This window comes from Catharus ustulatus, chromosome 2 (assembly GCF_009819885.2).
Source record: "Catharus ustulatus isolate bCatUst1 chromosome 2, bCatUst1.pri.v2, whole genome shotgun sequence".
In the NCBI taxonomy this organism is placed as follows: Eukaryota; Metazoa; Chordata; class Aves; order Passeriformes; family Turdidae; genus Catharus; species Catharus ustulatus.
In genome coordinates, this window is record NC_046222.1 from 40,253,743 (window position 1) to 40,325,831 (window position 72,089).

Consider the following 72,089-nt stretch of genomic DNA (forward strand, 5'->3'; position numbering starts at 1 on the left):
ACTCTCACCACAGGCTGGTGCAGAACTGTGAGGAGGTGATGGTGGCACTAGGAGGATGCAAACTCTGTGTAAGGTTGCAAGGACATAGTTGGATATCTGACCGAGTATGCTGCAGGGTGGTCAAGAGACAAGGATGGATGACTTGGCAAGGTCATCCGCTCAAGGCAGATTATGAATTGTCTGCCATAGATGTCTCAAAGTGCGTATTAGATAGTGCAGTAAACAATTTATAGGCCAGGGGCAAAGGAAGAAGGTTTAATTGGGTCCGTGGCTGCCAGAGATCGTGTGCCCCCGTGAACTTCTACCAACATGTTCACCCTCTAATTTGAGGCACAAAATGACACTTTGTCACAGCCCTCTGGAGCGGCTGCAGGCAGTGTCAGTGGGGATGATTATGGATCAGACAGAGCAGTGGCCACCTGAGAAACACCTGCACACACCCTGACATTTAGTGCTGCTCCTCCCACTGCTCTTTGCCGCCTCTGCCTGCCCCCTTCCCTCCTGCGTGGCTCCAGGACAAATTCCCACTGCAGTAATTGCTACCTCTGGCTCCACTGCATGGGAACTGCAGACACAAGCAGGTAGCACAGATTCCATCGAGGACTTTGGGTGATGGCACCCTCACCCATGTTACACCAGGAGCTGCGTGGTCATTAATGATGAGGTTCAGACTATTATTTACATGAGGGTCAGGTTACTGATGACCAGCCCTGCCACAGCGCCAGGACCTCACTGCTGTGTCTCCTGTTCAAGGTGGGGTAGTTCAGGTCACCTGACATGATGTCTGGCTTCATTCTTGCTTCTTACACAATAAGTGGTGAGAGGTAAGTATCTTCTCTAAACATCTTGTACACCATTACTTGTTTGGTTTTTTCCTTTCCCCATGGCTTGGATTTGATAGTTCCGAGGGGCTTAAAGTGCCATGGTTGAATTCTTACATGAACTGCAGGTACCACTACAGTAGGAGGTGAAAACATGACCCTAAATCTAGCCATCTATTGGTCTTAAAAATCTGTTTTAAGACAAATTGCGAGTGCTTGGTGAGATTTTGATTTCTGTAGTGTGTACCAGACTGGAGAGCTGCAAATATCCTGTGGAGCCTAAACCAATGTGATTGGCTGAGAAGGTAAGTGGAGTATATACTCCTCTGAAGCACTTCAAGGAAGGGAAGGAGAGGGTGCAGGATATAATCCAAGGCATGTACTAATAGTCCTAATGAAAAGTATACGTCAAGGCCCATTTTACATGCTTTTTTCTAAGAAGGTGAATTGCATGAAGTAACACTTCTCTCTACTCTTTCAGATAGATGATCCAGAAAATGACTTGCATGAAATGGTTCGTGAAGCTGATATTGGTGGCACTGTGGCTAACCTTGGTGCAAATCAAGCCCTGACCTCAGACTATGTGGGCTCTGGCTATGAGAGAGGCCTTCTCAATCCCAGTTTGCTTAATGAGGAGGATTTCCAGGTGGCCACTTACACACTCACAAACGCTGTCCCTCTGAGCCCAGCTCTGAGCACAAGCTGGCACAGAGACATTGGAAAGGTTGTGGAGCAAGCTCTGATCCCTCACTGCTCCAAGATGGATCATCTGTATCTCCTTGCAGGTGCAATTCCTTCCAGCGTCCAAGTTAAAGGCAAGGTGTCAGTGCCAGAGAGCCTCTGGCTGGCAGCCTGCTGTGATGCTCCAGAGGGATGGTCCCTGGGACTAGTGAAAAATATCAATGATGAAAACAGCTTGGCAGACCTCACAGTGGGAGAGCTGGAGAAGCAGCTTCTACCAGGAGTTCACTTGTTCAAGGGCAGCTGTGGGAAAGACAAACAAAGCCAGGAGAAAAGAGAAGCAGTATTGCAAGTTGTCAGTCAGATCCGCTCTGGAGAGCAAGTAGGAACAAGTAACAACCAAGAGACCAAAGAAAGTGGGTGGGTGAGAAGAGTGGCTGGCATCATTGCTACCCCTTTCATCAAACTTCTGGAACTCCTCATCTACATCTTCGTGGAACTGGTGAAGTTTGTGTTTTATTTTCTGTGGCTTGTTGTAAAGCGAGTTGTTGGTACAATTCTGGATGGAGTCTACAGCCTGTGGAATGGGGTGGTGTCCTACCTTAAAGCTGTCACCATGGTGCTCATCAGCATCCCCTATGACGTCGGGAGGGTCATCATCAACATCTTCCTGGGCTTCCTGCAAATTGTTCAAGATGTGGTGTCCCTCACCTACAGGATCCTGAGCATCCCTGTGGGGTTCGTCCTTCACCTTGCTGCTTTCCCTTACCACTCCATCTGTGCCATTCCCTCTGTCCTTAAAGACATGGCCACTGGGATTGGAGGCACCTTCTCGCTGGTCATCGATGCCACGGCCACGGTTCTGCATGGCTTTTATTACCTAGCTGGGCACATCATCAAACGGTTTGTCCCTAAAGGCTCCTCTGACGACTGACAGGGACAGAGACCAAGCTGCAAACACATGGAATGAAGGAGGAGTGGGGCAATGCTTTAAGATACGTGGGCAAATGCTGTCAATTTCATTCTGGTATTTATTGTAGTGACATTAATAATAATGAATGACTGGGGAATAACAAGGAGGGACAAGGCAATGTCGCTCGGGGCCGCCACCACTGTAACTCGAGTTCTGTCTGTTGTAAAATGTTTGGGTTTTATCCATGCAGGCCACAAAATTTCTGTGATTTGCAGGTGTCAAGACGCTTCCTCTGGGAAATGCACACTAACTGTGGTAGGAGGTAATTTCTTTCTGACTATGATGACACTGAGACTTACATAGTGGCAGTGAGCTCTGCAGAAGCCCATTCTTTCCAGGTGGTGGTGGTTAAGGGAGGACATGAGTTACAGAGGGTTACTGGGACTTGATAAAAGGAGAGGGAGGCAAGAGTGCAAGGACTTGGGGCTGGGAAACAGCAGGGAGCAGGGTGGAAAGCAGGCAAGGTCCCACTGTTGCCTGCATTGCTTATTTCTCTGGTGTCCCACTGGTGGAGGGGATGCAGCTGGGTGTATCTCGCAGTCTTTAGGCCTTTCCAGACACCTGAAATTGCATGGATCTTGCTGCAAGGAAAGACCCACTGCCTGTTTTTTTTGCATGGTGGGAAAGCATTTTTCCTCAGCCATACCAAGGTCATCTCCCCTGAACTTTCCTTCCTGTCTGGTGACTACTGAAGGTCTGAGCCCTGAATCTTCAAGATGTGGTGTTCTCTGAAGGCCTAAGCCCATGAATGGCTTAGCCCTGAAGCCCTCATGTCTGCTTCAATGTCCAGCAGATCTGGGAGCTGCACTTTTGGATTCGAATCTGTTGTCACCTGCCTTGTTTCCCTTGAGAGCTGACTGCTGCTGAAGCACACAGGGACTATGGACTGTCAGGTGGGAAGAGAGGCAGGAGGGATCCTGGGCTGCAGTGCTTGTTTTCTGTGTGAAGACCCACCGGGTGAGCCCATGCACAAAGAGACACCTTAATGTCAGAGGCAGAACCAAATCCTCTTCTGCACTGCTCATCCTCTCTGCTCACTCTTCACCCCTTCTCCCCTCTGCCAGCCATGTCCCCCAACATCTGCAGCGCTGGAGCTGTGGCACACATCAGGGCTTTGCAGGGGACCAGCAAGTGTTTGCACCCAGATGAGGTGCACAGAGACATCTGCCACTGCTGGAGAAGGGCACAGGAGGGCTGCCCTTCCCTGGGGCTTGGCTCAGCAAGGAGCTTTGGTCTCTTGGTGCAGAGGGAGGCTTCCTGTCTCAGCAGCATTTACTTTGGCTGGACTCCAAGAGGCATTTGGGAGTCCTACATGCAGGGTTCCTTCCTTTCATACCCATCTGTGTCTCTCCCTCCAGTGCTAGCTTGGTGTGGACCCCTGATCTGCCACAGCATCCCATAACGAGTCCCAGGAGTGAGCAAGCTGGTGCTGCCATCTCAGTGGTGCTGTGTTGGTGGTGGCCTGTCCTGGGCTGAAGTTACTCAGTTACTGGCATGGCAGCTTTGCCTCTCTGCATCACGTAGCCTGCAGCAAGGCTGAGCTGGCATGGATGGATTCAGAGGGAAAAGGAGGTTTGGCTGGCTGGTGATGGGACAGAGTTGTTTCTTTAGCTCAGGGGCTGTGCTCAATGCAAGCAGATGTGTCTGCACATCCCGGCCCAGCACACCCTGGCCAGGTGGCACCCTGTTCAGCAGTGATGCAAATGGCAAAGCTGGGGATGCCAACAAGTGGAGAAGCACTGGCATGAGTGGAAAGAGAGGATAACTCCTTGTCTTGCCCTTCATGGGTCTCTGCTGGTTTATGGAGAGAGAGAGGCTGTCTGCAAGCAGAACTGGCTTTGTTCAAAAGGAAAGGCAACTTTTGTGTGCCAGTATGGGTTGTAGTTGGGTAAAGTCAATGGTGTTTTGCTGTAGGAATGCTGGGTGCAAGGGGCAAGGTCACTGCTCCTGACAGGCAGAGAGCAGCCAGTGGATGCTCTCCAAACTGAACTTTGCATGTCTGCACACTCAAACATGCCTAGTCTGCTGTCAAGACAGATGTGGAGCTGATTTTCCACTCCTTCATGAGACCCTGTCTCAATCCTAGTACTCCTCTAGGGCTACATGGCAGCTGTCAAGGCAGGAAAGAAGCCGGCTCAAGCCCCAGGGGATGCTAGGGTGGGGTGACAGGCCATTTGGGAGGCCTCAGGATCCCCAGCAGCCTCTGAAGGCACATGTGATGGCAGCAGCTCTCAAGTACAGCCCAAGCACTGGGGAAAAGGGGTAGCTGCCCCCCACAGCTGTCTTGCACCTTCTGTGTGGCCTTATCTCTGACCCTTCTGTGTGGCACTGCACAGCAGCCAGCCTGCACTTCCTGGGGCTCTGTACCCAGAGCAGCTTCCCTACACCTGAACCCAGCAGCCCCTGCATCCCAGCTCCACCAGCATCTCCAGTGCAGCTCTGCAGTCTCAGGGATGTGGAGCTCATGTGCTGATAAGCAGCAAAGCTGAGGCACCTCAGGAGGTCTGCACTGTCCATTTGCCACCACTGTTGCTACCCCACCTAGCTCAGGCCAGCATGTCTCTGCTGCAGCCATGACTTCTGGCAGTCCTTGGAATCTGAGGCGCTGCAGCTCTATAGGATTTGGGCAGATGTGCAACAATGTTATTAAAATTGTCTTAACATGCTCAGATTTCAAGTGCTAAGAACAGTAACTGGCATGGGGCATTTCTCTTCTGTGCTGCGTGTCTGAGCAGGCAGTGAGAAATCTGCCTTGAACATGCAGCAATTATCACAGAACAAGCAACATCCTGCAAAAAGACACAGTTTGAGATTCTTCTTATCTAGGCATGATTTATGGCTCCTGAGCTTTGCTCTGTCCTTGGAAACGTATGGCTTCAACAAAATAAAATAACTTTTCCTAAGAGGGGCTGGTATTATTTTCTGTCACAGTTGCAAATGAGATAGTACAATCTAGGGTGTCCTGACTAATCAAGAGAACACCAGCAGCGCAGTTTTTCCTTGAAACAGCTTGACATCTGATATTAATGGCTCTTTTGTGCTTTTTAAACACCTTTCCTCTCTCAAAGCACACTAAGGCTCAATTAATTAAGCTGCATAATAAGACAGTGAAAGCTGAGGTGTTGCAGGCAGTGAGTATGACTCTGTCTGTGCCAGGAGAGGGGACTGATTTATTGTCAGATGCAGTGAGACACACCTGGAGTCCATCATGATAGCCAATTTTCAACAGAAATCCCAGCACAGCAGCAGAGCTCTTCACAGCTCACAGGGAGAAACTCCCTCTTGTGCAGTGCTGGTCCCTGGACTGGCTTTGCCACAACTTCTTTACCTTCCCTAACAGGGCTAATTATACTCCACTGAAAGTGTGGAGGTCCTGTGATGAATAAACCAGATGTTGGCACCTCTGTTTTGCAGGTGGCTCTCTTTGGGCAGAGGAACCCCTGCAGCTGAGTCTGCATCTGTCTCAGGTCTGGCACTGGCACAGGTTGCCTGGAGAAGCTGTGGATGCCCCATCACTGGAAATGGTCAAGGTCAAGTTGGCAGGTTGGATGGGGCATTTATCAACATGGCCTAGTGGAAGGTGTCCCTGCCTTGACCAGATCACCCCAAGCTTTTGGCACAGGGGTCTCTGCACCTCAAGGTTGACCCTTGTCTCTGCTGCCTCCACGCATAATGGCAGAGGGACTGCCCTGCAGGACAGCCCCTCAATCTCAGGCCCTCTGGCTCATTGCTACCAATTCATGTTTTGAAACTGCTCACCTTGCATGGAACCCCATCATCAGCTCCATCCCTCCCTGTGGCCAGGGAGCTGCTCCTGTTCAGCAGGGAATTGCGCCATACTTGTTCACGAGTTATCTCTTCTGCCCAGTCAGTGCCAGAAAATGGAAAAGGCATTGGAAAATGAATACCTGTGTAACTCGTTTGGCCAGGAGGGATTGTCTGGGAGCAAGGAGCGTGAGGTGTGTCCAGGGTGTGTGTGTATTAGTGAGGTTGCAATACTGTGGGTTTGGCATGGGATGATTTCTCTTTGCTGCACAGACTCCTGGGCTGTTGGACTTACTTCGATGGATCTCACGCTGGGTAACATCTGCTATTGATTTCCACAGAACTGGTGTTTCCAGCCAAGCAGAAACGCCTAAAGACTTTCCAGTGGTGTTAGTGTTACAGCTGGTTGGAAAATCTCCAAGGAATTATATTCTGTCAGAATGGGGTGATTTATCATACAGGGCTCTTTTCATGGCAATTTACCACTTTTAGTGGAAAATATTTTTCAAGTCCAGGTTGGAACAAGGACAGGAAACATCCAAGAGCAGCCCAGGGTCTGGATTAGTGGTTTGGATGTGGCTGTTCAGCACCCACTCCTCCCTAGCAGCAAGTTTGGCATGTGAACGTGGCTCTTTCTGTCTCAGAGGCATATCCTTCAGCCATGGCCCATCTTAGGATATGTGTGATTTTCTTCCATTTGTGAGGGTGAAAAAACCCTGTCTCCTTTCCAAAAATACTGAAATTGTGACAGTATTCCCGGGACATAGAAGCCATTTTCTACTGAGCCAGCAGCAGTTGCCTGCAAAACTGAAGCAGACGTTTCAAATTCTTCTGCAGTATCATCTTTATTAATAAGATGCTGTTTTAATCGAATTTAACATGGTGAAGAATGGACATCTGGAGCAAATGTCATTGCGTGACTTTTCCAAATCCCCAGTACCTGCTGGTAGAAGATGGTTATGGACCAGTGCCAGGAGCTGCAGCAGGTGGACATGACCATGCTGGTGGGCAGGGAAGGAAATGTGGGAGAAGAACATCAGACTAAATAAAAGGAAGAAAGTGAAAGTAAATTACAATGAGTAAGCCCTGGTACAGGTTGTTCAGAGGGGCAGTAAGTGCCCCAGCCCTGGAAACATTCAAGGTTAGGCAGGATGGGACTCTGAGCAACCTGATCCAGGTTGAACTATGTGTCCTTCAAAGGTCCCTTCCAACCCAAGCATTCTATGATTCAGTGAAACCAAGTGGACAGTAGCTAAACAGTGAACAGTAAGGGCTGAGCAATGGTCTCTGCTTGATCCTGACACCAACAAGCTGCTGACGTGAGTGAAGCAGCTCTAGAGGGATGATACAATAGACTCATGGAGACATCACTTTCTGGATTTATGCCATCTGACTGTAGGTATTTAAAATTTCTTCTCTGCAGGCACAGAGGTCCCTGTGTTCAGTATAAATATATCACCTGGCTTTCACTTGGGGCCCTCAGCTGGATGCCCAAAGCTGGGACCAATGAAGTTTAGCTGGGGTTGGTGGCTGATGGGGCTTGTCCCACCCTTGAAGACCCTCGAGGTGTCCATTGACATGGTTCACCCAGATGATGGCACAGGTGGGATGGTCTTTCCCACAGACCCTTGGAAGGCTCTTGGGTCACTAAATCCTTCCATGCAGGCAGGACTAATGTCAGGCTCTGATGTCTCCTGGGTGCTGCTGGACATGACCCGCAGTGCTCGCAGCCACGTTTGGGTGGTAGGGGGTTGTGTGAGGCCCTGTGGAAACAGACAGGATTAACCACTGTGTGCACCTCAACCAGGCTTGGCCTGACCTGTGTGGAATGACTCCAGCTCCCAAGGAACTTGGCCCGAATTTTTTGAGTTCATGGAAAACATGCACGTTTGTGGGGTGGATGTGTGGACCTCCCTCATTCTCAGGCACCTGCAGGAGATAACTGTACACCTTTGTACAGGAGGTGACAGCCTGCTCTGGAAAACACCACTGTGCAAAAAACAGTCGCTGTCCTGGAGTCAGAAGGGTGCAAATCTGAGGCTCATCACCACAGCAGTTGAGGATGACTACTCAGCTAGGACCACTAAGTTTGGAAGAGACATCTAAAATCATTGAATCCTGCCATTTACACAACACTACTTAATGCACCACTAAACTGTGTCCCCAAGTGCCACATCCACATGTTCCCTGGACTCTTCCAAGGTGGTGATTCACCAATTCCCTAAGCAGTCTGCTGCAGTGCCTGACCATCCTTTCAATAAACAAATTTTTCTGATCTCCAAACTAAACCTCCCCTGGTGCAACCTGGGGCCATTTCCTCTTGTCATGTCAGTTGCTACCTGGCTGCAATCAGGGACAAATGAACAGACTCTCAGGTTCCAGTGATAAAGGATAATTTTGTCCATCCCCACATCCTGTAATGCTTCAGATCATGCCCCCATTCCCAACCCAAGGGAGGTTTGGTGGTGCAGGATCTATCTGAGAACCTGGTCCCTGTTCTTTATTTCTCTTAGGAGTTTATTCAAAATCTCATTATTTCTCCATGCCCCATTTCCATCTGTGAACAGATGCAGGTGTTCAACACTGAGGACATTCCTGCAACATGTCCTGCTGGCACTGCTGGGACTCCTGCGGACACAGCACTGAGGCTTTGGACCTCTGTGGTTGTGGGGATTTGTACTCAGGTCTACTAAAGAGAGTTGGTAATGATGCCTCCAACTGCTCCTGTTCTTGCTTTTCACAAAAAAATGTATTTTTGTTGTTTTGTTTTTTCATCAGGAAAAAAGAAAGAAAGAAAGAAAAAGCCTAGGGGGTTAGCTTAAATCTCATACCATGTTTTCAGCTGATCTTTTCAGCATCACTGTGCTGTATTTCAGATGTGAGCTGCAGTTTCATCTTCTGTGAGCTGAATGCTGCATCCCAACCGTGTTTCCCCTGACGTGGAGGGTGGAGGTGGAACAGATTCCCCCAGGAGATGATTCAGGGCAGATGTCACCCTCTGGTGGAGTCTCTGCATGTCTCCACGCGTTGTAGAGGGAGCCAAGAGAGATTAGCTAGGTAATTTTTCAAGGCAAATCAAACGCCTGTATTCAGGCAGCATCACCTTCCCAGCCCAGGCCTCCTGGTGCTTTCAGGAACGCTGGCACAAAGGTCAGCATGTGAGAGGTGGTCCGAGCTGAACCTAAGCCCTTCTCCACGGGGCTGCACCTTGCAGTGGCAAACTGCTGGAGAACTCCTTCCTGAGCTGGTCAACACTGCATGTTGCAGGTTCCACTGCTAAAACACTTCTGTTTTGACTGTAATCACCTTTTGTTGCATTTATTGTGTCTAGTTTTTTATTGCCTGGACATACTGATACTCTGAACAGCAGCCCCAGGCATGAGAAGGAGGAGGAGGGCTTCCCTTCTGCAAAAGCACTTTCCTGCAGGTCAGAAAGGTTTTTCTCCAAGGGCCTGAGAAAATCCTGAGGGAAAAAACCACACGTGGAAGGTGTAGTTTTAATTTAGCAGGAAATACAAATGCAGTGATCATCTTATATATTGAAAAGCTTGCAAAAAAATCAGTGATGTTTACATGAGCTCATTAGCATGAGGAATGATGTTATTTAAAGCCTCTGGTCCTCTGCCCAGGTGCCTCACCAGGTAACTCCATCACAATCCAATTAAAAGTTTTGGGGGGGAATTTCCATGCTCCCACATTGCCTATAATTTGGTCTAATTCAGCATGCAGTGCTGAAATGAAGTTGTGCAGGTGGGTGCACTTCAGTTAATGTACACTTGGTAGGGCAGATCCACTGATGGCTCTGTACAGGGATCTGGGGCTGATCACCATTTCTTCCCCATGCTGTGGCACGGAGAACCTGAGGCGGTGCTGGGAAGAAGCAAAGGAGACCACAGCACAAGCGTAAATCCAACCCTACAGCTGTGGGCTTGCCTGGGCCTTGAGTGGGCAGCCAGTCTGCTGGCCATGGCACACCACTCTGCTGGCCACCCTGCCCTGCTCATGGATTCTTGGCTCCAGCCAGGAGGCTGGGAGTGTCCACACTCCTCACACTCCCAGCTGATCGTAATAGGGCAAACCAGGGTGTCCCCTGGTGCTCTATGAGGAGGGGAGGAATCTGGTGAGGTTTGAGGTCAGCCCTGCCAGCTGTTTCCCCAGGGATGTGCTGCCCATGCAGGGCTGCCTACCTTTATCCCATTCATGGCCCCAGGGACATTCCACAGCAGTCACCTACAGGCTGCAGGGACATTGTCCTGCAGCCACTTGGTGTGGGCACACGAGCATCCCTGTGACATGGTCCCTGGGCTGCCAGCACCCTTGGTCTCCAGTGTGGGAACAGGAACATCCCTGTGACATGGTCCCTGGGCTGCCAGCACCCCTTGGTCTCCAGTGTGGGCACAGGAACATCCCTGTGACATGGTCCCTGGGCTGCCAGCACCCCTTGGTCTCCAGTGTGGGCACAGGAACATCCCTGTGACATGGTCCCTGGGCTGCCAGCACCCCTTGGTCTCCAGTGTGGGCACAGGAACATCCCTGTGACATGGTCCCTGGGCTGCCAGCACCCCTTGGTCTCCAGTGTGGGCACAGGAACATCCCAGTGACATGGTCCCTGGGCTGCCAGCACCCCTTGGTGTCCAGTGTGGGCACAGGAACATCCCAGTGACATGGTCCCTGGGCTGCCAGCACCCCTTGGTGTCCAGTGTGGGCACAGGAACATCCCAGTGACATGGTCCCTGGGCTGCCAGCACCCTTGGTCTCCAGTGTGGGCACATGGACAGGGGATAGATGGCAGCAGAGTGGTGGCCTGGGAGGATGGTCAAGGAGGCCTTAGGGAATCACCAACACACAAATGTTTGTGGCTCCAAATTTCCTGTGGGAAACCAGCTGGGGAGGTGAGGAAGGGGTGTGGGGGAGCAGGGCTGTCCTCTGGCTGTGCTGGGTACCCCCATCTGAGCACTCACACCACACACTGGGTGCGAGCAGGGACCAAAATCAGGGCAGGGCTCACTTGATTGTGGAACTGTCCTGCCCTGCTGATCACCCATGCTCTCAGACTTCTAGGGGCTAAAGCAGGAATTCCACAGTAGCTCTTGGCTTTGAGGAATATTGCAAGATTTTTATCTTTTTCACAGTAGTGCTGGTGACCCTCCCAGTCCCAAGCTGCTCTGGTGACTGGAGGTGATAGCCACACCACCTGTACCAAAGGGCCTGGATCTAAGATGACAGATATTTTCAGTGCTTTGGAACTCTCCCTGAAAGCAAATAAATAAGCACTTGATATATGTGCAGGTTTTTAGATACATACATGTATTTATTTTATTGTGATCCGTGCATCCTGCAGCCGGAACTAAAGTTACACCCGAAACATCCCAGGTCTGCAGCTTGTGTTAACAAGTTTAGTCTTTCTGAAGGGAAATTATCATCTTCCCCAGGACAAACTTCCCTGTGATCCCTCAGCACTAAGTCACCCTTCTCTGGGGATGGATGGGGCAGAGGGCAGGACTTGGGGACAATTTGCTGCTAGGTAAGCTTAGCACTGCCCTGAGCCACCACCCTCAGCACACATTTCCTCCTGCCTTCACATGCCCTTCATCCCTTTATGGCTCTCACTACTGCTCTAGGGTTTGCCCAGGTCTCCCTGGAAGAGGGATTAAATAATCTCTGTATTGAATGATAGACACATCAAAACCCACTACAAAGGCATGGAGAAGAAGGACACTTCGAGGACTGGATTTGTCCCAAAACACATGATGTTCTGCTCTAGAGATGTGTTCCTTAGCATGCGGTAAAGGATAGCTCAAACAGGAGTCAGGTTTTATCCATTTTATTTAACCAATGAAATTCCTACTGATAACAATGAAAGTAATTTCAGCAAGTATAAATGCGATACAGTTTTTAAACAAACCCCATTGTTCCGTACCTATAAATAGATTTTTCAAAACCTCATAAAAAGTGCAGATTTATGAATTGCTGTTAAAATGTTAATACGTGATTCCTTTGTTTAAAAATGCATTTTTGTCTCTTAACTCACAAAAAAAGAAAGTTCCTTCTGCATCTGTTCAGATAAATTCAAGTCGGGTAACTTAAAAACTAACGAAAGTCACACACAAAATATTCCATCCCACTAGGTCAGTCTGTCCTTTCAAAAAAAAAAAACAAAACAACAAACCCAACCAGCAACAATAGGAAAGAAATGATAAAAGCTGCTGTGGGAACCCACAGTGAGCTCCTAGCAGCTGCCCCACCTTGCAGGCAAACCTCCTGTGAAAGCATGGAGCCCATGGCCCATCCCAGAGCTCAGACAGGTGTGACCTGGGAGGCAGGACAGGTGATGTGCCACCCGCCCACAGGATGCTGTAGGGACTGTGGGACCCACAGAGCTACCACACTTCCTCACCTCCTGGTGGTGGGAGGGAGCTGCAGTATCAGAGCTCTGTCCTTAACCCTCCGTCCCAAAACACCCGCGCGGCCGTAGCACAAGCAGGCAAGAGGCTGAGAGCTGCTGGGCTGGGCTGGGTACAGTTTACCCCGTCCAGAGGGTCAGAGGTGGGAGATGCAATAAAACCCCTCTCTGGGCGCAGTGCTGCCCTGCCTGCTGCCCCAGCCAAGGGGGCTCAGACCCACGGCTGCCAACAGGGAGCCAATGCTGCTTCTCACCCCGATGTGCCAGGCTCTGCTCTCAGCAAATCAAGGGCTAATTTTTGCACTCGAGAGAGGCTTGGAAGCTGTTTGGCTGCAGAAGTGCCGTGACCATGTCTGTGGTCCAGCAGCTGGTCTGTCCATCCCTCTCACGCCAGCGAGCTCACGCCTGCCCCGTGCATTGGTGAGCAGAGTGTGAGGTGGCCAGCAGCAGGCTTGTGGGCACAGGGGGCTCACAGACACCAGGCCCAGCCTTCCCCACCTTTGGGTCTACATACAGGCAGGGTGGCCGTGTGGCTCTGACCGTGCTTTGTGCAGACAGGGGCTCAGCTCACCCAGAGTCCAGCGAGGTCGGCTGGTGCTTCTCCCTGTATCTACAGTGGTATCTTATCTACAGCAGGGTCTGTTTAGCAAGAGCAGTTTAAAGTGGCTATGTTTATCAAGTTTGCTACTTTATGAATTAAAAAAAAAACAAAAACAAAACAACAAAACAAAAAACCAAACCCCAACAACTATAAATACAAAGACTCTCACACACCAGACACTTGCAGCCTGCGTGACTCATAAACCGCATCAATATTCTGTTAAAAAGCTTATTCTACTTAGAACTATACATAGTACAAGAGACCGAAAAGTGGCAGTCGTGTACGGGCACGCTACCTGCCCCAGGGTGGCCCACAGTCAGGTGCTTCCTAAAAAATCAAGGAGTTACAGTAACATGGCACAGGACTGCAAAGCCGATCACAGCTTCTGCTTACACTGCATACGAAGTACCAAGGGGAACACAAAAAAGAACTGGTGTTAATACTGATGGATTAAAGAGTAACTATAAAGATCAAAACAGACTTTCACAGCATGCTACATATATTGCTCACAAACTTTTCTTTTTTTTTTCAAAAAAAAAAGGCTAATACAAACCAAGGAGTTGGCAGTCTGATTTTCAGTTATGTCAGATAGAAAGATAAAGCATATACATTCATTGTGTGGCTTTCCAGCAAAAGGAGAAAAGGGTAAAACCAAGAGATTTCAAGTTTACAAAATTCCTATTTTTTAAGCTACAGTTCATATCCAGTTCTGGTCACAGTCGTGTAAAGACCTCTGACTGCACTGCCTAGCAGAGTCCAAGGGCTGTAGCCTAAATATTATTATTTTCCCCCTAGAAGTGGCCACATCCCCCACCACCATGAGCAGGCTACTCTTGCAGCCACCTGGGCATGTGGCAGCTGGGCTGGAGGGAAGAGGTTTGGGTCTGGTGGCACAACATGAGCATGAAGTGAGGAATGAGACACAGTTTTGAACTGTTGGTGTTTGGAGATGCTGCTGTTGCTGCCCCCCAGAATCCTCAGCTGGAGACAAAATGCTCAGTAATTGACCTAATTTTGCCCCAAAACTCCCCTCAAAGGGCTGATGGGGATGAGAAAATGCAGTACAACAGCAGCAAATTTTTCTAGGGCAGAACAGTTCCCTTCCCCTGCTCCATCTCTGGAGTAAGGAAATGGTCCCTGCTCTGTTTCCAAAGAAGCCCTCTTGACACCCTGGAAGGAGGGAGGCATCCTCCTCCACCCTCCTATGCACAAGCACACAAAAGAACCTCTCAGACACACCAGAAGTTTCTTCAGCTGACCAATACCTCAACTCCTCCCGTGCTGGTCGTGTCCCCTTGGGAATGCCTGTTGTCTGTGCCTCCTGATGCCACAATTACTGTAACAATTGGCATCTCCAGTACCTCTAACTACTGTCAGGAACAAGGTTTCTATTTTCCACAAGCCCTGATGATAATAATCAGTACCCTAGGAATACCTAACTCTGTCTCCAGCAGCTACTCCACAACATGCATTTGGATTTTTTCCCATAGATAAGGAAAAAAACCCAAATCCACTTGTTCCAGAGGCTGGATGTACTCTGCCTGGCTGCAAGGCACCCGAGGGGCTGCCAAGCTGATGGCCCTGTAAGGCTGCCAGGCAGAAGGGGACCTCAAATTCCCTGTTAGATGTCCCTCTGAGAAACCTGCACGGCTGAATAGCTCAAACATGGGGCGTTTCACCAAAGAAAGCATTTCCTTAGTGGATCCACTGGATTTTTACTGTAACTCCAGAGACAGACTTTGTGACACACTACTAAGCAAATACTGAGTTTCATCCTCTTGAACCACGCTTAGCATTTTCCTGTCCAGAAATAATCTACTACGGCAATTAAGTGTTTCTAAATGTGAGAAAGAGCCTCTGCACTCAACAAGCAGTGACAGAGGAACCTTGTTTTCAAGGTTAAGGCTGGGAGGTTGTCTCTGCAGCTGGGAGGCTGCTCAGGGTTGGGAATCAGGATGACAGGAAGCACTTGATGCAGGACAGGGGTGGTGGCAGGTTGGAAAACGACAATTTTTCCCCTGATGAGCAGCAAATGATTAAATGAGAAAAAGAGAAACCTGATGCATATTGGGGGAGCAGCAGCACGACCACCTGCCAGGAAATGTGCTCTAAGGAATAAATTAACACTGATCAAGATGCTCCTGAAGTTTCCTCATACTACTGTGCTCTCTCCATCTCTCACACCTGTAATCTATGCAGTAGGTATGAAATACTATATTAATTTTCATTCAGAGATAAAATGTTTCATTTACAATTCCCAAATATAGGAAAGCTGGTGGATGCATCTCTTTAGACACACATAGTGCTGGGGGACATGAGGAACAGTAAACCTGAAGTTCAGGTAATGAAAACTGACATTTTGTCCAGCTCTCGGAATGATTGCTAACAGTGACTAATTCTTACAGCTCTACAGCCAGATCCGCTCAGGGAAAGTTCATCTGCAATAAATGCACTCCCCTCTTCCTTTGTTTTGTGCAACATCACCCCTTATTTATGGGAGAAGGATCCAAACATCTACAGAAAGTAACCAAAAGAACATCACTTGAGATAATCTGAGGCTTTTTTTGATCCAAAAATCTTTAGTTCAGGCACACGCTATCCACTTACTACCACCCATGAATGTTTTCTGCAAGCACAGGTTAGATAACCCAGCTCTTCTAAAAGGGAGTCCAAATCCTGGATCATGAGCCTGAAATGCATGCTTATGTTCATGGAAAACACACATGCATGAGAAACATTGAGAACCTGTTCTGCAAGAGCAGTCGCTTATCTTTTAACTGCTTTAGGAGAGATTTCTCTAAGTCTACATGAAGTTCCCAAAACAAATAATTTCATTAAAAATCACTGCAAATCACATGGACCTGGTACATATTATTCCTTTAGTCTCTATGGAAATTAATTTTATTTAGGTGACTCAGTTTCTTTAAAAATCTGACTCAAACATTCAAGTGGGCATCTTCTAGGATTTTGCTGAGTGCCTGAGTGCTTAAATCCCCACTGAAATTTAGAGAGCTAGCTGCTTTTTCCAAATCCCATGAAAATATCAGTATCACTACAAAAACACACTTGAAGAATCTGGTGCTTTGACTTTCTGCATTCAAGTACTAGAGCAACAAAATGTTTGCCTTTTTGTTCTCTTCTGATCTGCTCTGAATTTATAGAACAGACCTCACTGCAGTTACAGCTTCCTCCTGAAAGGAAGAGGAGGGGCAGGCACTGATCTCTTCTCTCTGGTGACCAGGGATAGGACCTGAGGGAATGGCCTGAAGTTGTGTCAGGGGAGGTTCAGGTTGGATATCAGGAGAAGTTTCTTCCCCCAGAGGGTGGCTGGGTACTGGAAAAGGCTCCTCAGGGAAGCCTGACAGGGTTCAAGAAGCATTTGGACAATGCTCTCAGGCACATGGTGTGACCCTTGGGCCTGTCCTGGGCCAGGAGCTGGACTCAATGATTTCTGTGGGCCTCTTCCAACTCAGCAAATGCTATGATTCTGTGATTTTCATTTTAATGAAGGATTTAGTACAAAGGATATATGTTTCAATTCAGCCTTAATGAAAATAAATCCATCTATCTACAGCTCACCAAAATTCTCACAGGACACCACAGCACTAGCTGTAGTAGCTATCTGCACAAACTGCACCCAAATTTAAAATTATTATTTCTGTTTTACCAATTATTTCTGTTCTGGTATGATGATACTCTCATGAAATTCAGCTATGGGTAGAGTGTTCTGGGAAATGCAAATGCTTTCTCCAGTTGGCACCTTTTTCACTTCTCTTCATTACCAAAAAAAATAGAGCAATCTCAGCAAGGACATACTCTACAGCAACACACATTTTGAGTGACTCTGCAATGATAAGAAGCTGTTCATGCTCAAAAGCTCTGTTCCCTACTCACAGTGTTCCCTGTGCTAGCTGGTTAATTTGTACCTATCAAGCTTTCTCTCCAGTAGACAGGAGACTGTACACTTTGTTTTTATGTTGGTCACGGCTGGGATTTTGTAGACTAACATGAATGCTGGTAATTACCAATTCCAATGAAGGAACGCAAGGGGGAGGATCTACACTTCCAATGATTATGGTACTATTAAGACAAATATGAATAAACAAAGTGTGAAGATTCACATTCATGCGTGCTTTAAAAATGCAAAAAAGTCCAAGAACGTTTGCACATTAAAAGTTGGCACAGTGTGAACCTAAAGCACATAAAGTGTATGGCAGTGCTGTCTGAACAAACCTGTTCTGAACAAACATCTATTAAAAATCCCAAACTTGTGTATAAAAACTAGGCTATAAATTGTTGCACTGTAAATGCAATACTTTGAAAAAAAAATGCCACGTGGAAAACATTTCCAGATGTTCCAAGTTTGCATTTAATATTAAAGAAAAAAATAAAGAGAAATAGCAAACTAGTTGTACAAAGACATTTCCTATGATGGAATGTCTTGCAAGCCATATGGGACTTGATATGGCACTAAAAAATCCAAACCAAAACACTTGTTTACTACAATTTTTATGAAGTAATCCATTTATGGTTTCTGTATTTCAAATCTGCTCATGTACTTTGCTCACGAAGGCATTTGAGCTGGCAAGTATATTTCATAAGGAAAGAAGTAAAGGCACTCATGTTTCCAAATGTAAAACTCAACCTACTCCAGAAATCTTTGCATTTCTGAGGGGAAACGAAGCCATCATATTAGTTACTCAAATCTAGTTTCACCTCCTTTCCAGAGCTCAACTGTGCTTCTTGAGAACTACTTGACTTTCCAACGCAAAGAAATTTAAAGTAGTACTGAACAATTCTCATCACTTGAAAAAAATTAAAAGTATTGCATGAAAACTTCTCTCAGCAGAAGCCATTAGGTCTGGCCACTGTAATCACAAGAGGGGGGGAAAGAATCATAACAATTTAGAAAGCAAATCTAAGTTCACACCTATGAGCATCTCAGCATTTCTGAGAAATCTTTGCAGTTAGCTATACAAGATAAATAACTCTGATATTCTACCCAATGCTCTCCAGAAGACAGATCAGTGCTGTCTGTTGGGTAGTTTTCTAAATAGCCAATGTGACACTTAAAAAAATAATTACTGATTTCTTCCTCAAAATGTTTTCACATGCAGAGTCTGCAGTCTGAAAGTGCAGAAAAGTGTACAATCATTGGGCTTTCCAATCTGGAACAGACAGATAAAGCAGAAAAACCATGCAAAGTCAAAGCAAGGATTAGGAAAAGATAAGAAAGGAGAAAAGTAACTTTAGTAAAGTAATGGTCCATGGTTTTATAAATGAAAAGTGTCAAAATATGACTGGTAGTATTTTTTTCTAACTATTCTGCAATCACCAATGAAAAAAAAGTCCTGCATTAACTTCTACAATCCAACAGAACATTAAAAATAAACCTGTCCAGTTAGTTTTGAATGCATACCACAGAAATAAAAGTCACCCTCCTCAAAAGAAACATGAAAAGTCCAAACCAACAGACAAAGTTGAAGCAGTTAACTTGTGTTCTACTGGGTAAGTTTAAGCATTTCTTTAGGCACTTTACTGGTTCATTAAATGCAATACAAAATAAAGCTATAAATATCAACATTTTGTGCTCTCAAAAATTAGTCAAAAGCAACAGAAAACAGCACAAAAGTGTGACATTTTTGGCAGCTTATTTCTTCCCTTCCCCAGTATTCCTGGTTGTCCAAAAATGTTTTGTTTTGGGGATGCTTTGGCATCTCAGTATCAGGTTGTCTTAAGCCGTAAAAGCTAAAACAAAACTGCTAGGCCTTAGACAATAAAGAAATTTGGTTTTACAATTTCTTCATGGCTATATAAGAAGGACACTTTAGCAGTGGCATGTCAGGGAAAAAAGCTTGCTTTCTTTTTAGATATTGCACTTTTCTTTTGTTCACTCACACTAATGCATAGAAACTTTTAAAACTTTGAATATTACCATTTCGTGCTATGAAAAAGTTATGGGAAATAATTTCTATACATCCAATATGAAAGAATAGATATACTAGCCTTCCTTTACTTTCCTCAGTTAAAACATTGATAAAGAAGAGAGTGCAAAAAACCCCACAACCCTATTTTTGGTCAGCCTGTGTATTAATTTTATAGGTGCCAACTAAACAAATTGCAACACATGATGAGCATGGATATTGTCAGGACAACTGAGGGTGACTGTCAGTAAAACAAGACTATGCATGATTGAAACACAGTAAGTGAGGCTGAAATGGCAAATCATGAGGCCTCTTCTCTTTGCAAAGGGGCGCGACAAAGCGGATGAATTTTGCACTTCAGTAGCATGCTGTAGGATTTATCAAGACTAATTTCACATTAAAGTGTGCTCGATGCTTGCATCCACATCTTGCATCACCTCCAATTGCTGTAGTAAGACAGTGACTGGCAGCAATCTGCAGGACACACAGGAGAATCCAGTGGGCAATTCGATGCAGCGCAGCCTGCGCATCTCTGCCGCGAGTCACGACGTGGTGGGACGTTCTCAGGACAGGCAGAACTGATCTTCTGCTGGACTCCACTCATCTGAAAAATGATTGCTTGGAAAAAGAAGTCTCTAAGCACTTCACTCCAGTGCTTAAAGAACAAAGCGCTTGGATTGGATACAATAAAACCAGTTTCAGGATCCTGACCACTGTGCAGAAATCCAGCCGGAAACAATGCAGAGTAGCGCTCCTCAGTGTTACTTTTGTTATCATTAGTAATGTTAAGCATCAAGAAAATAAAACACGTCATTGCACATTACAGCCGCCAAGAAGCACGGCTAAACTTTGACACTAGAGAATTGAATAACCTGATGCTACATCACAAACAGCTTCTGGTGTGTATCTATCTCGAAAGGTCTTTACATACTCAGTAAAAGCCCCTGTACTCCTGGCCAGCGAGTGCTTCAGGTTAAGTGACGAGTTATGGCACGAAGGGCATACAGAAGTTCGGCTTGCATCCGAGCTTCCATCAGAAGTAGATTGACGTGAACCTGCAAAAAATTACATTGGCCATTTAGCTCACCTCTGAATGCAACATGGTTTATTCATCCAGGCTGAAATTTCTAACCTACAGTGAAGTATTGCTGCAAGAAAACTTTGTCTCTTCTCCCTGTACCCTGCTGCAGAACTACAGTTCCTCTAGAGACAGCTGGGTAGCAATGCTGATATGGACAATATCCCAGGACTGAAGGAACAGCCTCAACTGCTGCTTCAAGCAATCTTCCATCTGAGAAGCCACCTTTAAACCTTTTTTGTATCCTAATGGCATTAGTTCTTTCTAAATTATATTTGGTTTTCTACACTACTACCTGTGACCATTATATAGGAGCACAGAATAATGAACAGTTTCCATGCCAGATAGGCTAACAGGCACACATGCACTGAACCCTTCTCAGGAAGCATTTAATATGATATCTGAAGGCATGTTGACATTTTTATTGCTGAAAAACACCATAAAGTGTGTATATATCTTACAAAGTGTGTATATATATATATATATATATATATATGAGTTTAGGTATCCATATTTGAGTTTAGGTATCCTTGATCTCTAAATCCCAAACATTGGGATAGTTAATCACTTCTGCATTCTCAAGTTTATCCACTTTTCTTTTACAGTTTTCCATTCAATTTTATGAAGAAGTGACTAAAAATAACAACAACAATAATAATAGTAACAACAACAATAAAAGTATTTCCTGCCCACTAAGAATTTTTTTTGTCAAATTGGTATCTAACACTCAAGGAATGATTCTCATTTGTTTTTCTCTGATTTAAAACAGCTCATTTGACAGATGCTGCTGTTTTAGGTGCTGCCATATTTTGATTTTCAGAGAGCACTGGGGTCTCTCTGAAGCCCCTTTGGCTTTGGAACACATACCTTCTCCGAGTGCTTGAACTGACGCCAGTAACTATCGTACATGCGCTTGGTAGTTCTCTCTGGGTAGCAGGTCACTGTCTTTATGTAAACCTTCAGGCTGCGTTCAAGTAGCTGATTAACTTCCCCATAATCATAGTCATCATACCTATGTAACACAAGCAATCATTCTGCTTGACATGAGTTTCTAAAAGCATTGTCTTTTGCAGCATTATGTTCTTAAGCCTGGGAACTGGAACACTTATCATACATGACCAAAAACCATGTGGTAGGAGAGGATCTGAAAGGCTTACTGTGAAAGGATCACAGAATTTCAAGGTTGGAAAAGGCCTTTAAGACTATCAAATGGCTAATCCTAAACCACCACCACGTTCACTATTAAACCATGTGCCCTATACACCATTTTATGAACACTTCCAGGGATGGTCGCTCTCTTACTTCTGTGGGCTGTTCCAATGCTTTACAAATTTTTCTGCGAAGAAATTTTCCCGCGAAGAAATTTTCCCTAATATCCAAACTATACCTCCCCTGGTGCTACTTGAAGCCATTGGTTCTCATCCTGTCACTTGTTACTTGGGAGAAGAGGCTGACCCCACCTGGCCACCCCCTCCTTTCAGGCAGCTGTAGAGTGATGAGGTCCCCCCTGAGCCTCCTTTTCTCCAGGCTGAACACCCTCAGCTCCCTCAGCTGCTCCTCACAGCACTTGTGTCCCAGACCCTTCCCCAGCTTCGTTGCCTTCTCTGGACACACTCCAGCCCCTCAATGTCTTTCTTGCAGTGAGGGGCCCAGAACTGAACACAGGATTGGAGCTGTGGCCTCAGCAGTGCCCAGCACAGGGGGACAATCCCTGCCCTGGTACTGCTGGCCACACCACTGCTGATCCAGGCCAGGATGCCACTGGCCTTCTTGGCCACCTGGGCACACCCTGGATCATGTTCAGCTGCTGTTGTCCAGCACCCCCAGGTCCTTTTTCACTGAGCAGCTTTCCAGACACTGCCCCCAGCCTGTAGTGCTGCCTGGGGTTGCTGTGGCCCAAGTGCAGGATGTAGCACTTGGCATCACTGAACCTCATATAGTTTGCCTTGGCTCATGATCCAGCCTATCCAGACCCTTCTGTAAAGCTCCTTCCTAGCTCCTTCCAGCAAATCAACACTCCTGCTTAACCTGGTGTTGTCTGTGAACTTGCCTAAGGATGTCGTCTTTCCTGAATGAAGGATATAGGCTGGCTTCAGAGAAGACATTTCTGTAAAAATTTCCATCCTGACTCATTTTCTGCACTGGAAGGAAAAATTATACTGATATGCCAGCAAAACCACTCTAACTTCCAGACATCTCCACTTTAAATAGTCTAAAATGATGCTTTACACATGGTTTATTTTTCTGTTTACGTAGTTTTAAAATGTACTTCTAAGCCAGGGAATTTTTGTCCGTACCTGATTCCATACATACAGTGGACATAGTTAAATAAAGCTCTTCTAAGCGTAGTTGTATCAACATCTTCATGTGTTGCCATAGTGTTGTATGTGAGGTTATACACCATCCGAAACTTCTCATCCAGGAGATGCCCAATATCAGAATAAAGCCTGTTTACAAGGGAAAAGCCATGATTTTCCCAAGTATAGTCCTGCAGGAAGAGAAGAAAATACATAAAAGCACAAATGAAGTGAATTCCCTGTCATCTTCTCTACAACTCAACAGTTTTTGTTGTCTGATAGTTACAATTTTATTCTCATCCAAACGTTTGCATTTTGAATCCTTCATCCACATCACTCCCCCAGAATTCTTGGCAATGAATATCAGTTTTTAAACATAAAGGCCAATCCCACATGGAATGATAGTGGTCAGACTGTGAAAGCAGAAGATTCCCTGATGATATCATGAGATATCACTAGCTACAGGAGAGAAAATCCCCAAGCTTCTTCTGAATTGCTCAGGGAATCTTCTGCTTTGCCAGTCTGACCACTATCATTCCATGTGGGATTGTTCTTTATGTTTAAAAACTTGTACCTCTTGTAGGCTTTGGTGCTTAGCTCCTAGCAGAGATGGAGTCTTTACTTCCAGCCAGGATGTGCAATCACTGGGTAAAGTGCTGAACCATCCCTGAAAAAACTGACAAAATCCAGGCTGCTTTGGTCTTAGACAAGCACCTGGATTGCAAGACAAAAGCCTGTCTGTTCATATGAGGAATGGGAAATCTTTGCAGAGTGGTGGCACAGCAGGAAGAACCATCCTGCTCCAGAGCAGGGTGCAAGGGCACTCCACACTGCCATCACACGGAAGGTGACAGTATGCCCAGATTCTTGTCAAATGCTCTATCATCCCATCACTGAGGGCATCTTTGCAACTGAGGGCATCATCTCCATGTTCTTCCTGTACCTGGTTGTTTTCCAAAGGTACTGCCAGGCCAGGGTCCTCACCTGGGCACCTTGAAGCTACTGTCCTGTCCCCCTGAGCAGAACAGTGCTCCATCGCCTCACGGAGGCATCAACGACATCTAGAATATGTCACAGCATCACATTTGGCCTCTGGTTGCCAGTACAAAAGATGCTAAGGCTTGTGAGAAATGTGACATACCCACGCAGCCCTGGAAAGGTGTCCAGGACATCACAAAAGCCTCTGAGAGCCAGAAGGCCCAGAGAGGGGAAAGCACTGTTGACTAACTGCAACTGATCCCTATTATCAGTGAAATCTCAACCCCAAAACAAGCCTAAAGACATGATGCTACAGAGAATACTTTTTTTTTCCTATTAATGAATTTAAAGCCATAGAGACAAAGGTAGTTTGGTTTTATCAGACTAAGGATTAGGCTTATTGCAGGTGTTTGGGATGGTACTGCAATTTAAGTATCATTAATAGCAGAGACTTTGGGAGGCTGTGGGTATATACATCCAACTGTTAAGAGTAGGACATAATAAAGTTAAATTATCAAGGTGACTCCTTTGAATGTAAGCCAGAAGCTGTCCTGCTTATTTAAGAGCAGAGATGTTTCAGTTCCAATTTCAACTTCTTTGGAGCTTTTTTCCAAGGGAGCCTGCTGCTCCTAAAGTATTGAGGCAGATCGTTTGATTTATAGGCACTGACTATGCCTTATTCTTTTTGGCAGTAATAACCTACTTCAGGCTCATATAAAGACCACAGAATAAATTATCCAGTTCAGCAGAGACTGCTATAAAGCTAAGTACATTTCCTGAGAGGGATCGTGGATTCTTTATTTTACAGTCTCAGATACATCTTCTGAGTTTTCCTGGACCCACTGTCATTTTAATTGAAGTTCTCTGATTTGGTTGAAGATTTCTTCAATTTCTTTCCATTTACTTCTATGCTGCTTATGAATGTGTTCTGTAAGATAGAATGGAATCACCTAGAATGTCCCTCCTGTTATATATAATATCAGGTTCATGACTCTGGTCATGTCAAAGGATGTCAATATATAAGACAATGTACAGGTAAAATGTATATTCTGTTACTCCAACAGCTCTTAGAAAAAGAGAGCAAAAAGTTCAGTAATCATATTTAGGAATTCCTTTTCTTTCACAGCATTCCAATTCCAGAGATTTGGTGCACATATGAGAACAATACTCCCCAAATCACTCTCACAGACCTACATGTATCCAGGTATTCATAGCCACTGGACAGAGAATACTTGGTAAAATGACAGGAATAAAGAGTTACTCCAGCGGATTTTTTTTTTACAATATCTGGAGAGATGGGAAAGACATTTTTGTTCTTCTACCTTTACCTTTTATTTAAAATTTGCTTTACAGATTTTAAACATTAATACTGGTAATAACTGAAGCCAGATGGAAAGCCAAGTATTGCTTTGCCAGAGATTGACAAATAGTGAAAGACTCCATCTCAGGGAGATTTAGGAAAGGCTGTGAGTAATTTAATGAACCGGGACAAGGAAAGGAGCATGCAACAAACATGCCCCACTATAACCACTTTATGCTCTGTAGTGAGATATAGAAACGTTCTTTGAGTGAATGTGCTTTAAAGAGATGGTACCTGAGCTCTGAATGTTGGCAGATGGTCTTCTCCTCGCCTTGCAAAGTCTTTGTACCCAAACCCAGGATCTTCAACATAGCGGGAGACATCTGTAGAAACTATTTCATCATCAAATGCTGGGAATAAAACAGCAAAATGCTTTGCTTTAGGCAAGAACATGAGTTAACACTGACTTCCAACTACCACTGTACTACAGGACTAGAGGACAATTTTAGAAGTTAGGTGAAGGAGAAAAGTGGTACAGAGGAAAGAAAAATTTCAATTCTCATCTGCTTGTACTGGATACACTGCTTTCATTGAGCCCATTAAATATCAGCCTATACCAGACATCTAATGTGCTTCTACAAAAAGAGAAGAGATGGGCCACCCTTCTGTCTGAGGTTTCTTTTTCTCTCTGTTGACTTTTGAGGGAGGCTAGTTATCTTAGTCAGGAAGATGAACATCATTAGCGAAGTCACTGTGTTAGCATAAGAAACAAAAAAATGGATCCTTGGACAGCAGGATTGTTGTACAGAGCAGCCTTTGAGTCAGGAATCAAGCTGGCTCTGACCTGTAAGCTGGAGTATGAGCACCAGAAAGCAACACAAGACTCCATTGGTAAATATCAGCTGAAGATTATATGAAAGCAAAGAGCTCTAGAGTACATCAGGGTGAAATTCTGCCAGAAGCTGTAGTAACTAAGCATCTTCAAAGAGCTCCAAAACATATCACTAAGCACGCTCAGGCTCTCTATCAGGAATCAATCTTTCCCTCCTGAATAAACAGGTGGCTGGATTGTGTAACTACCTCTGCAGAAGTTGACTACTGCATAGCTGACTGCATTTGACCCTGATGTTAAAATCATGGCTCGCTTCCACATGCATTGACAGAACAGTTGCCATATGTCCACTGTTAGCACCTTGAAAAGTCAGTTAATCTAAGAATTGCAGAAGTGCTTTATCTCCTCTTTGCCTCATTACACAATCAAAACATAACTGTGTAGGAAGAAGCTTGGACAACATCTGCTACAGTAAATTCTCAGTGACGAATAAAAAACCTGCACACATACACTCCTCTGTCCTGATGAGGACTGGATTTCATGAAAGGGTAAAGGCCCAACACACACAGACTCCTCAACTGAAATCAGCAAACGGTAAAGAGGGAAGAAAGTCAACAAAACTGTCAGCAACCCCATCCAAAAACCTCTCCAGTTTGAATGACCCCTTTTCCTTAAATACCTAAAGTTGCACAGACTCATGGAAGTCCTGATTTGGTAATGAAACTGCAATGAGTATCCATTTATCTGTACTGCTGATACTGCCTCATCAAAGCAAAATACAGCAAGAATTTACAATGTCCATTTAAAAAAAAATCCAGCTTGTTCCTGAATGTATCTTCTTTCAGAGATTTTTCCATGTTCCTAGAGAGCAACCAAACAATCTCTCTGCTGATCCTCAGTACATCCCTTTGGAGCAATTTGTACAAACCCATTGATTCTTTCAAAAACATTTGAAGCTGCAGAAACCTAAATTCACTAAGAACAGTGGAGTAAAAAGTGAAGCATTTTAGTGCTCACTTTTTAAAAAAACGCAAGCAGTCATCTTCAAGAAGCTTCTACTATGAGGAAATAGCTAGAGATTCTCATTGTCTTAATAATATTATTTCTTCTAACATTTTCTTTGGGGAAAAAACCACCTTCCTGTCTGTATGAAGCAGACTTCATTCTGCAGTTTGTTAGAGATGAAGGTCTCCAGAGCATATGAAGAATATGGGAAAAGAAGGTTTCAGCTCAAAATTTGGAAAACCATTTAAGAATTCAAAAAAATGCTATCAATCTCTATCACAAGATAGAAAGTGAAACAGCACAGCAGTATGAGCACTCAGAGCAGCAAGTTGGAAATGTCCTTTCCAGATGGGCAGTAAATGGTAAAGCAGTTGAGTCTCATCATCTAATTCCTAAACTAAATGTCGTATCTGAAAGCTACTTATGAGTGTGATTGAAGTTCTAAGCACCATAGAACCTACACCTGTGAAATATTACTGAATATTTATTACTAATTTATTAATTATAATCAATTAATTAATTTGATGACACAGAACATATAAAGAAAGAGAAAGGTACACCCTACTTTTTAAGGAAGCCTACAGGCCTTTTTTTTTAATATACAAAAGCTAAATTTCAAGTAGCAGAAAGAATGATGTTATTTGTCAAACAAGAAATCTTAAGGTGATGAAGCAAAAGGTAAGACCCCCCTACTACACTCCTCCTACATGAAGAGTCAGAATAAGAAAATGGACAGAAAAGGTTTCAGTCAGTGAACTAGGCTCAAGCATTTATTTCCTATAAAGCACAAACAAAATTGAACTGGAAAAGCACAAATACCTCCACTAATTACTAGCAGACTCTCCTTCTTCTCCTTCTCAAAGCGAGTTGCCATTTCTTCCTGAGAGGCTTCTTCATCCTCTTTATCTTCTTGTAGTCTCTTCATCCTTTCCATCAGGGCCTCCAGCTCACTTAAAGAATCAGCAATCTGCAAAAACATCATGACATTCTGAAAAATTAGAGGATAGACAACGTGTGCCATATTTGGATTTCATGCTTGACAACAAACATTCTCAAAACCAGACAGCAGCAGCAAACACAAAACCTCAAGCCAGAATGCATTTTGCCACATTTTGCCAGCACAGACAAACAGCTTTCAGACAGCAGGAAGACAGGAGCTGGGAAGTATAGCCTGCTGCAGTAATTTACTGCAATGGGATTAACAGTGAAGAGGTGGTGTTTGAGTGTGGAAACTAAAGTCACTCATATTCCACAACATAGATAGGTCAGGAGAATCCATCTGATCCCGACATCTCTCATAAAACACCCTTTTATACTAAGGTAACTATATTCAGTCCACTGGTAATGCAAAATATACTTCTGAAGAGATGCAGTGCAACACTGCCTTACAGAAACAGTACCTGAGATGATAAATCAGTACTTTTCTTTCATTATGTGTGACCAAAATAGCCACTATTTTTCGTACTTTCGTGAGGAAAAGAGACCTCTTTTTACTAGAAATACGTCAAAGTTTTGGTTGCCCTTTCAGATGTTTCATAGGATAAATTATTTGTTTTTTCCTTTTCCATCTTTTTGAGTCTGTTCTTTTGCCCACAGTTACAGCTGTTTCTAGCAGACTCTTCACTGCCTAGCAATAAGCAGAGCCAGCAGCAATGCTCTGCCCACTACAAATGGAGAGCAAGCACCTCCATGGCATGAGCTGGCATGTTCTACAGCCCAGAAATTTTAGACACAGTGATTGGGCTGAGTGACGACACGCTTACATTCTACTGCTAATTGTAAAAATTGTATCTAGCAACTCTGCTCATAATCCTGATCTTCCATCAAAGGCAATGAGGCTAATTCATCTGTCGGCATTAATTCAAGGGCAGGTCTTCAAAAGCATTCTAGAGTACCTTTCAGGGAAAAAATGTCCAGTTAATTAACTAGTAATCAAATTAACCAAGTTAATTAACTAGTAACCAAAGTTCTGTTGATTCAAGACTGGAACACCAGCATGAAGAATTAAGTAATTTTATTTCAGACATTATCTCCCATCTATATGGAAGTGTTTAAAACTGTTTTGTGACTGTAGGCCTTGAAGTAAAAATTATTATAATTATTATTACTATTACTACTTCTATTTTTTTTTTCATTTTTCTTTTCACTCCCTATGTTAGGAACAAGGTTGGAACAATGCTCCAGTCAATGCCACACTACCTAAAGAAATTGGGACTTCAAGATTTCTGCTGAAAGCAAAGTTTTAGTCTTGCCTGATGGGTGGTGAGATTAGCTATCAAAATCACCTTTCTCTGACTACCATCCACTGTTACAGTGGTTTGCAAGAGATTACACTGGAAATTGCCAGAGTGTATGTAAGAATTACCAGACTCAAGCATTCCTGTAAAGTAGACAAAAAAAATTTCAAACTAAAAATTAAAAAGGAAAGAATGGAAGAAAGTTTTCTAATGCAAAAGAGAGGCAAGCAAAAGAATTTTCTTGCAACACTAACCCCGAAGTTGCTACTTGTGAGGGATGCATTTTCTATGTTGTTGTCATTGGCAAGATCACAGACACAGAAGTTGTTGACTGCTATAAGTCTGACTCCATTAGATGTATCCGGATCCCTCTCTGGATTAATACCACTACCAAATACAAAGCTTGCCAAGGCATGATAATGTGCCAACAGGACAACAGCATGCACCAGTTCAGGAAGAGACCAATTATTTTCCCCAGTCTTGACAAGTTTCTGAAATGAGAATAAAAAAAGGGTAAATATAAAATTTCTTTGGGCCCCCAGCTTTTCTATAAAACACTACACATTTCAAAAAGGGATCAATTCTTTCTTCCAATAATACCATATTCCCCTTGCACACAAACTCTCACTTGATAAAAAAAGAGACACCTAATATATTACTTCTTTTCTTTTGGGCTATTTTAGCCAATGCTATTCGTAAGAAGAAAATCTTATTGGCTTTGTCATACAGGAGAATCAGCTTGTTTGGTGCACTAGTACTTCGCTGGAATTTTTAACTCAGGGTAATGAAGCCTAACCAGGCACTTGGAGAGTTCTTGGCAGTTCTTTTTACCAGACAGGCATTTACAGGGCATGACTGAAGAGGTACCTGGATGTGCTCTTTCGTGATCAGCCAGGGCCGGTGTGCAAGAAGTTTGTTTATTTCGTTCAGGTTTTTCAGTCTTTGGGGAATGTATTCTAAACCATTCAACCACTCTGCAATCCCGCCGGTCTTCAGAAACTCATCAACGTGCATATTTATTAGGTAGGAACACTGATGTCTGGCAGCAGCCTGGAATAATCAAACACAAAGTGAACAGTGCAGCACATTAGTGTGTGATCTGGTTTTGCTGAGGGTGGGAGGTTAATAACACAGAACAAAAGTACAATGTCATTCCAAAATGCAAATGCATTGCAATGTATTTCTATACAGTATGGAGGATTCTCCAATAAAAATACATTTGATTACTCTGGATTGCAAAATACAATTTAAGTTGGAAGTGATCATTAGAAGAGAACCCTCTGCTCACAGAACCGACTTAGAACTTGCTGCTCGGAGCCTTATCCAGACAAGATCTTCACCCTTAGAGATCACAGAAGCTTTCTTAGTTCCTGCTGCAATGTCTCAACATCCTCACAGAGAGAATTGTTTCCCTAGTGTCCATCTGGAATTTCTTGTGGCTTAGAGTCCACTGCATCTCATCCTACTGCTGCCCAGTGATGTGGGCCTGTAAGAGGTGCATCAATGTGGGAAACAGGGAATGAGGTAGGTTGACAGTTACTCCCTTCTCACTGAAAACCTTCTGGCTAGGCATCTTTTATTGTGATAAAAATATACAACAAAAAATCAGCCTCTGTCAAAATACCACCCTAATTTGTCCTTTCTAAATTCTTCCTTTTTTTCTTAATTTTTAAAATGCAGAAGTCTGAGTTGCAGGAGAAGGTGCAGAGCCTGTTGGTACATACCATGATGGCAATGTAGTGCCTGTAGGGCAGAGGAAGGGGCCCATCCATGCGCAGCATGTAGAACTGGCTGCGGAGGAAAGACTCCAGGTATTGAGTATGGATACTCATCACCTGTGTGATGTTGTCCAGGCGACCAGATGTAGAATATTCTTCCACAAGAAGATTAGTACGTTCATCCAAACCATTTGCTTGCATAACCTTGAAAATAAGATGGAGTGATATTAACGGAGGGAGAGATTTTCTCTATCTTTAGCCCTGGGGAGAAACGCACCACAGTATGAAAGGTTCATCTGTGTCCATACTTAAAGACAATGATGGAGTTCTGGATGTGTATTTGCAAATGTACATGCCTGCATGAATGCAAATAGATACACACAGATCCTACTTGTATACTGAGAACTGAAGAGCATTTTACACTGAATCTTTGTTATTTTTATACGTTTCTAAAAAACCCCAAACCAATTTTCTCTACATCTTCTTGAAACAGAGGAAGTCAGAGATGCTGAAATCAAACCTGTACAGAGATCTGGAAGTAAGTAAGAGCTAAATGGAAAGTAAATTCTTTATGGAAGACAACCTGCATAGACACACACCATGTGAGTGCTCATCCCTAAAATCAATTTCAAAATTAATGGAGAGGAACTGGATTATGTAACCAAATTATAGAAACAGCCTGGCAATCTACCCCTTCTGTGCTTGTATAATTGAAGAGGAGATCAAATGCTAATTTGTCCATAACATTCAGGTATTATTTAGAACAGGAATTTAATGCTTTATTTAAACAAAAGCTGTTCTTTAATTATTCCAAGCAATCCAAACCTTGGGCACAAGATGAAATGAAACAGCAGAACAGTAAGTAGCTCTTGCATTGCAAGCCCTGACACAGTATGAGTGCCATTACTCAGTGTTTATCACCAGGAACAGCCATTCTCAACATGTTCATCACTGAAGTAACAAGCACAAGACTAGTATACCCAGTATTTATTCTGACACTGTGCAGTAATTAACCAGTCAGCTTACTATTGCAAACACCATGAAATGAGAGCATATTTTAGCTGTTTTACTGCACATGAAGCTAGAAAGTGCCTAAAACCAGGAAGCACAATGCTTTAGCTGAAATCTTCTATTGAAAATACGTTTTTTTCTTTATGATGGGCTGATGAGTGGGTCGTGTCTCAAATACTTTTCTATCAGATCTTATATAGATCTTATATAGAAGTTATATACAGATCTATCAGAACTTATATAAACACAAACAACGTACTACATTTCCATTTCTCACCACTGTACCTTCCTTTTGTAATTTGTGGGCCCAGAAGGAAAAGGGAGAAACAGCTACATATTTAGGCAGCTCCATCACTTTTATATGTTTATGTTAACTGTGGCAGTTTTTCTGTGTTTCATACCCAAACTGATGCCTTTTCAGTTGCCTTTAATAATGTTTTTACCATCAGAATTTTATTCACACATTAGAGACCATTTTATCTCCCTGTATATAGCTCACTCCACTCCTAGGAGTCCCCCTTATTCTTCAGCAAGTGCATCTCCCATGTACTTAAGAAATTCTTGTCTCATTTAGTGGTTTCTTGGGGAAATATTTTTTGTGTCTCTGGTAAGGTTTCTAATCTTTTCCAGCTTGTCAGGAATTTTCCTTGTAACAGTTCAAGTTATAGAAAGAAATTCTGCTGACAGAATAAAAAAACAATCCTGTAGGACTTTGCTGTTAGGCATAGAAATATGCCATATGATTATTTCTAAGCTTTATCTCCATCTCTATTACTATCCTCTTCATACTGTGCATGTACTTCCTCCTGATTTATTTCTATCCATATATTTTTTAAAATTCTGCTTTCAAAGCTTTGTGGCATGTTAATAAGAGCCTTTACAATTAAGTCATTATTTCTCTGCCCATATTCTTTCCATTGCAACAATAAAGCAGCCTTTGACACCACTAGTGTTATTATCACTTCAGTGTGTTGCTATTATGTCACTAAACCCTCTCTATTCACTGTACTATTCATGACAAGGAATGAGGGAGAAAGGCAGTCGTTTGTTTAAACCAGTCAGCATCTGTCACGGTAGAAATCGCAAGTCTAAAATCCACTCCTACCTGTCAACCATAAATTCTCTCAAGAGTCTAAGGAGTGAAGTCATATTTGAAGGTTCTCTTGAACTGAAGGTCAGGCACTGCTCTGAGAGCTACATAACCACATTGCTGCAATACTGGACAGGCCTATCCTCAGGTCTGGCATTATAAACAGTGTTTTCACACCCACCTGAGAAGAGCAGAGTTGCCACCCATGGCTGTCTCTGGGAATGCCGGTGACAGAAAAGATGTCAAACAGTGCCACTCGTGTGAAAGGATGGGGTGGGTCTTACTCACTGGAACCTGCTCCAGAGAAACCACTTCTTTTGTTTTCAAGGGAGCTCATCCAGGTACCATGGAACAAGCAGTGCCATAGAACCATCCTTCAGTGTCATTGTTTTCAAAACTATCACCCAGCCCAGCTAACTGCAAACTTACTTCGTTCTCTGGTATAAAGGCACTTGGTCCTCTTGTCAACGGCGGGGAGACTTGTACTCTCTTTTCCTGCAAAACAGTCACACTGTCAGGAATTACATATTCACCTCACAAGATGAGATCTTCAAGGTCTGGATTCAATTCTCTTCTCAAAGCCCCCTGAGTGTTCACTGAGGATGTATGGCACCACACCACATTAGATCAGCTTTGCATCCCCTGTACTTTGCATGAAGGAATGGTATTCATTTTGGCAAGGAATAGCACCAATTTTGGGCAGGGGTAAGGCAGAAACAAACCCCAAAAAACAAATGCCAGTTGGTTTACAGACCAGTTTGAAGATACACAGACAATAGCTACAAAACATCTGGCATGATGCTAAAATTAGCCATTTTACTGGATTGAATGGAAGTTTTGAAAACAGAGGGGGGGGAAAAAAACCACACTCAGCAACTGATGAGATCCTTAGTGTTGTGAAGAGCATGAGAACTTTATGTGCCCTATATTGGCATGAAAAGCAAACCAGCAAGACCCAGTTACATGCATTTTCTAGAAACCTGATGAGAAGGCCACCTTGCTCACTGCTGAGCCTGGAGCATACTGCATGCAGCAGGAGCCTTGGTGTGCAAACCCCAGCTACAAGGAGGAGGGTATATTTAGTACAGAACAAGGTGATAGCGTAACAAGAGCCAGAGGAATTTTTTGATTTATTACGGATAAGAAACTAGACTGAGATAAACTCTGCTGCCAGCCAGGGGACCTGGGGAGGTTGCCTGCTCCTCCCACTTATCAAGGGCAGGACCAACACTGTCCATGTGACTCCTGACCAATGTTGGTCTAATGCCCCTAGAGGTTCCTTCCTCTCCACGGGTGGTTTATTTCAGTGACTAACCCCTCAGACTGTTAAAGTTTTCCTAATGTGTAATCTGAATTTCCCTTGCAATAATTTAAAGCAGTTGCTTCTTGTCTTCTTTTCCTTTTTACGTTATTTTCTACCTATCTGGCTGGCTGCACACTTAAGTCCCTAATTGCAACCACAGTGACTCTTAATATGTTATCCATAAACAGCAGTATTGGATTTGCATACTAAGTATTTTGTGGCACTAACATAAAAGTCTGAAGTTTTCCATAACAAATGACTCTTAAATACCTCTACCAGGGGGGCTTTAAGCTTAACTGCTCTGTGCACAAACAGCAGTGCCAGTCCCATAATGAGTGCGCCACTGACTTCCACACAGGAAAATTATGCCACTGGAGCTGTGTAACTATTGTCCTGATCCTTAAAAACATCCTGTCCTTTCTAAATTAGATTAAGAAATAACATGCAAAAATCAGCAACGATTATTCAGGAAAGATATTCCAAAGCAAACTCTCGCAGGACAATTGAATTTGTGACTTTGGAACAATTAGCTGCTAAAAGATGCAGAAATAAGTTGGATCAACTGCATGAAGCTCAGCAGCCAGGAGACAACTTCCTGCATCTGCTGCCTACTGTCACAGCCCCAAAAATCCTCCAAAATACTTCTCATGTATAAAATGTACTCAATCTAAAGTATGAAGAAACAGTGAAGAATCCTGGTATCTGCACATGCAACTCCTTCCTCAGACAGTTAAGGCACAGGAAGACATCTTCTACCCTCAAACACACTAACTTGCCAGCAGCCTGTCATTTCTGCCAATATGAAAAAAAAAATCCTTTCCAAGACTGGATCCAAGCTTGTACTTTACTTGTTTTATGAAGGTTATCTGGAACTGAAAGTTTAAAACCTTTATTTCACACTAAATAATCTGGAGGAAGCAGCTTGTGTGAGTGACACAAGTTGGATACTTGTACACTGTCAGCACTTACTGGAGCACAGGTCTAAACCAGAGCTAAACCTTCTCCATCCTGCTCTCTGATCTTCACCTCCTTCAGCCTCTGCAAAGCTGGTCCTTGAGGCCAGACCATGGCAAAAAAATCCCTTTCTTGTTTCTAGCAGGATCTGGGCTCCATTCTCCTGTTTTCCCATTCAGTGTGACTGCTATTAATCCTTTGAGCCTGCAGATAAGCTACTGCTGAGGAAAGGAGGAAATGGTACTTGGGTGGATGAATATAGGCAAATATCAACAGTTAATTCCTGTGAATGATAACAGAAAGTCCAGGAGATAATCAGACATGAAAAATGTGATTTAAGTCTACTACAAAAAGAAAAAAACCAACTCCTTTTGGGTGGTGGCAATTATAAAAAAAAAAAAAAAACCAACAAAAAAACCAAAACCAAGCCTAGGGAAAAAAAAGGACAAACAACTAAAACAAGAACAAAACCCCAAAAGCCCAAACATGATCATTCAAGTTGACGAGTCTTATCACTAGACACTTACAAGGAGCTGTTTTTTTTTTTTATATTAGAAGGGTATATCCATTCCATCAACAAGAGGGATTATTTTGCCTTCTTGCCAAAGCTTTTATTTTATTAAAACTGGTTAAAACAAGCTTGTGAGGAGAAAAGGAGCAAACATCATCTGGTTGCACAAGTTCTCAGGATGCTGTTAATAAAAACACGTGAAGTTTACAAGCATTGAGAAAGATAATGCTGGCTTTATTGAGCTGTAGATAAGAACCACTGCTTCTGGGCATGCTTTATCTAAAGCAATGATTTAAGGTCTACCCAAGAACACAAACACAAAAAACGGTACATGGGAATTAGAAAGCAACAGTGCAGATATATGGTCCTTTATGGTGAAAATTCTTGCAAAGCTTCTTGTTTTCCAAGAAATCCATTTTGTTTTCCTGTCCAAGTAGTCTTTGCAGGTTACAATAACTATCACTAAGTCAGCCAGGATCCCAAATATCTTATTTAAAATTGGATTCTTTTGCTAAGAGGCTGAAGCAAGAAACAGGTTGCTCAGCAACTAAAATGCTGCACATACATCTACCAGTAATTTTCTGCTTCGTGATCCTCCAGAAACATGTTGCTGGAGTAAGAACAATTTCCATTTACATTAAGACTAGTATATTTTTGAGGGCTCTTTTCTCAGAAGGAGTGAGATGATGAAGGGCTTCAAAGTAGAAAAACATGTGCCTGAGCATGTTCCTGAGAGGGGGGCTGCTGCAAGTCCAAGCCTTGGAGCAGGTTTAGCAGCAGTGTCACTGTCACACTGTGGTGTCACACAGTAGAACAAGACCTCTGTGGAGACCTCGTGGGAGAGCTGACACAGCGCAGGAATTCACGAAAAATCCGATGTAAGCTCTACCTGTGATTTCTTCCTGTCCTTGAACTGCACTTGCAATGGTGTCAGGAGCTTCATCAGGAATCTGAATGGTGACAGAGTAGGAGCATTTCTCCTTTGCCCAGCTATAAACTGTAAGAAATACCTTCCTCCTTGGGTGAGCTCTGCACAAACCCACAGGCACAAATCTGCACCTCGCCATCTCATGGGTTTATTTTCGGTTGTGGCAGTGACTGCACACCCTTCCCTCCAGAGCCAAGATGGGCCCTGGGATGTGGCACCTGCACCTCAAACAGCTGCCAGGCTGCGGTGGCAGAGCAAGGAGTGCCAGAGCCACTGGGGTTGGTGATGTGGCCATGAAGGCCAAGGGGGAGCAAGCTGAGCCCAGCTGGCACTGGGACAGCACAGCGGCTTTCCTCCCAAAGCCTAAAGCAAAAGAAATAACCTTTCTTCCTCTTCACCACCACATGAATCACCATGTCCTCAGGCTTTAAAGAAATGGCTATTTTTAGCAAGCTGTAAAAGGAGGCTGTTTTGTTTGAGAATGGAAGTGCTAGCTGGTGGGGCTGATCAAACAGCTACTTTAGGAAGCACTTCTAAATATCTAGGTTTTCAAAAAATATGGGCAAGAAGCGAGTGGTTGCACTGCTATATGGGTGCATGGGGCTTCTTACACACATAAAATCTAATTCATCCTGCACTTGACATCAAGGTGGTCATGCTTCAATGGGATGGGGAGAGGAGGGAGGGGAATCACAGGGAAGAAACATTCAAGAGGCAATTTTGTGAACCACTCGTGTCCCTGCAAACTCCCAGAGCAGTGCAAGTATCTGGGACACACTCATGAAGGGGCTCAGAGCCTCCACTCTCACTACACCTGCCACCACTGCCAAGACATCAGGATAATAAACAACACCAGATCAAATATAAATCCTAAGGGCATCCCAAAATTAGCTTCTCCTGAGGAACAAACTCTTTTTCCTAAACAAGCAGAAATGCTTTTTGGGGTGAAGGCAATGAGTAACTTATTATTTATTACACCATTTCTTATATTATAATCTACAAGCAATTTTGCTCTCATCTAGCATTTGTAAATATCTTTGTTAGTTAAATTCAGTGGTCTATCTCTTTAAAATACTCATTCTCATCTGCAGCAATAATCTGAGTCAAGTCTGTCACTGGGTGGGAGTGGAGAACTGGGTTCAGGATTCCCTATCTGGGGCTGAATCTTCCCAAAGGAATAGTTTTTTTTCCTAGTCTCAGCTTTATAGTACAGTTCTTCAAACTCAAGGTATACCAGTTCAATCTCAAAGACTTAATGTTACGGAGCCCACATTTGCTTTCCAGCTGACAGACACAAATGCCTTGAATCTTAGTTCACATTACAAGCGGCATTATTTACTGCTGCTGCTGGTTAAAATCCTGCCTACAAACTGGTTTCTCCTACTCCCACTGTTGTTACTGAATACATTTTCACTTTTGTTTCTTGGATCCTGGAACAAGGTCTACCTCGACTGCTTCTAATTACAGTCAAATGCTCTGATTTTCAGTAAATTATAACACAATTTTAGTCATACAGTCATACTGGACCATCTGCTTATTCCATCCTCACTGAAAACAGAAGAAAGCATTAAAAAAAAAGCTATCTGAACACTGGTTGTATCTTAGCATCCACTTTTATTCAAACTCTTCCTTAGGATGCAGGAGGGATTTTGTTTATTTCTGTGCATGCCAAGTTGCATTTTAATTTAGCCACCCAGCTCTGGCAGAGGAAGAGCAGTTTAGAAATGTGGCAGAAGTTTAGGATGCATCCAATTAATTTTAGATGGCAACTTTATTATTATTGTAGATTTGCAGAGGATTAATGTAATAGTTAAAACTACACATAGTCTTGCTGACTAAAATGAAAAGTCAATAGTCACAGTTTACCTGCCTTCATATGTCAGTTCTCCTGGGAAACTGATTGACAAGAACAAAGAAATATATCCAGCAAAGCTGTAAAATTCTGACATTTATTTACAACAATTTATTGATGTATCATTCTTTAAAGAAAAGGAATCTGTTTATGGCATCTAATGTAATAAAACTGGGAGCTTTATAGCTTCAGAATATATCTACAATTCATCTCACATGAAGTTTGCACTGCAATCTTCAAAAACTTAGATACATGCTTGGTAAACCTCAGCGTCTTGTTACTCAAAACAATTTCTGTAGAAAAAGAAAAGCCAAAATACAAACATGTGAAGAGCAATGATTTGAATGATGCATAACACTTTATTTGCTGACAGTGCAGAAGTCCTCCTCAGAGCTGACCCATTCCTATAATTAAACCCAGGATATAACTCCAGGAGCAATAAAAGAAATGTTCAGAACAAACAATGTCAAAATGTTGAGAGTTCACAAAGCAAAAGTCCTAGCCTACGGTCATTTGTTAGGGGTATTTCAAGTGATTTTGCAACAGTTTCTTCCTCTTAACAGACTGTCCAACTCCAAAAATGCAAACTAAGCCATAAAGATGAAAATTAGCAGAGGAAGTTGAACAGCGGGAATTTTTTTTTTTAATGTAACATTATTTCAAAATGCTTAAACCAGTAACTTTTAACATTAAGAATTTGGCATCTTCTTGCCTCACAGCTGATGAAGTGGTGCAAAGAGCTGGGAAGAGAGCCAATGTAGTACAATTGATGGAGAGCTTTTGCTCTGGTAACAGGTTACAGCCCTTTTGGATTTCACACAATAAAAGGAAGCCTATCCCAAGTTTCCATCCCTCTACCAGCTATCAGGAACACAATCCACACTAATTAGAAATCAAAGGTCAGCAATTTCTACCCAACCCAAGATGGATGGTCAGGCAGGAGAAGCCCCACAAGGGTTCCTTGCTCTTTGAAAGATACCTGGTACACTCAGCCCACAGGAGAAAAACCTCAGCAGTGAACACAAAGTTACTGGCAGAAAAGCCTATCACCTTTTCCATAAAGCAAACCTATGTCTGCATCCTTACTACTCCTACTGCTGTATGTCTCTCCTTGCCCTGGAGATCATTCCTGTGAACCAAAACCAACCTCCAACTGCAACTGGGAGCAGACAGACAAGGACTGCAAGTCAAATGTCTGAGTAACAAGCATGTTGGAAAACACTTCTTTATAGAAGAAACCTGAACAGTATTTACAATTTTTTGGGGTCAGAATAGATCTAAATGGATCAAGTTATAGACACTCCTGTAACTTTATACTGACTGAAGCTCAGAGTACATCTAGCTGTGTAAGTAAGACTGAGGCTCCTAACAGAAAAATGGAAAGACCTTCACAAGGAAATTTGCTCAACTGATGGTGCCAGGTCAAACTAAACTTTGATAATTAACACCTGAAAAGGATGAGACACAAACAGCTACTTTTTCTACTTCCTTGTTGCTTCCATTTAATGTAAGCCAAACCTCAAAGCCTGACTTCTTATTCATGCCCCAATGATTCTCAGATACCAAGGATGAAACTCAACTGACCAAATGCAGGCAGCCAAATCAGAGTTAGCTAGCTGCCTGCTGGTTATAATGAAAAAAGGAAGGTGATGTCTAACTCAGAATGAGAAAAACTATGTCGTGGAAAAGCCTGAATTTCCACCATAGACTAAAAGGACTGCATGGCTAACCAGGTATTGGTCTGAAGACCAGCAAAATACCCATCACCAGCAGATAACAAATGGTCTTCTGGTCTACTTCAGCCTTCAAATAAACCGCTCAAAAAACCAAACAAAATTCTCAAATCCAAAATTATGGGGAGAATAGAAAAAAGGAGAAACTATGCTTCTCTCATCCATCCATGGAGAGCTTCACCTCCTTCCCTCCCTGCACACTCAGCAGTAACACTGGAGTTTGTGTGCTCCTCAAGAACTGCCCTCAGGACAGAAGCTCTTGTGAGTGAATGTCTAGATGACTCAATACACTATGAGCACAGCAGAAGAACATTTTCTATGTTTCAACAGCACCAGATATTAAGAGCAAAAGTTAGAAAACTTCAGTGGTTTTAGCTGGGACTTGTTTCATCTGTACCTTGGCTCCCTTCCACCTTCAGGTTTAGTCCACATCTGACATACTGAGACAGACCAGTATTATCTGGTTTGGAGAACATAGCCTTTAGCCATTAAGTTGGCAAAACTGCACTGAGTTAATCTGCCTCCTCATCAGCCAGGACAGGAGTGCTGCATGTTAAGAAAGGCTCCCCGAAGCAGCACAGCATATCCTTTAATCCCCTGCCTCCATGCAGAGGGCTGCCTTGTCCTGCCTGAGCACAGCCCATCTAACCAAGCCTGGTTTTGCTCTGCCAGAAGGGTCCCATGTGCTCTGAAGGCTGCAGGCTCAGTGTGGGCAAGCGCAGTGACTGTGGTCAAACATGTGGCCTCCATCCTCTTACGGAGAGACTGGATCGACTTCCCCATTGGATCCATGCAGAACATTGCCAACAGGTACAACAAACATTTGCTAGAAAGTGCAGATAGAACAGCAGCTGCTTTGACAGGCCTGAATTAATACCTAAATTAATGACTGAGAGCACAGCCTCTTTACAATACAGTAATTGAATGGTTAAATACTTCAATTCATAAACACACACACATTTGATTTATTGGGCATACTGCCAACTGGAGATTAAGAAACAAAAAGAGAGAAAGACCCCTGGGGTTATGCAAATCCATCATGTATCTCTGGCAGAACTGTCTCCCAAGAATGCTCTACCGAATTTTTAACAGAAGTATTGTCTAAAAAGACATGCCTCGTAAGCAAGCAAAATAGAACAGTATTCATCCATACTGTAAATGCATAATGGCATCCTCCTATGGTTAAGAAAGTGGCCCAGGGTGTGGTGGATTTTTGTTGTTTGGTTTTGGCTTTTCCAAGTATTTCAAAGATGCTAAATGACTGAAACACCAAATTAATATAAGGGCAGTACACTGCAGAACTCTTGGACAATTTTTAAAATAAAGTCTTGAAAGGACTTCACTGCAATTCATGCTAGAAAATCCTCAAGTGCTACAGTGTTTCAGCAGACACCATCATCACCAAGGGTTTATAGAAAAGAAGATGCATTTAACAGCATGTTACTATAAAAACAGACTGGGTGAATTTTTAACTAGGGACCATAATCAAGGCTGCATTCTCATCTCTCCTCTTTGTTACTGGTGCAGCATTCACCATGACAAAGAGCAGAGAGAGAGACATTTTAGACACAGCATGCCCTAAAACATTAGCATTTGGATTTTTACCAAAGGGAGACTCTTGAGATTATGCCTACACTGCAGTTGCTAGCACAACTGCTGCTCTTCTACAAGTCAGCATTAAAGAAGTTCTTGGCTTCAGTGGTTTTGAAGAAGTCCTTGATGAACAGTTCCTAAGTCAGGCAGGCACATGAAGCTCTGCTGCGCAACAGGCTTGAGAAACCAGACAAAGGTTATGTCAGCCACTGCTGAGTTTCCAGTTGAAAGGATGAAGCTTGACAGCTCGGAGTGAACATAAAGAGATCGGCTCACAGCAAGTATGGAGTCCTACCTTTGCACTTTAATGGAAAAATAACAATATCCTCCTCTGATTAGCATCTCAGTCCCTCACAGCTGCAGGAGAGGAAGCAGGGCTCTGACCTCTGCACCAGCTCACTAAAATAGGTTCCTTCCCAGCTTCAACTTACCTGCAGGATAGACTATCAAAAGCAACAAGGTCTCCTGCTCTGGTCTCCAGGCCACACAAAGTATTTTGCTGCCCGAGGTGTTACTCAAGCAATGTTCTTGACTAATGTCAAACACTTCATATTGACAGACTACCAAACACTGAAAAATCTTCACAAGCCAAGTGTGGTGGAAATCCACCATAGAATTTAACTCAAAAGGTTGAGGACCTTTTCAATGTGAAAACCTATTTGACCTATAACTAGGAGATTTTACATCACACAATCTAGCTTCCCAGGCATTTCCACCACTTTTCACCCTGCAATGTCACTGTGCAACTTACTCTTCTTGTAGTTGTTCTTTTAAAATTCAGTAGAAGGTGCACTCTGCCTGCTCCCCTGATTGACCATTGAACCAAGATATGTAAATGGGAAGTCTGATTTTTATCAGAAGAGCAGCAAACCCACTGCAGAGACACATTTTGCTGCCTGGAGCATATCACTGGTATTTCTTCATTGTATTTCAGGGAACAAGTACATGAGCAGAAGCCCCACACTCCAGAAATAAACTTAGCATGTGTCCCTGCCAACACTCCCTTTTGGTAAGTCTGTGCCCTTTTAATGTTTTCAGCTCAATAAAAATGTCTAGGACACCATCTCTTTGCTCAGCAGTAAATGCTGCTGCAGACATGCACTCCCAAGCACCTTTCACTAACAGAATAGTACATAAAACCAAATTCTATTCAGAGACATAAGAAAGTCAAGCAAATGGCACAAGCATGGGCTTTCAAACGGCTTTTCCCATACCTTTTATGTACCAAATGATCATAGCAGTTACTCTGAATCTGTGTGCAGGAATTCTCTTAAATGTCATGGAAGTAACTTGCCAAAATTCAGAAAACAAAATACTCTCACACAGATTAGAGGAAAATGTGCTCTGCTCAGTACTGGAGCTCCCTCAGCTAGTTTTCTGTCATCTTTTTCACACAGGATTGTGAAACACAGTAGCTTGAGTCTTGGAAGCAGCAACTCTGAAATGCTGATTTTGCTGTCACAAGCATGTCAAATAATTTTAATTGATTGCCTCCTTGCTGTCACAGTCCATGCATAGTGTGCTTTTGCCACCTCCAATAATAAGATTATGAACCAACCAGCAGGCAACAGGCTCAAGCAGAGGTACTTAGCCTTTTCCACAATGTGCAACTAAGCTGTGGAAATCCTTGCTGTAAGATGCTACGGACAAAAAGCCAGCATGTTTAAAAGTGATGCATTCCAGTTCATGGAAGAGAAATACAAGAATGGTTATTAAATATGGAAAATTCACCTCCAGCTCAGGAAGTTTTCAAATGGCAAATACTTGGAGCCTGGGAGATAGTGCTGTGGGAGTGCATAACAAACTGTTCCATTTTGTATCTCCTTTCTCCAATATCTTCCCTTGACCACTGTCAGAGACCAGCATCTGAGTTTCAATCTGACTCATTGTATCTGTTCTAACGCTGTCATCTATCTGCAACAGATTGATTCAAAAATACTACTTATTCTTTAAGTCCTATTAGAAAACGGAACCCATTTTCTAGTAGAGATAAGATTTGGCATCCCTCAAACATGGAGGCATTTTAGCTAAACTGGACCATTACAGAAATAAGCATAGTGCTAATCCAGTGTAGATGATGCAGCCCATGTTGTAGAGCTCCTTTGTGCCTGGGTGAGCACATTCCTACACTGCCTGTTCAACACAGGTGGTATCATATAATTTACTTCAGAATCTGAAGTACATTACACTTCAGTTCTTTACTAGCATGGTTTTAGGAAGTCAGTGTTATTATTCCCCTTTTCCGAATGCACCTCATCAGAAGTTTCCTCTATTTAGATTTTAAAAAGGTGAAGAAAAGAAATGCCTAAGCCTTAAAATATAAAGAATATACTTATGACCCTCACTACTCACCTAATGGGCAGATGATGTTTCTTTAGATAGATGGTACTGGAAGAATATAAGCACATATTGGCTATGTTACCTCACCGTGAAAAATTTTACCTAAGCCATTTGCATCAACACTCAAGACAACATCAAAATATTAAAACATGAGCCTGTTATAAGGTTTCTAATTTATAACAAAATCTGTGGCCAATGTTCCTTAAAATTTTAAGTTAATCCTTTGAAAAACTTTTAAAAGAAAATGAGAAGCCCCTTTGGCACAAGCTTCTTGGACAAATGCTTATGTACAATTGATAATCACTGACCATCTTTGTGACAGTTCAAACAATGCAAGGCACACTGATGCTGTTCTCCTCACCACGCCTGGGAAGGGACAGCCCTTCTGGACATCCAAAAGGAGCAATATCCTCCTGCTTTAAGAGAAGCACCTTTTTTTGCCATCTTTCTTTGGCTGATGACTCAAACAGGGAGAATGTGCCAGATGAAAATAAAATCTCCCTGACTAACACGCTTTACCTCTAGCCTAAAGGTACAATTTCCAAGAGCAAGCGCCTTGCTGTCTAAGCCAGGAGTTTAAGCCTATTTTGATTAGTTGACTTGTAAGCATTTTTCAGGAGGTGGCATCCACACCATGCTACTGAAGTAAGTCTTCTTACACAGTCTCCCTGAAGGAATTCCAGAAAAATCATATAGGTGCTAGGGCCACAGATGGAAAACCACGGGTGAGCCCTTTTGATTTTTCACCTGATAGGAAATTCTAAAATGGTCATCAATTAGAACAAATTATTTCTTCAAAGAGTCTTGTTTGCAAAGGCAGGAGACTGTTCTACAATGAGCAGGGAGCTGACACACTGTTTTACATTCGATTTGTCTGGGAAAGTCTGGGTAAGAGACAGACAGGGGAAAGGGTTCATTTCAGTAGCATGTTTGCAAGCCACCAACTTGCTGGAACGACCATAAGAATTCTTGCAGCCAGGCAGTTTCTTCCCCTTTCTTCTTCTCTTTTTTTTTTTTTTTAAGTACATTTTGCATCTTAAGCTGCATCTCACCAAAGTGAGTCATTAGTGAGATACAATCTCCAAAACACACTGACTTAATGCAGCTGAGCTGGTGGTAGAAGACCTAAGGTACAAATGTATTTTCATGATATGCTGATTTTCAAAAATGAAGACTCCTAACTGTTAGAGAAGATTTATTGCATGCAAATACGGGACTTGTCCAGAGATAGATCAGCTATTCCGGCTCTCTCCAGCCACCCAGGCCAGCAGATTGACAGAACTTCAGATTTACCCTCAGCCTCTGTTGGCAGGTGCTACCATTTTCTCAGAATACTGCTACACTTTTACTAAGAGGGCTTTTGCTACAGTTTGGTGATTTAATGACTCTACAAATAAAAGCAACAACAACTAATAAATAAATAATAAACTCACTTATTTTATACCCTGCTTGAATAACAACTTCTGTAGCTATGAAAGAGTGATTGACATGCACTGACTGCATAATAAGTTTCTCCACTGCCCTCCAGTTGACTTGCCCTTTTTCTTAATGAAGTCACCAAACCCAAACTGAGACCTTTTCAACAGACTAAGCCCAGCTCCTAAGAGACACATTCACAGCCTTTACTTGCACCAGCCTTACCTCTATACGGACACAGGCGAGACAGTGCAATTTTTTGTCCAACTTTTCTGGGAAACAAAAACTGACGCCATAGACATACCTTCTCAAACAAGACAAATTAATCATTTGGGATGGCTGGATGCTGCTTCTATGCATTCATGAGGCACTGCTTAACTCAAAGGAGTGTCCCATACAAAACAGCAACAGCACTGGATAGTCAAACTGCTTTTGCTTGTACGGCAAGTTTCTGCTGGATAAATAGGTCAAGTAACTACACCTTTATCTAAAACCTTTTGCATAAGTGGCCTGAAGAGCAGGGGCATGGAGGGAGACCCTCCTTCCCCTCCCCATTCCCTTCTTGCTTTTCTAAGCCATGTGTGAAAGATGTTTCCAGCATACCCTCCATGGCTGCAGCCTGCTTTCCTTCCACTTGGACTCTGCCCTGGTGGAAGAGGCACCAAGCTCCATCTCTCCTGAAGAGCTACAATGCTGGCTGCAGGCTCCTTCAACCTTTAATTACACTGACCTTTTCAACCAACATACCTTGCCTCCTAACTACTTGTCAAGCACCAGCAGAGAAGCGAGACAAGTTTTAAATCGCTGGAATAAAAGTCACTTATTTCAAAGCAGATTCTACTTGAATGACCCCCAATGTTACTACCTCATCCTGTCTTTCCCCACTAACACAAAACTTAAAATACTAATGTAATTGAACAGTTTGTTCAGGTTTTCTGGAGGGAAAAGAAGATTAAAATATCTTCTGAAGCATTAATATGGCATAAAGTAGTCAGGAGATTTTCTGGTTCAACCCTTCCACTGCATTTGTTTGAATGTGGCAACTGCAAAATGTAAAAGTATTATATATATTGGAGAAACAGAACTGAAAAAAATCTCAAAAAACAAAACACAAGAAAGAACACAGAAGGCCATGTCTGATTCTAGTGAGATGCATGAAAGCCTGTCTTCTAGATTTCATAGGAAGAAAGTTACCAATCAAATGGAACTGTTGACTAATGAACACCCAGCACTTCAAGTGTTCTTAAAGTATTATGATATCTTCTACCACTAGGGATTGGAAGTTTCCACCACAGGATACTAACACAGTCCCAAATCAGAGTTTTCTAGCCATAGTGGTCTAGAGTGAAAATGGCTGCAACTGAATTAAAGAGGACTTAAAAAACATGGGTGGGCAACAGCTGCCACAACATGTAACGAGTGTTGCAATCAGCTTTAGGAGGGAACTGAATGAGGGGAGAAAAATGTGGTGCTTCAACTTTAAATTCTTATTTAGAGTGTGTTGTTGTCACCTTATTACTAGACAACAACTGAGACAAATGGAGAACTTCAGCATGTTTCTATCTCATACACACATCAAGCTGTGTATAATGTGCTCAAGCACCTGAAGTCCAGCTTACAGAGTTAGTAGTATGGGTCCTTCTCTATAAATAGTTGCCTTCATTTTCTAACTCTAAGCCAGATATCGCAGTCGGGCAACCAGTGCTCACTGGAATAATCACATCCTGATGCTGATTTCCAGGGAGGCACAAGGCTTGCCCTCCCTGCTGAATAGCCAGTGGGTATTTGCATGCAGGCAGCACGTTGACTTCAGGACACAAAACATATTGTAGTAAAGTAACATTTCAAGTGCTCTTCCATGCTGGATGAGATCCAGCTGGTGTCAGGTAGAATATTTAGACAGCATGTAGGCGCTCCATTTCATTAGAGGTCTAATCAAATTTCTAAATGCTAGAACAAATTACTATTTCCACACCTCTCATCAGCAATGATGGTGCTTTACTGAGAGGAATGTCAATCAACTCAGACGGGAATATTTTTTATTTTTTTTAGTTAATAGGCATAATTACTTTAAAACAGATTTAGAACCATATGGCCAAAAGCCCTCCAGATACATTTAGACAATAATGTAACTATATTCCCTTTACCACATGCTACAGCAGGAGATATTAAACATATTTACAAGCATGTGCTATTAAATTAGGTCCAACACTGTTAAGACACTGTCTTATTAAACAGTTTTTAACTGCAGAATTCATATGGAGGAGAGAACATATGCTAGCTTTCAATTGTTTTGTTAGAATCAGCCAGAGCAAATCCAATGCAATAATAAACTGCCCAAAGACAAATAAATGATGATTTTGAGTAAGCAGCTGTGTACTGCTTTGAATGGTTTACACCAAGACAGCTTGTATTCCTTCAATGTCATGAACATAACTTTTACTGAGGTTATGTGTGAATACTCAGAAACATGAATTTTTCATTTGAAAATGTTAAGTGAAGTCATTCTTGCCTCCATTCCTCCTTTCTAAGGAACAATTTTAATCCATCCCATCAAGTGTCAAATGACTCTGAAAGAATTTACATTTCCCTCCAGTTTCATGACAAAACTAATTTGAAATTTAATATGCTTTAAAACAGATACACAATTACTCATTTTGATTTCAAACTGCAGCAATTGAGACATATTGACTGCATTTATGACTTTATTGCTCATTCTGAATAGATGAAAACCTGATTTTCAAGTTACCTTTTACTTTTCTTCCAAATGTCTTTTGTACTTGCAGAGGTAACAGAGATCTATGACTCCAAAGAATTCTCATGAATGCGATTCCTCCTGGCTTTCATATACATTAACCTAACATTTGTGTATGTTGGAAGACTTAAACCAGAAGCCAAAGGGTGGGCCACATACTGACCACACCATATTCCCTTGTGTTAAAGACTTATTACTTCTGTTCCAGCCTACTCCCAGCACATGAAGCCAGGAATACTTCATCTTGCACTCCATTATTATTTTTTACCACTTGATTGCCTGAGGAAGGGGACTGCAGGTAGCCTCACACTATTGCCAAGTTCAAAAGGTTGGGGGCTGTGCTCAGAATCCATTAGAAATCCATTGCTAGTCTAACAAAACAAGGTGCTTACCTTAAGAGTAATATGAGAGTCATTAACAACAACAACAGAAGGTGTTCAATCACGAGGTTGTATCTGTTTATTTATCTTATCCTAATTCAGGTAACCAGGGACATTCAGGAAAGAATTAAGATATCTTGCTAGATTAAGAGCACTGACTTCTGTCTCTTATCTTGAGCACCATCACTTACACCCAATTAAGCCTCTCCCTAACTTAAGCCCATCACTGCCACAAAGATTATGCCCTACAAGAAAAAAGCACATGCTTCAAAACACCTTCCTCTCAATTTAAGAAATATATGAAAATGAAGATATTTGAATAAATCATTGGTTGATATGGTCTGTAACAGGAACAAAACAGTTTTTCAGCTTCATAAACACATAATATTAACTATAATCTATACCAGTATTTTGCCCCAAGTGATAGTTATCTAATGTCTGATATGCAAGAAGCATCCTATAATAAAAATTTAAAACTAGTGATTAAGAGAGACATTTGAAATTAATACCCCTTGATCATGGCCTCCCCTATTATCAGTAACACTGGTCTGCCCAGAATAGCATACCAAGAACTGCATAAAATTTCTTGAACTATCTGTGATGTATTTCACAGACTGACTGAGGGAAACAATCAGAAAAAAATTGTTTGTGGAGAGTATCACTACCTCCCTGTAATGGCATTTCACAATTTGACTCATCTGCATTATGTTCCCTATAGTAGAAGCTACTATATTACTTCTACTCAAAGCACAAAGACTACCAGGCTGGGCTGCAGAGACAACAATGGGAAGCACCTCTGCATACAAACAGGAACACCTGCAAAGAACAGAGAAATTAAACAGCATAAATTATTTCCATACAGCCTTTTCCAAAGATGATGAGGTGCAATTTCTCATTAACTGAGGTCTCCCTCCTGACAATTCAAATTTCTTTTCTATTGAAAAAGCCCCATTTCCCCCCCAGTCCATCCTGACCCACTTAGACAAAAGCCAATATTCAGCCCGGACACGCAAACTATGCTTGATATCCCTGATTATTCTTCAGCCCTGTAAATGGAAATCTGATAATAAAATCTCCAGACCCCAGCTATGCACAGCCAGGGGAGAATTATACCACTATCTTCTCTCTCTCAAATTTCCCTAGCCAGAAAAAAACTGTTCAAATAAAGAACTAAATGAGTATCAGCAGCTCCCTCACCAATGTGGGAGAGGGGAAAAACCAAGGATGCTTAATGAACCATATTACTTTTTTCAGATTTCAAAACACTGCCATTTAAAGAGATGTGAGATTTGAAGCCCTAATTAAGTAATATGCATAAATTTAAAGCAAATGTTCACAGAGTCCACATCTCCAAACCACAGCCTGTGATTTGGCTAATGCAATGCTCCACTCCCACCAGCAGAAGTCTTAGCAGAGGACAACCTCCACACTTGGCTAACCCACTCCCAACGCTAAACCTCAAAGTTTCTTTTGAAGAAAATCCTCCTGCCCACTTTTTTTCCTTTCTCACCTCCATTCCCTCCCTGTAATTCACGGAAGACTGTGTTTTTGCTTTTGTTTTTTAAAACAAAATGACTGTTCTAAATGAGCATGGTTGCTATGAGGCCACTTCTTACAGCTTTTCATTGCAAAACAGCGTCGTTCACCAGAGGTTCATTTCGCTCATACCACTCTCATTACAGGTCTAATGAAAATTTAATAGTTCTGCCATCTCATTTTCAGCCAGTAAAACTAGGAAAACACAAGGACATTTCTTTACAGTAGTTTTAAAGGCAAAAGTAGGAGAACCCAGGCAGACTCAGGACCAACATACATGAGCAAAGAGCAATATTGCCCTTTGATTTAAGGACACAAAGACAACACAGGGGATGGGAGAACAATCAGTTAAATGGATCAGATTCTGAAAAGATACAACTTATTTAAACACTCATTAAGACGGGGAGAGAGAGAAACCAGTCAACTCTGGATTGTTGCTGCAGGTATTTCACAGGAAAGAACCTTATTCTTAGTTGTTAGTTTGTTGGGAGTTTTTTTATCAAATCTTTCAATAAAAAGTAAGAATTAATGATGAGAGTGAGGGCCATGTTGCTATCAACTTTAACCGCCCTAAAAAGTTTCGTTTGTTGCTCTTGGTTTACAGCTTTTCATTTTTGGATCCTAAAAATTCCATCTTGTCCCCCCAGCTGTGCATGCAGGATTAGTTGGAGGAGTGACCTGAGCTGGTTTCACCATGTTTCACCAGTGCTCCAGGGGACTGGAAGACACAAACACTGAAGGCAGACACAATGTTTTACACAACAGAACCGTTGCTAAAATTAGAACCAATGCAAACAGAGTTGATTTTTCGTTACAGACTTTGCAAATAATTTTGAGAACTCCTTTAGGAATAAACACATTGGAGATTTAATGCCATCTAAGCAGCTTCTCACATCCCCTACAATGTGAAGAGAGATTAAGAGGCATCAAACTATAGAAGACATAATTTGATTTTACAAATTAAGATTCTCTGTGACAGCCAAGGTTTGTTGATGAGATTTCCACAACCAACTAGACTATGCAACTCAACAAAAAACCAGAGATGTTACATTGTGGAAAACGCAGAGTGTTTTCCAGGCAAAAGCATATCAACTTTGATTTGCCTATGCTCAGAATAGATTGAACCAGGTTGACTCCCCTCAAAATAGCTGAGATATCCTTGAAAGGCCTCTTGATTTTTACAGTGCAGGTAACAGCATCTCCATGCATCTTCATGACTCATGGTGACACATATTTTAGCTTACACAGGCCTGTGAGACCTGACATTAAACTATTTTTGGTTCACTTTTGGGCTACTTTCTTACTTACCCACACAGAACAGTACTGTGAATGAAAGTGTGTCTTCTTTTCTTTTTTTTTTTGGATATGACCTCAACTCCCTGAGCCTAGGCTAGTGCTATTGTAAGCACCACATCATTTAATGACGTTCACACATATTTCTATCTTAAAAGCGGGTGCTTTTTTTGGCAGCATCAGACCTAGAACAAACTCTTCCAGATCCTCATACCTGTGGACACTTCAATTTTCCAGCCTAAATGTATTTATGACCATATTACATCCATCTACTCTTGAGCTAATTTCTCCTCGCTTGCTCTTAGCATGAGATATATTTATAGACACTGATCATATCCCCTCTCAGCCTTTGTTTCTGCTGGATTAAAAAACCAAACTTTTTCAGTTTCCTTCTGCAAAATCAGCACACCCTTTCTCCCAGCACCCAGCCAGCTCCCCTCTGTGCCTGTTTAATTAGGGTCTGTCCTTCCTCAGCTTCCCTCCTCTTCAACACCACAGCCCAGCAGGGTGATGGTAAGGTGCTGGTCCTCCTGCATCGATGCCCTTCTCCCTGCTCCTTCCAAGGAGCTGCTCTTACTAAAAGTGATGAGCCACAAAAGCCAAGCCTGCAACTCTCACATTTCACACCACTGGATTTTACACCACTTTAACTATGCCATGCTCAAGATCTCCCAGCTCTCCATGAAATGTCCCTCTCTCCCTGGACCAATAACATTTATCACCTGTATCGTCCTCTAAGCACAGACTTCTCCTTTCAGCATGGCTCACTGTAATTCCCATTCTCATCAGTTCCCAATCACTGTAATTAACAGTAACAGAAAAATAGACAAACAGTGTCATATCAAAGGTCCCTCCCACCCAGCAACCTGTCATCACCAATGGGGACAATACGATACACATAACAGCCAGGAAAGCATACAGAAACTACACTGAGGTGTTGTTATTTCATATTTACATGTGTTGTTTAATTTTTCTGTTATGAGTTTACCCAAACAGTTTTCAAATCCAAACTTTTTGATATATAGAATGATGGCAGCAAATACAAACATTTAATTTGCATTGACTTGCAGTGTCAAGTTCAGCCTTTGATGTTACTTCAGATGTTTAATGATTACAGTGCAGTTTTAGTCCATTCAAAGTTTTTGGAAGAGGACAATCTAGCAGCTGTCTTATCAACAGAAGACCATTATCTTAGTCTAGCATGACCTGCTTCTGGTGATATCACATCATAATATTTTTTTCATATTTGCTTTAGTAACTTTGTACAGTATTGAGAGTTGTACTAAAGAAGGAGACAGGCACGGGAGGATGAGGAGCAAATTATGTCCATCATTTTTATGCCTATTTCTCCTCTCACCCCTGGTTGGGTAGGTCTATAAATACCAGGAAAGTTCTGGATTTCATATGCCTTTATGCTGCACTCCACTGGCTCAAGCCAGGAGGGTCAGCTAAGTCGGGTCCACTTCCACCTTGCCAACACTGAAGGTTGCTTTTAAACCACACTCCCACATCACACATCCTGCCACTGCCCTTCTATCTCCCTCACTGAAATCTAACACAAACCAAATATTTAATCCTGGAACCAGGCTTATACTTTTCCGTCCTACCAACTTGTACGTACACGTAAAAGAACCTTTTACTTCACATACTTTGCAATTTGCAACCAAGCTTGAACAGTTGGCAAATCCTCCCTCTTCCTACATTTCCTGACATATCAGGATTTTTCCATCCCCTGAAGACTTTTTGCTTATTCCTAAAAGCCTTCCTGAATCAGTTATTTATCCAAAGAAATACTGAGCTCTTCCTATATAATATTCTCTTCTTTCTTGCTTGGGATATTGGCTTTGTTTAGGCAGGAAAACCTCGGGTTTCCAGGATAACACCCTGGAGCTCCCCTGCCCAGGGACTCCCTACATGTTCCATTTCCAAAGGGGAGAACTGGAGCCCTCCTGGTTACTGAAGTGGCAGCAACTCTCAGCCACCTCTAGGAAAGACTTGGCAACAGCACTCCCATGCCTGTTAAGCACTCCTCCCTCCTGGTGTGCCACAGTTTTGTTACAAAGGCTGCCCATCCATCCCATGAACCAGAGCTACTCGTCCTGCTTTGGTCATGCTTCCATTTATTTTAAACTGATCAAAAGCATTCGCCTTGTTTCTGTTCAACAAGCTCACTTACCAAACCCAAGGCAGCATCACCTATGACTGGTTGTCCTTTCTTTGTTTTCTCCTAAACCAAATAATGATGCGGTTGTTGTATCTATGACTGTCTAAGCCCTTCTGAGTAGCAACAACTGTTCTGCAAGTAGATCTGATTATCTAAAGAGTACCATAAAAATAAACCCAACTGGAAATTGAATCCTTTTAATATGAGAAACCTTCTTCATAGGCAAATTCAACCCATGAATCCTTAGCAAGATTCTCAGTGCTGCCCTCACAGAGCTTTCCATAATAAAATCTAACTTTGTTTAAGCTGAAATTGGATGAAGCATAAAGTGCTACATCTAGCTTTTCCTGTTTCCCAGGTGAAAGAGAAACTTACCTTCACCCATGAGAATCCAAAACCTGCTAGACTCTTGCAAATTTCATTATATGCCACTGAGTTGAAAGCTTGCTTTGTCCCTTATGATTTTGACAACAGCTCTACCTAAACTGTGAGCATTCAAATGACTTCAAATAAAAATTTAAAACAAAGGAGGGCAGAAGAGATTCAACATGTTTCAAGGCAAATAATTTTTTCCAGTATGCTATCACATGAACATTTAAAAAAAACAAACAACCCAATATCATCAAAAGAACAGATGAGGCAGCACTTATCTGAAGATTTTACTCTGAGACTCAGGTTAAACTTGCATCTCACTTCTATCAAGTGTTTTGCTTTTTTTCCTCATGTTTTCTACTTGCATGCTTGCCAATGAGGTGCAAAGGTTAAAATTTACAGTGATTTTTATTACACCAACTTTTAAACAATGACAGATGTAGTCAGAAGCTTTGCATTTCTATTTTTATTGTCCAGCCTACAACAGAGATGGAATGATGCTCCAGTACCACCACTGAAAGCACAGAACACCTGTGTTTCAAGAGGGTTTCATGGGCTGTCGCTCAGATTCTTTATTCTTCCCCAATTTTCTATGGTTGAAATGACCACAGCCAAAGCAGAGCAGCACTAAGTTGACTTCCTCAACAGACCCAGCTGGGTTCCTATGTGTCACCATCATCCCTAAACTACTTTAAATAATAATAAAAAAATAACAATAAATCAAATCCAGCAAGTTTCCCATTACCAGGAAAGTGCCATCTAACCCTCTCCCCACCTCCTACCTCCCCCACTGGTATTAAGGAGGTATACAAAAAAAGTCCTACCCAGCAGGAATGGGAATACAATTTTTAAAAAAATCAGTAACTTTAATTTTAGATCTACAAGTGCTGCCAAGCACCACTTTATTTGTCAACAAAACATTTTGATTATTTGGCAGAACAAAGCAAGCTCCCTCCCTGCTTGTTCTACAGACATATTTGGCACTGGTTAATTTGTATGTCTTTAGACATATGTCAAGTCTGAAGCTGTTTCAGGCTTTAACCCTGTTTTAAGTACTTGTTTTTCTTAACGGGGGAACAGCAGCAAGCTACAGCCAAGAAGGATTTGGTCCTGCAATGAAATGGTTAAAACTCAGACTCTGCTGATGTGTGCTTCTCTGATCCATTACATTTCTCGCAAGCTGAGCTAAGAGCTGAGCACCAAGTATCAACTGTAATATGATCCAAGAGTTTATGGAAAAAATAACTGCACATACCAAGCATGCACATTTAATAAGATTTTGTTTCCATTAAAATATTCAAGAAACATGATTTTTTAAGATCTGCTTCTCTCTCTGACCGATTTTTAACATTTCTCCTCCCCCTCCCCTAAATACACACCTCCTTTCCAAAAACCAAACCCTTAAAAAAAAAAAAAAAAAACGGGAAGAAAGAAAAAAGCAGTCCTACTGCAGGGAAGAGAGGCTTGAAAAACAACTTTGATTGGCACTTGGCCTGACCCACAGAGGAAGAAAAACAGTTTTTGGACAAAGAGCGCAAATATTTGAGCTCCTTGACTTACAGGCTTTCTTAGCATTTGCAAGAACCAACCTGGAGCAAAATGTGCTGGGAGAGATTGAATTAAAATAAAACCAAAACCGGCATCGCGTTCATCTTGGGCGCTCGGAGGCTCGGCGCATTTGAACAGCTCAGCAATTTTAATTCATTTGCACTGGACAAACAAAAAGCACCTCCACTAATGCTCCCCGCGAGGCAGATGTCGGGAGCAGGGGGCGCGGGGACGCGCAGGGAAGCGCCCGGCACTGCGGGGATGGGGTCTGGGGCACTGGGGGGCGGGGGGCTGCCACTTCTTTGCTGCTTTTCTTACATTTCTAAGCCTCGCATCTCAGATCCTCCCTCCCCGGCACAAAGACTTGACGGAGATCGCGGTGATGAATTTCGCCGGCGAAATACGTGGATAATAAACTTTACGAGCGCGGCCGGGCCCCAAGCCAAGCCAAGCCCCCCCATGGCATCGGGGAGGCCGAGTGCCCCCCAAACCCTCGGCATGCAGGGGACAGCCTGGGACAAGGGCCAGTGACAGCCGTCCCAAGGCGGTCGGGGGCGATGGGGGCGCGGGACTTGGCACCCCCGGGCTCCCCTCGCCCCGCACCCCTCTGCGCCCCGACCCCGCGCTGCCCGGGCTCTCCCCTCCCGGAGTGCCCGCATCCCCTGCCTGCCTCCCTCCATCCCTCCGCCCCACTGCTGCCCTACTGCCCATCTCCCCTCTGGCCGTGCATGTCCCACCCCGCCACGGCTCTGTCCCACTGCCGCTCGCTCCCCCAGTCCCCACCACCAGCCTCTCTCGCAGCTCTCGCCGCCTCGGTGCGGACGCCCCCCGATACCTGTCTCGGCACCTTCCGGCAATTGCCGCACACCCGGTACTGCCCGGCGGCGGCGGCAGCGGCGGCGGCGCTGCCCACGGGTCCGGAGCCGAGGCGGTTCATGGTGGCGGGGATGGCGGCGACGGCCGGGCGGGACGGGGAGGCCCAGGACGCTCCGCGCCGCTCAGCTGCCCGCGCCGCCGGCCGCCCCCATCCCCGGCCGCGGCCCCAGCGCCCGCTCCGCGCCGCCGCCCCCCGCGCACACCCCCGCGGGCCCCGCCAATCCGCGCCGCCCGCCCCGCCCCCCGCCGCCGCCGCCGGCCAATCGCGGCGGGCCGTCCGCCGCCGGCCAATGGGCAGCACCCGCTCGGGCTCCTATCTCCGGGCAGCCTGCGGGAGGGGGTGGGGCCAGGGGCGTGGCCGGCGGCGTCTCTGGGCAGCCTTGGGCGGAGGGGGCGGGGCCTGCTCCTCGGCGCGTGCCTTCCGCCGGCCAATAGGGTGGGCGCCATGCAAAGCAGGCCCCGGGGCCACGCCCCCAGGGCCGGGGTCCCGGCTTGCGCCGCGGCTCCCTCAGGGCCGGGGTCCCGGGTCCCGGCTCCCTCAGGGCCGCTCCCTCTCCCCCCGGAGCGGCGCCGAGGGTCACGGCTTGGTACCGGTGTGATGAGGTGCCGGCCTCGGCTCCCCACCCCGGGGCCAGACCCAATCGGCGGCCATCGGCATCCTCATCCTCCGGAGGCAGCTCAGGGGCGGGGGGCGAGCTGCTCTCCGTGCCGGAGCGGCGGGGTGCACATGCAGGGACACGGCCGCGCTGCTGCCAGGCGGTGCAGGATGAGGTGTTTGCTCTGGGGAAAGCTGGAGCACGCATGAGAGAGAGAGATTGTGTGTGTGTGTGTGTGTGTGTTTGCCTCAGGTCGCCGGGATTGTTAGGGATGATGAGTCAGGTTTTCTAGGCTCCATGCTAATGCACGGAGATGGAGTGTATAATTAGGACAGAGGCAAATCTATTATCTGCAGCCTCGGAGAGCTGGGGTATGAACGTCTTTTTTTTTTTTTTTTTTTTTTTTTTTTTTTTTTTGCGTCACGGCATCACTGCAGTTTCCCTTGCCTGTGCGCTCTTCAGCTTTTAAGTGCGCGCAGAGGAGCTTCAGCATAAGCAGTCCCACGGACGTCAATAAAAGTTCATTAAATATCGAGCCTTATATAACTCTTGTTTTGAAAGATGATGATATAGAAGGATTTTGGTTTTTATTTTTTAATGGGAACAGAATACCATTACTCTAGAAAATTTCTAAGCAGATTTGGGGTGTTACATTGTTTTCAAGGTTTCTCTCGGAGAAAGAATTTTAAATCAACTACTTGAGAACTGTGATTTGCTTTGCCTGGGAATACTTTCTATTTTTACAAAATGAAGCGTTGTATAATTTAGTCGGCTGGCTGGCTAAAAAGGGCACAATGCAATTAGCAATTTACATATCTTAAAGGAGACTGATTGAACCTAGATCTGTCTTTGAGAACTACCGACAAGTTTCTCAGATCAGACTTTGCCACCATAAGTAAAACCACATCCAGAGAAACATTCTCCTCCATCCTTTCCCTTCTGTCCATTTGAAAAGGAATCTTTTCCCCAGGCAGAGCAGCCTTCAACAGCCGGCCACTCTTTGGACTCCGCTGCTGGGAATGCATCCAAGTGTTACAGGCACAGGCAGCCATACAAAATGCTTGGAGAGGAATATATGGAAGGGACTTGGGTTTTGTTGTTTTGGGTTCTCTTTTTTCCCCCCAGACGGTGTACTAGAAATGGCATCCCAACATGAGAAAACTCTTTGCCTGAGTGCACATACTTGCTGTGCCATGTCTGAATCCCACACACTGCAGCATGGTACTATTTAAACCAGGGGAGAAGGGTAGCCAAACAGGTTAGTTTTCATCATGTAATCTGAATGTAATGCTAAAATTTAAGTAAGCTATGTGAATGATGGTGAATAGCCTTTTATTTCTTGCCGAACTCCATGATAATGTTAATCTGAAATGAGAATTTTTCAAAGATGTACAGGATCAGTGTTGTTAAATCACAAGCAAAGAGGAGTTTACTCTTCAGCTCAAGTAAAGTCACTTTGAGTCACTTGCTGTTAAAGTGTCTGGCTCAAAAATGAAACTCATTGGCAAGGGTGGTAGCATATTAGTTTGAAAAACAGGTAAGAGAAAGATTTTGGCTGTGTTACTCCTAATATTTAAGATCAGAACATTTGCAAATACTCAGATTTCAGTAATAGCATCCATTCATTTATTTTATATCCACAGTGGCAAGTACACATGACTAAACATTCTTAGAAACCTGGTTGGATCCCATTCCCCTGCTGAAATTATTTCTGCCTTGTGACAACTTCAGATCTTCAGCATAGTCCATTAAATCCAGGAAAATTTTCCATTAGCCAGGTGTGAAAGTTAGGCTGACTTGTAAGGCAGGTTAAAATTCGAGAAATTTGGTATCTAGTCTCTGTTCTGCCGCAAATGTCTTGTGAAAGAAAGCAGGACATGCATGCCTAGATGCTTAAGTATTTGGTTGACTAACCCTTAATTAAACAAGAAGCACTTAAGTACCTTTATGGCTCCCAGTCTTGCCTTTCAGTACTTTAGTATCTGAGAAATGTCAAGAGAAACATAAACTTTGGAAGTGTTTCATTGTTTTTGGAAACAATACAGCAAATAGAAGTTGCCTAAAACCCTTTTTTGCCCTCAACAAAAAATTTTATTGGCTATCTTTTCTGGAATTCATTTTTCTGCAATTTTTTTAGGAAAGAGTTTTAGTGCTTGTAGAGATCAGACATATACTTAACGGGGCCAGTGCTTACCCAGTATCAGTCTCAGAAAATTAGTGTAGAGACAATATGACAATTTTCAAAACACCTGAACTCTTTCTAGATGTCGTATTTGGGAATGTACTGCTGGGCTCTGTGCGACAATGCTCCTATAAAACACCATTTTTGTGCTCTGTTTACAGCATCTGCAGAGCCCTGCTACCTGCAAAGGCTTGTGCATGTGGGCCTGGTTTTGAGCTCTTGGATTATTCCATTTTGAGTTAAACATGTGCATAAATTCTCCAGAATAAAAGCCTGTCTTTGTACAGGCTGGTTTCTTGGTGAACACATTCACATTCTTGAAAGTTCTCCTTGTAAGCTTATTGCTTCAACAAAGTATGCAAAAATATCCAGTGCTCCCTTCACAATTGTCTGGCAGTTTTTATGGTTCAACTGTACCTCGCTGTACCCGCTGCTGTGGATTTCCTTCGGTTTTTGCCCAGCTACTGTGTCATAAAGGCAAGCAGAATGCTGAAATTGAGAGGTACTTGAGTTTACAAACAGCATGGCATCTTGACCTGCCTGAAAATTCTACAAAGATTGTCAGTTCTATAAACACAATCAGTTGTCTCTGCTGAGGTCACTTGGACAGGCTGTGAGCTATTGCTGTGTAGGGGTAAGGTGGAGATTTTTTTAAAAAATCTTGATGATATGGAGCACACTGGCTTGAGACCATCACATCCTTTCACAGAGATTACTGACTTGCTGGGATAGACTTGCACAAGTGGTTACTGATTTAAACAGATTTTTATCATCAGTGATCATAACTTTTGCAAAGTTTAAAAAACAAACACTATGATTAATCAACAAGGTAGGAACAAACTTCCAAAGGAAGTAAGGATTACTGGTCTCCCTCCTGAAATCATCAGATGTGTTTTTGGCAGACACATTGCAGCCAGGTGTGGACTGCTGTCCTTGCCGTAGGAGTGGCTGAGATGCGATGGCCTTTGCTAGAAAGTCAAATTTCTCCTATTGCCTTATGCAGCCTTCAAGTTAACACTGTTCAGACAGATTGGCTGAGAGACACGGGTGCATCCAAACACTGAGCTGCCTTCATCCCCCAGAGCATATACCCATTCTGTGTTTTAGCAGTGTGATACCAGCTCTGAACTCCTGCTGAGGCAGCAGTATTTCCACCTGGAATTTGGACAAACTGCATCTCCACTATCTTCCAGACAGCATCACAACCATCTGCAGCACAACCATTCTGTAAGAGAGCTATAAACATGCATTTTTTCAAGAGAAATAATAAGATCATCTCTAGCCTGACTGCACTGACCATATTGTGTGTCCCAGAGCAGTCAGCCTGGTGGCACTGTGCTGTGCAGGTGCTATAAGATGCTCACAAAATCTACATGATCCTTCCCTAAATTATGCACCTACTCTACAAGTGTGCAGTGCTTTTGTTGTTCATACATTATTGAACAGCTTGATGCTTCCTGAAAAGGCTAGATTGACAAGATCAAGTGCTGTAAAATTGTACTTGTTATGCAGTGGAAACGTTTGTTATTCATAGACATCCAGCAGCTTGGAGAGAGGGACAGGAGGGGGCAGCTGCCGTGCAATAGCTCTGACTGGATTGCTGCAAGACTAGAAATCCCATATGGAATTAAAAGATCCTCAAGTTTTGCCCAGAAGCAGGAAGAGAGAGCACACTTGAGCGCCCAGCTCTGGAGCCCTACCCAGCTCCCTGACTGCCACAGTGAAGTGCTGTGATTAAATGAGCTGATTGACACATGTCACATGCCTTACATTTCATGACTCCGTGAGTCATTCGGTAAAGCCATACTGAACATGTACACACAGGCAAATAGATGTAGTTTCTTCAGGCCAAAAATCCAGCCCATTGACATTATGTCAAATGAGTGATAGTCCTGCCTTCATCACCATAATTTTTGTTGCACTGTTCTAATATCATTTGCACAGCATTTATATTATGTTGTTAGGGGAAGGAAGAGCAACAGATAAAGTTTGTGCCCTGAGTGATGTTATGCACACTCTGACACTATAAAATGACTGCCCATCCTTACTATTACACATCCTAATCTGCTAAATGAGTGTTCAGATTGCTGTGTGAGACAGGGAGATGTGATAGTTTGTGGAATTCTTCCTTGAGGGTGGGGGTACACGCCTTTTCATTTGCAAGGTTTAAACCGTAACTAGATAAAGCACTTGAAATTATGTTTATCATAAGAAACAATTATGGCCTGGCCCTGAGCTCAGCAACCTAATAGGCCTTTTTAATATCTGATTTCTTTGACAGAAAACATTAAATCACTACCCAACCAAGAAACTTTTCTCTCTCTTCATGTTCTTCTGTGGTTTGCATGATAATTCACTAAATATATTTCAACATGTTGTTTACTTCAATTCGGCCTTCTGAGACCACACTGGCCAGTGCTGCAAGCCCGTAAATAGGGATCATCTGGAAAAAAAATACTTTATTCTTCAAGTTAAAGTTGGAAGTGTTTCAGCCTGTATAATTTTTGAGAGTGATTCAGAAGGGAAATATATTAAATGAAAAAAAATGTATCTGAAAATCAGGACAAAGGCAGCCTGGTCTAACTCCCTGCAAAAGGAGAATTGCAAGTAATCACTTGTAATGTATTCCTACTAATATTGATGGTAGTCCCAGAAAACAGATTTAATGACAGCAGCAGGACTACCTGTGGGGACAAAAAGCACTCTCTCCCCTAGGACAGGAGTGGAGTTCATGGGGCAGACAGGGATGCCTGGGGACAGGCAGGATGCAGAGCAGGGACAAGTCTGGGTCTCAGCACTGGCTGCACAGCTGCAAGAAAAGGCACCAGTTCCAGCGCTGGAAAGGATGTGCCCGAGGTCTCATCCCTCTCCTAAATATGTGTGCCTGCATCAAAGATGCACTTGTGACATCTCTGTGAGATGTAAGAGTCTCCTGGCACTGTGCACCAGTGGCAAGATTTCCTCAAGAAGACAGAAATGCTACTGGCCTTTGGGTGGAAAGTGGGAGCTTCTTCCTTGGCTCCCAGCTACAGTGCTGAGTATCATCGAAGAGCACAGCCTAATCACAGCTATGGAGGTCAGGCTGGGGAAAACACCTCGAGCTTTCCTTTTGCAGCCATGAGGCCAAGAGTTCAAAAGCCAAGGAGCCAGAAGAGGGCAAGCAGGAGGCAGCTGGCTGGGGAAGAGAACTGGAACCTGGGTGTTTGCTGCCTGTTTCCTCCCACTACTTTGGCTCAGTTTTGTGCTTGGCCAGTGCAAAGCATGCAAATGTCTTTGTCTGACTGAAAAACTGTAATGCTTCTCAAGCAGCAGAACTTGTCTGTTTGTATTTTGCAAATGAAACGTTTGGTACAGCATGATGCCACATTAAGGAAGGAGCTGATAAGTGAAATTAGTTTCCTGTATTCACTGGCAAAGTTATGACTTTCATTATTTTCAAATACAAGATACAAATGCAAAAAACCAAATACAAAACTTAGCAGCTGTTGGGATATGGCACATATTTTAGTTCCATTTTTCATTGAAACCCATGAGATATGAACATAAATATGTTGGAAGATCAGACTAAATTATGGCAGAGTTTTAGTCCTTGTTTTTAGACAAAGAAGAGCTGAAGTGCTGAAAGATATGCATGTGTTATGGACTTGGCTTACTTTTATTTAAAAAATGTTTATACCCTATTTTGTTATTTTTCCAATGGCTACACCCTGAAAAACCAGAGTGTCAGTGCAAGTGGGATTTTCTCAGAAGGTACCACACTTAGAAGCAATCAGGCATGTGAGTGGAGGCAGTTAGCACATGGGATCTTCCCCAGCAAAATCAGCTAAGTGCTGAAGGTTTGTTTGCATGGTGTGTTTTCTTCTTTCATTCATCTCTGTCTGGATGCTGGGGACGTTCTTGGACAGGAGAGGTGTTGAGATTCAGCCTTAAAGAAAGACCCCTGCAGGGGAGTTGGCTGACTGAATCAGCAGCACAATTTGCCTGTGCAGAGCCTCACAACCTGCTAACCTTGGCAGTTCTGCCTCCCTCCCTCCTGCACAGCTAGGCAGTGCCTGCTGTGATACACCAAAATGCAGCAAGCAGGATGGGACTGGCCATCTGGCACTGCAGAGCAAGAGAAAAGGAGCAGCAGTTTCCCTGGGCCAACATCAGCCAACTCCTTTCTGCTTCTACCTCCTCCAGCCTGCTGGTTGTCTGCCGCCGGAAACATGGAAATTCATGACTCCTGCATGTATATTTTAATTTGAAGGCTCCCTGACCTATTTCAGCCCAGTGTCAGTCTGAAAGGAAAAAGGGTGTAATCAATGTACCTTGCTCTGCTGGTGAAATCCTGGCAATCACTGCTTCAGTGCTGGGCCTTCTGAGCTGCAAATGGCAGAACCCAACTCCTGCCTGGGCAAATAAATGAATAATAATATGGGTCATTGCATCTCGCTCTGCTAACTTCCAGATACATCTGGTATAACTGAACCACAGGCACACAGACCAGACTATTTGCTATGGCCACTCAAGCATTTATATTGATGAAGATTCGTGAGAATACTTGGACAGTAGAAGCAGAGACTGCTTTAGAGGTGAAGTGATGTCATTGAACAGCACAGGGTCTAGGATGGAAAAAAGGATTGTATTTTCACAGCAAGGTCATGTCTTAAGAATTTTATTTGTCCTTATTTCTATTAAAAGGTCATTTTACAGGGAGAAATAACTAATTTAAGTCAGGTTGTATTGCTCTTGAACTTAACCTTCCTCTAGTTGGACTCTAAATCACTGGAAATCATGGATTTTCACGTAAACAGACTTCAGAGCAGCTTCCTTTTTTGCATTATTTGGCTCCCTTGTTTCAGGAAGAGTGTGGACCAAATTCTTCCATGGCACAACCCCAGTTCTAGTACTCTTATTCTGAGAATGTTGGGCCAAATTCCCACTCCCTCTTTTGTCAATATATGTCCAGATCAACTCTGCTATAACCACTGGAGTCATGTATTATTAGCACTAATCTACTGCTGAGCAGAATGCAGCCTCCTCTATAAATATCACTTTGGTGAAGGGAAGTAAGGAAAATAATGCTGAATGTAGCCTTAAATATATTACATACTCTGCTGAAAGATCATTCACTCTTGGCTTAACTTATTTCAAGCATGACAGTCCAGGAAAAAAATGTATACCTGTGAGTGGCATAAGACTCAATAAGAGTCAATAAGGCCCAATGTTATGTGGTATTAATAAATGTATATTCGTGCTGAAGCATGCTAAACCTCAAAGGCTGGGTATAAATATCAATGTCTATTGAATTTCAGGAAGAGATGGCTGGCGGTAACTACGCTCGATGTCATTCTGCAATATGCAATCTGTGTTTACACAGTGGCTATTCATAGGCATGTTCCTGCTGGTAGCAGAGAATTTGCCTCTTTCTTGTCAGTTTATGAGAAGAGAGTTTCTTCCCTTACATCCCTGGCAGGATTGTTGAATTTCCTTTGAGTAAAGTAGCAGTGATGTGCTATCGAGCAAGCAATGTGTGAGCCAAAAGTGCTGGAGAAGGAGTGCCAAGCAGTCCACTATTGGATGAGGACAGCACTTGGCTAAAGGCAAAGGGGGTCCTGGTGCCTGAAGTGAGTTTCTGCAGCTGGTGGGCAAAGCATCTTCTGTGAAGACTGGGGATCCTCTGAACACCCACAGCGACTTCTCTCTGTGATAAAACATGGCATTCATGGCTTTAATCAAAATGTGTGTTGTAAGTGGTGGCGACGAGTCATACTGAAACAGAAGGATGTGGTTTCCAAGCGGTGTCTGTAACATGATTAAGCTTGGAGAGCAGAAGAAAGAGGTTGGCAACTGTTTGTCGGTGCGGTGAACAACTTGCAGCTGTGCCAGGTAGTTTTCTTGGTTGTGTTCTGAGCTGCCACATGCAGCTGTTATTAAAGCATCACCAGTTTGTTTGGCTATGGATGGGAGAGAGGATCACACGCGAATAAATTGCATCTTTGGGTTTGCATACCTGTAGCTAGGTGTCCCAAAGCAGAGAAGCTGACATTTAATATGAAAAAGACTGGAAAAAATACTGTCTGGTAAAAATAATTAAAAATCAAGGCATGTCCTGTTTGTAGCATGTTTTCCTTTTCCCCACTGAGATGATGGACATGAGAGATTATTCAGAAACAAGAAGGGATGCTATTCAGCTGCTTTGGAGGCACCTGTCTGGGGTGGGCACCTGGGCACCACAGCAGCAGTGAAAATCCTAAGTGCTAAAAAATCTTCCCAAGCCACCTGGTACTGAAGGTCAATTCTCCACTGCCTCTGTGCATGAGGCTCACTGTTAAAACAAGGCATGGGGGGCTGGGACAGCTGACTGCTGCCTTCTGGAACTACTATAGACTTCTGGTGTCTTCTGTGTGAGAGTTATTTTCTAGAGACACAATGCCCACCAGCATACACCTTCATCATGAAAAGCAGATGGGATTTGTAATTCTGTGAAAATGGATTCCCCTTTCCCACACCTCAATTTCCTTTCCAGGTCTTTAAGTTTTATGTTATTATGAAGGGTAGCACGAGGTACTGGAGAATCAAACCTCATCTGCCTCCAGATATTCCCTTTCAGAGCTCCCTGAAGTATATGGAGATCCAGTCATGTAAGATGCTTCATGAATGGTGAAAATGAAAGTCCAGAAAGAGCAGTTATCTGTGGAGTTATCAAAGAACAGTGTCTGTACTCGATAAGATGCAGAGAAAGGGAAACAGGAAAATACTCAAACTGAAGACAAAACTGATGTGGCTGCTGAACTTTTGATAACAGCATGAAGGGGAAAACCCAACAGCTCGTGCACAGTGTGTCTGAAGTTATCTGAGCAATAGATGAAGTTTTATTCTCACCAAGAAAGGCAGTGTGAGCGTTTTAATGTGAGTTCATTTTCTTCTGCTATCCAGAGTTTTGTTGCAGTTTATGCTAAAATGATTAGCCAACTTGGGATTTCCTATGAGAGCCTCAAGGCAAGGTGGGACATTTGCGATCTAATTAGCTGCCACTGGTTAGTGCAGGGCAAAAGCTGAGAGGCAGCTTTTCTCTTGAGCCTCAGTACCATAGTTGCGTCCATCCCTGAAAGTTGGGATGCTGTGAGAAGAGAAGAATACTTCTTGTCTTGAGGAAGCCAAGGCATGGCCATAGCCTGTGCTGGAGCGTGGTGCCCATACTGACAAGCTTGTGTTTCCTAGGGTTAGTACTGACACACAGGATAGTGGTGTGCTGGGAGTGATTCATGAGCAGAGCCAGTTAACCTCCCCAGCTCTGGGTTGAATGCCTCTGAAACCCTCTTCCAGTCCTTGAGCAGAGCCAGCGAGCAGCATGTGTGCCTTAATCCCATCTCATCCTGTTCCTTAAGAGGAAAAATACCTGTCTGAGAAGAGCCTGTAGGAAGGCAGGCAGGTCCTGGGCCTCTGAATTTTCCTGCCTGATGGCTGTAAAATTTCTAGGGGACGGGGAGTTAAGGTGATCTATTTCAATGCCAAGCTTCCCATAAGAACTGCAATGGCTACCAGTTTTTTGGGTGTTTTTGGCTGCAAAGTCTACATCTGGACCTGAACACACCAGTAGCATGGCAATTCCAGCCCCAGCTCTCATGCACTGCAGCTGAAATGTGATACCTGAAATCAGAAATGGACCTGCCCTGTGCAGCAGCATTATGGACATGTGATGGGGTTGCCATTTTCCCGCACAATTTGTTGAATTGCCATGCCTTGCTCTTCATCTTCTAAGAAGAGGTGTGTGCTGTGGGCTCCTCACACTGCTGAAGGTATTGGCAAGTGTTTGGGGTTTGCTGAAGAGTTACTAAAAACTGCTGGCTGAAGTGAAAACCAAAGGTAGTGTGCATCTAGGAGAATATCCTGAGCAGCACCAGTAGATTTGCATAAACTTCTTGCTCAAATAAGCATTGAAAGAAAGAAATTCTCAAATAATTGTGTTTAATGCTCTCTTTTGCCCTTGTGTAGGTGAAGACCCACGGCAGACTTGCAGCCTGAGTTGGCTAGCAACTTTCCTCTTTGATTAAGATCCAAAAATATAGAAAACAGGAAGACCCTCCAGAGGTCAGGACAGGCACTCTGCCATCACAGGCGGCATTCAAATGATACTGTAATCAAAACTGTACTTCACAGCGAGTGAGGTCGCAGCAGTGAATTTGAAAGAAACTGCAGGAAGAACCGGACATTTTAAGCAAACCTTGCTGTTTCTAGGTCTCCTGTGGCTTATCCAAATGGCCCCTGCTCCAAAGGTTCCCCATGGCCAGAGGCTGCAGCGCTGTGAAGCAAGAGTCCTGCTGGTAATTGCAGAGGTCAGGCAAGTGCAAGGCTTTTGGCTTTTGGCTGGTGAAAATGGGACTCTGAAGCCGCAGATGAGAAACAGTGATACTGAAACTTCATCTGAGACAATCGCTACCAGGAAGATGAAACCAGCAGTTAAGGGTGTCGGTGTGAAATGAGGCAGCCAGGCAAGGAGGCGCATTGGCTCCAGGCACCTATGAACAAAAGGCTGTTTCATGGAGACGATGCCCTGGGAACAGTGCTGGTGGTGGGGAGGAGGGCAGAAATCAAAGAGTGGGCAAAAAAATAAGGTGGCTGGATATCAGTGGACAGGGTGACTCCAAAGACTGCCAGTCGTCCCAGCTGAGATGAATGGTTTCTTTCTATTTACGTAGATCTGTATGCAGAAAAACATTATAACTATGATCTAAGCAGAGTCACAGACATTTTGGCGCCTGGGCCGGTTCCCTCCTCCCACTCCAACAAGCAGGGCTTGACCCGGGTGGTGAAACGCATCCCGCGAGCCCCGTGCGTGTCACCCCGAGCCCTGGGAGCAGCACGGGCTGCCCTTCATCCCCAACTTCACACCCGGCCTCCTCTGGAGGGGCTGCCTGTGCTGGGGTGACCACCTCTCTTGGGGGAGGAAAATGTGTGGGCATCATATCCCCCGTGCCCTACCAGTGCTGCAGGCCTGTCCCGTGTCCCACACCTGCACATGGCACCTCTGCCAGCATTTCACTCTGAATCCAGCAAAGCCAATGGAGCCTTAGTCGCCATCCCAAGCTGAGCGTGTGCTGAAGTGCTCTGGGAGCAGCCAGCTGAGTCATAAGCCGATACAGCAATTCCTATTCAAAGGCTGCTGCCTCTGCCCTTGTGGAAAGTGCATTTATTGTTTTGGTTTTTTGCTTCTTTGTGCTAAGGTTCAAGCAGTGCTTTACTTGTTATTGCATGTAATGGTTTGTACTCAGCACGCCAGTCCAGCGAGGGCTGATGCCAGGTTTGCAGCAGCGCTGGGACTGAGCAGGTGCCCTTTGTGGAGCACAGCACAGCTGTGGCTGGCACGGTGGAGCGGCACTGGGCACCCCTCAGCATCAGATAAAATGGGAAACTCAGGAACTACCAAGTTCTAGGATGGATCTGAGCACAAAACTACCAAAGTGAGCCATTTGACTTGCTTGCCTCAAGACTGAATTTGCCAAATTGCTTACCTCAAGATTAAATTTATCAAATGATTTGTAAGTTAATTTTTTTTCCCCTCTGCAGTCTCAAGGTGCAGTCTCATGTCTCTTATGCGGTGGATAAGATCTGAGGAAGGTCTCATCTCCTCTCTCGCTTCACAAATCTGCCTACAGGCTGGACTTTGCCATGGGTTCCAGAGGTGACCCTAAGGCAAGTAATTTCACCTCTCACCTTGGGAGGGGCAATTTCAAAAACCCTGTTTTGTATTTTATTCATGCAAATAAACACAAGGCATCTGGCTGTGGGCTGGAGCCCTGCCTCTGGGCTTCCCACCTCTTCCCAGTGCATTGCATTGTGCTCAGCCTTCTGGGATGGTGATTCTCTCCCCAGAACCTCTCCAAAAAGTCCACGTGAGACATTTTGGGTGCTGTCACCTGCTGGCATGGTGTATGCACAACCTCCAAGGGCCCCCAGCACTGACCCCAGCTGCTTGGCGGTCGCTCCTTGTCACCCACCCTGGACAACCTGCATCACCTGCTGGCAACTATGGTTTTAGGAGGAGAATTAAATAAAGATTGTTATTGGCAGAATAATCACTCATTATCCCTATTTTAGTGGCAGGCTAGCAGGCCACTGCACTCCATAAGAAGCTAGCCATGGAATCAACAACAATAAAATAGAAAGTCTATGTTTCCTCCTTGCCAGCCCCTTTTTCTTACTCTCTGGTGGGCTGTGCTGTGCAGCACATAGGGAGCAAGCAGATTTTGGCTCAGCAGTGCTGTTTGGAGGAGGGGAGGAGTGCTGGCCGCCAGCATCGTGTGCGGCAGAGTGCAGAGAAGCGTGGGGCTGGCCTGATAAAAAGGGTGAAAAAAACCCCACTGACAACCCCATAGCCTTTGAATGGCAGCATCCTCCTTTGCAAACAGAATATATAGACATACTATGTAACTCCTGGTAAATTGACTGGTTTTCCATACTGTTAAAACATGGTAATTAGATGTTTGCTTGTCTAGTGCCTTTGCAACAGGAACGTTTTTACTCTACTGCTTTTACTGTTGTGGCTATGTCATTAGTGCCCTTTCTGTGTTACTGCCATTCTGCTAACACCAAATGTTAAAAATAACAACACCTCACCTCTGCATATATTCTCAAGTATGAGTTTCTAGTGCATGCATTTTCAAGCTTGCCTGAAAATCTACCTTTCTTTTAAATGGAAAATTAATTCAGTGCAACATCCCAGGAAAGGAGACTTCATGGCAGGCTCCAAACATGCAGACCTCCAATAAAGCCCCAAGAACTGGTAACATTGGCAGTACCAAGAGGCACAAATCAGTCTGACAGCTCTGGTTTAGTATGCATTGTACAAACACAATGAAACTCATCTGCCCAGCTCACAAGCTGTAGAGATAAATGCAAAAAGGTTGGAACAGAAAAGGAAGCATGAGAAGATGAAGTGACTTGGCACAGGTCACAGCACAGGTCATGGGCACAGCTGAGAACTAACTTTTGAATTTGTCTTTCTAAAGTGGTGCACTCTAGAAACTACTTGATTTGGCTGTACTCTTACTTAGGTTTTACTGTGAGCTCTCTCCCACCACCAGAAAAATTAAATGCCAGCAGAGACACTTTTTAGTTAAGGGTATCACACACGATATACCAGTGATACTGCAAAATCATAATCTAAAGGGATATTATCCAACAAGTGAGATGGAGATTTTGAACAACAGTATTTTTATAACAACCACTGTTAGATGAGAAGCCCTTCTTGTTCATCTTTCTGTATAGTTGTTGCAAATAAAGCATGTCCTTGGATGTGAACCTCATTTGAAAAATCTACAATGGAATAAGGTGTTCAAATGGCTGCTTTTCTTGAACGTATGCAACAGTAGGACTTTGCTACCCGCTACTCTAGCTGGAGTCTGGTCACTTCTGCTGTAGCTGTTGATGCATAGAGGGTGGTGAGGGACAAAAATGACTCACAAAGTACTTAGAGGGTGCTGCAGTTCCCCTGCTTAACTCTCTGCATTTGTCCATCACACAAGAATGAGGTAGGATGATGAAAAAAAAAAAAGATGCTTAGGCAACTTCAAAATTGAATTTATATTGAAAAAAAAAAGCATCAGGGTTTCTTTTAAACTAAACTGCATCTTCCTCTGTGGTTCATACCCTCCTTTTGCCACCTGTTTCAAAATGCTGCTGCATCAAGAACCTCTGTTTGGCCCACAAAGCTGATCTCCTTTCCTTGTCCATCACTGCTCTGGAGCCAAATTCCTTGGCCTGTGTTAACATTCACAGTGCACCAGATAAGGGTTCAAGGAATGAACAAACATTTTCCTCTCAGGAGTTCAGCGTGTGTTTGCACAGGTTCATAGACAACTCTTGGGCATTATCCAGCTCACCTAAGCTCAGTAGACACTTGAGGTCATCATTGGTAGCCGTGGCCCAGCCATGGGTCCAGGGCAGGAAGGCAACCCAAGTCTTAGTGTTGGTGAGTCTTGGTACAGGCAGAAGTCAGGAGCCGCAGTGCAGTGCAGACTGAACTGGTTGTCACTTACTGGCCTGAGCCTTGGTGCCCTTACTTCAGTAGGAGGTCACACAGGCTGGTGAAGGGGACATGAATTGCATGGATTTTAACAGATATACAGCACACTAACCTGGGATGGATAGCCGGGGGTCCCAAACACCCCTCTACCCAAAGGAAGCTGAACAGCTGAACTCCTCCATCCATTTAATAAATGGAAGATCTTCAGCCAACCCCCTACACCTGGTCTGACTGCCCCAGCCCTGCAGGAGGTGATGAGGATTCAGGGTGCTGCAGAAGCTTAAGGGGTGCCCTAGCCAGCCAACCTGACCACTGTCTCAAGACTGTCCTCCCATTTCCAGCTCTGAATTCTAAATCCTATCCTTTTTGAGGTCCCAGAACAACCCTCTGTCAACTGCAGTAGTTATTTATAAAGACAAATTATATTAGGAAAGAGCTTGATATCTTTTTAATTGCATCTGATGAAATCTACCACAATGGCCACATGGGTGAGAAAGTCCCCTTGGCTCCCTTGGAGCTTTTGGCTCTCAGTGCTGGGCTCATACATCACAGCCACTCCATTATCCCTACTTAGGGCCCTCATCTTCATGTGGAGAAGTCCCTGCCCTCTCAGCATTCATGAACCCTTTCTCCAGTTCATCCCACATTCACCACAAAGCTGGTGCTTTGGCCACTGCAACAGACAGTGACTAGCTCATGGGCCAAGGACAAAACTAGAAGGCTCAGAATTTTGTTTCTTACATGTAAGAAGTATCTATCATTCTTCCAAGGTCAGTAAGAAACTTTTAGGTGACCTTACCTTGCCTTGGTTCAAATCCCAGATTTGAAATTAATTTTTGAGCCAGTCCCATTAGCATCCAGTGAATCTTTGTACAAGCTGACCATCCTCACCTCACACACATACCTGGGAGGAGAGAGAGATAGAAAAAATTACAAAGTGGATATAACAGAAATAAATCAATATGGGAAAAAAGGTTCCATCTTAATTTCAAACATTATTAGAAATTGCATAAAATGACATAACATGAAGAGG

General features: G+C 43.6%; 2 protein-coding genes across 2 annotated transcripts in view; one reads left to right on the forward strand and one right to left on the reverse strand.

The window, feature by feature from the left end:
* The window catches only part of ENDOD1 (endonuclease domain containing 1), a 10,014-nt gene extending 4,634 nt beyond the window's left edge, over positions 1 to 5,380 (forward strand). Inside the window, exon 2 of the mRNA XM_033052549.2 lies at positions 1,303 to 5,380. Coding sequence (XP_032908440.1) covers positions 1,303 to 2,436 — 1,134 coding nt within the window. The 3' untranslated portion in view covers positions 2,437 to 5,380. The remainder of the gene's footprint in view (positions 1 to 1,302) is intronic.
* Positions 5,381 to 16,500: 11,120 nt separating this feature from the next.
* SESN3 (sestrin 3) lies at positions 16,501 to 56,347 on the reverse strand. Its single transcript, XM_033052550.1, has 10 exons — positions 56,228 to 56,347; positions 33,144 to 33,209; positions 30,620 to 30,817; positions 29,763 to 29,945; positions 29,150 to 29,386; positions 27,478 to 27,625; positions 25,116 to 25,231; positions 22,544 to 22,734; positions 21,114 to 21,258; positions 16,501 to 20,223 (listed from the first exon to the last, which is right to left on the reverse strand). The coding sequence occupies exons 1-10, from the start codon at positions 56,327 to 56,329 to the stop codon at positions 20,137 to 20,139; spliced, it is 1,473 nt and encodes a 490-aa protein (XP_032908441.1). The 5' UTR covers positions 56,330 to 56,347; the 3' UTR covers positions 16,501 to 20,136.
* Between the last annotated feature and the right edge of the window lie 15,742 nt (positions 56,348 to 72,089).

Coding starts and splice junctions, on each gene's coding strand:
- SESN3 (XM_033052550.1), bottom strand. CDS start 56,329: ATGAACCGCCTCGGCTCCGGACCCGTGGGCAGCGCCGCCGCCGCTGCC. Junction 33,210..56,227: donor GCCGGAAGGTGCCGAGACAG/GTATCGGGGGGC, acceptor ACTGTTTTGCAG/GAAAAGAGAGTACAAGTCTC. Junction 22,735..25,115: donor TGCCAACATTCAGAGCTCAG/GTACCATCTCTT, acceptor CTCTTCCTGCAG/GACTATACTTGGGAAAATCA.